The 72,089-nt window shown below is 41.7% G+C and overlaps 1 protein-coding gene and 1 long non-coding RNA gene across 2 annotated transcripts; both read right to left on the bottom strand.

The window, feature by feature from the left end:
• Positions 1–12,597: 12,597 nt before the first annotated feature.
• On the bottom strand, positions 12,598–15,955 carry LOC140679452 (C-C motif chemokine 17-like). The gene is made up of 3 exons (XM_072914870.1): positions 15,815–15,955; positions 15,601–15,724; positions 12,598–13,673 (listed from the first exon to the last, which is right to left on the bottom strand). The coding sequence occupies exons 1-3, from the start codon at positions 15,891–15,893 to the stop codon at positions 13,547–13,549; spliced, it is 330 nt and encodes a 109-aa protein (XP_072770971.1). The 5' UTR covers positions 15,894–15,955; the 3' UTR covers positions 12,598–13,546.
• Positions 15,956–40,029: 24,074 nt separating this feature from the next.
• On the bottom strand, positions 40,030–42,913 carry LOC140679451 (uncharacterized). The gene is made up of 3 exons (XR_012050869.1): positions 42,828–42,913; positions 42,617–42,737; positions 40,030–41,102 (listed from the first exon to the last, which is right to left on the bottom strand). It is a non-coding gene; the product is annotated as an uncharacterized lncRNA (long non-coding RNA).
• Between the last annotated feature and the right edge of the window lie 29,176 nt (positions 42,914–72,089).

The following is a 72,089-nucleotide window of genomic DNA, read 5'->3' as shown; positions in this document are numbered from 1 at the left end:
TCCTGTTCTCATTTTATTCACAATATACTCCATAAGTAATCACAATCAAAATAATTAAATAATTAATAATTGGTGAAATAAGTTATATTTCATATGATGAGATGAGTAAGATTGTTTTGAGAATGAAAGGATGGATGAATCAATTCAGAATGTTTATCATGGTTCTTCTTCTTTGTACTTTGTAAACACTTTAAGTTTGAAGAGTTTCTTGAAGTGGATCATAATAGTGCATTGTTTGATTGCTTTGCTTAATCCATTCCATCATTTAATTCCACAGTTGTAGTTATTTACTCAAATTCCTACACAATAACTCAGATATGATAACACCAGCAAGCAGTACAGAATATGAAGTGGTTTTTGGTCTACATATTCATTTTTTAAGTGTTTCTCGCTACCTCATGTTGTATATTTCTTATATGAGGTTTCCAGTTCAATTTATCATTTATTAATGCACCCAAAAATGTTATTAATTTTACCTTTCAATGTCTACTCTGGGACGACTACTCTGAGATTCAAAGGCAGTCTGTTTTTGTCAAACCATCTCTTTAATTTGTACATTTTTTCTGTTATTTGTATTAGATTTTGTGTGTTCTCTCCTCAGCAAAATGCAGTCGTGTCGTCTTCAAATAATACTAACTTTAAGTCCTTTGTAACTTTACAGATGTCATTTATAAAGAAATTGAACAATGTTGGTCCCCGTATTAATCCCTGGTGTACCCGGCGAGACAATGTTTGCGCTGTAGACATCTAAAGTATGTCTAGCTTCATGTATTGTTTCCTGTTAGTTAATAAGTTGGGCTTCTTACCCAGTTCAAGACCAGCACTCTGACGCCATACCGTTCTAATTTGTTAATTAAGATATGATCATTATTGTGTCAAATGTTTTTGTACCTCTGGATTGGCAGACCGGGGTGGTGGTTCCTCTCTTTAAAAAGGGGAACCGGAGGGTGTGTTCTAACTATCGTGGGATCACACTCCTCAGCCTTCCCGGTAAGGTCTATTCAGGTGTACTGGAGAGGAGGCTACGCCGGATAGTCGAACCTCGGATTCAGGAGGAACAGTGTGGTTTTCGTCCTGGTCGTGGAACTGTGGACCAGCTCTATACTCTCGGCAGGGTCCTTGAGGGTGCATGGGAGTTTGCCCAACCAGTCTACATGTGCTTTGTGGACTTGGAGAAGGCATTCGACCGTGTCCCTCGGGAAGTCCTGTGGGGAGTGCTCAGAGAGTATGGGGTTTCGGACTGTCTGATTGTGGCGGTCCGCTCCCTGTATGATCAGTGTCAGAGCTTGGTTCGCATTGCCGGCAGTAAGTCGGACCCGTTTCCGGTGAGGGTTGGACTCCGCCAAGGCTGCCCTTTGTCACCGATTCTGTTCATAACTTTTATGGACAGAATTTCTAGGCGCAGTCAAGGCGTTGAGGGGATCCGGTTTGGTGGCTGCAGGATTAGGTCTCTGCTTTTTGCAGATGATTTGGTCCTGATGGCTTCATCTGGCCAGGATCTTCAGCTCTCACTGGATCGGTTCGCAGCTGAGTGTGAAGCGACTGGGATGAGAATCAGCACCTCCAAGTCCGAGTCCATGGTTCTCGCCCGGAAAAGGGTGGAGTGCCATCTCCGGGTTGGGGAGGAGATCTTGCCCCAAGTGGAGGAGTTCAAGTACCTCGGAGTCTTGTTCACGAGTGAGGGAAGAGTGGATCGTGAGATCGACAGGCGGATCGGTGCGGCGTCTTCAGTAATGCGGACGCTGTATCGATCCGTTGTGGTGAAGAAGGAGCTGAGCCGGAAGGCAAAGCTCTCAATTTACCGGTCGATCTACGTTCCCATCCTCACCTATGGTCATGAGCTTTGGGTTATGACCGAAAGGACAAGATCACGGGTACAAGCGGCCGAAATGAGTTTCCTCCGCCGGGTGGCGGGGCTCTCCCTTAGAGATAGGGTGAGAAGCTCTGTCATCCGGGGGGAGCTCAAAGTAAAGCCGCTGCTCCTCCACATCGAGAGGAGCCAGATGAGGTGGTTCGGGCATCTGGTCAGGATGCCACCCGAGCGCCTCCCTATGGAGGTGTTTAGGGCATGTCCGACCGGTAGGAGGCCACGAGGAAGACCCAGGACACGTTGGGAAGACTATGTCTCCCGGCTGGCCTGGGAACACCTCGGGATCCCCCGGGAGGATCTGGACGAAGTGGCTGGGGAGAGGGAAGTCTGGGCTTCCCTGCTTAGGCTGCTGCCCCCGCGACCCGACCTCGGATAAGCGGAAGAAGATGGATGGATGGATGGATGGATGTTTTTGTTAGATCTACAAACACTGCACACTGTTTGCCATCGGTATTGCATTGATAATCTTTTCCGTTATTTCAATCAATGGCATCGATGTTGAAATATTGGCTCTGTATCCGTATTGGTTATCCGTGAGTGTTCCACTTGTATTAATGCATTTGCCCAATATGTTGTAAAGTAGTTTTTCAATAATTTGACAAAATTGTGCAAATAAAGAAACAGGTCTGATAGTTCAATAACTTAGTCAAATTTTGTCATTTTTTACATAACCGTCTGAGAACTATTGAGTGTAATCCTTATTAGTACCATTTTTAATGATGCTATTTAGGATAAACCATGTTGATCTCATAGTAGCATAATGAGGTTGATAATTTGATGATTTTCACAAATGTTGGGTTTTTTTGTGAAGCTCTTGGACACAAGGGGTTTGGGAGCATTTAAATGAGAGCAAACAGTAGTTTTGTGTAGTTACTTTGCGCTATTGACTATATTTTGCTCAAACTATTGTATTTAACAAAGGGGCACTTGTAGTATTTTGTTGTTATTGTTGTATAATCTTAAATTGTTTTATTGCTTTCGATACCGTCGATCATAATATTTTATTAGAGCGTATCAAAACACGTATTGGTATGTCAGACTTAGCTTTGTCGTGGTTTAACTCTTATCTTACTGACAGGATGCAATGCGTCTCCCATAATAATGTGACCTAGGACTATGTTAAGGTAACGTGCGTAGTTCCTCAGGGTTCGGTTCTTGGCCCTGCACTCTTTAGTATTTACATGCTGCCGCTAGGCGACATCATACGCAAATACGGTGTTAGCTTTCATTGCTATGCTGATGACACCCAACTCTACATGCCCCTAAAGCTGACCAACACGCCGGATTGTAGTCAGCTGGAGGCGTGTCTTAATGAAATTAAACAATGGATGTCCGCTAACTTCTTGCAACTCAACGCCAAGAAAACGGAAATGCTGATTATCGGTCCTGCTAAACACCGACATTTATTTAATAATACCACCTTAACATTTGACAACCAAACAATTACACAAGGCGAATCAGTAAAGAATCTGGGTATTATCTTCCACCCAACTCTCTCCTTTGAGTCACACATTAAGAGTGTTACTAAAACGGCCTTCTTTCATCTCCGTAATATCGCTAAAATTCGTTCTATTTTATCCACTAGCGACGCTGAGATCATTATTCATGCGTTCGTTACGTCTCGTCTCGACTACTGTAACGTATTATTTTCGGGTCTCCCTATGTCTAGCATTAAAAAATTACAGTTGGTACAAAATGCGGCTGCTAGAATTTTGACAAGAACAAGAAAGTTTGATCATATTACGCCTATACTGGCTCACCTGCACTGGCTTCCTGTGCACTTAAGAAGTGACTTTAAGGTTTTACTACTTACGTATAAAATACTACACGGTCTAGCTCCGTCCTATCTTGTCGATTGCATTGTACCATATGTCCCGGCAAGAAATCTGCGTTCAAAGAACTCCGGCTTATTAGTGATTCCCAGAGCCCAAAAAAAGTCTGCGGGCTATAGAGCGTTTTCTATTCGGGCTCCAGTACTATGGAATGCCCTCCCGGTAACAATTAGAGATGCTACCTCAGTAGAAGCATTTAAGTCCCATCTTAAAACTCATTTGTATACTCTAGCCTTTAAATAGCCCCCCTGTTAGACCAGTTGATCTGCCGTTTCTTTTCTTTTCTCCTCTGCTCCCCTTTTCCTTGAGGGGGGGGGGGGGGGGGGGGGGGCACAGGTCCGGTGGCCATGGATGAAGTGCTGGCTGTCCAGAGTCGGGACCCGGGGTGGACCGCTCGCCTGTGCATCGGCTGGGAACATCTCTACGCTGCTGACCCGTCTCCGCTCGGGATGGTGTCCTGCTGGCCCCACTATGGACTGGACTCTTACTATTATGTTGGATCCACTATGGACTGGACTCTCACAATATTATGTCAGACCCACTCGACATCCATTGCTTTCGGTCTCCCCTAGAGGGGGGGGGGTTACCCACATATGCGGTCCTCTCCAAGGTTTCTCATAGTCATTCACATCGACGTCCCACTGGGGTGAGTTTTTCCTTGCCCGTATGTGGGCTTTGTACCGAGGATGTCGTTGTGGCTTGTGCAGCCCTTTGAGACACTTGTGATTAAGGGCTATATAAATAAAGATTGATTGAGATTGATTGATGTATGGGTAATTTGTTCACAAATTAGTTACATTGTTTGTTGGCTGATAGTCTTTGGCCTGATTATGATTCAAATCAGAAATTCATTCAATGGTAATCGGTGTTCACAAAAAGTTTGTAGCGTCGCCCACTCCAATTCCACTACCAAGTGCTCAAACATATTTCGAGCAAATTGATTCAGAAATTTGATGGCTCCATTTTGGGATTAAAACAAAGTAGTTTTTTGCAGTATAACAACCAAATCCCTTTATTTGCCAGAGTCCCCAATTAACGTCACATGCATGTTTTTGGGTTGTGAAAGGAAGGAAGGAAGGCACTCGGAGAAAACTAACTAATAAATACAGTATAGGGTCTGAACTACTAATGGGTTGCGTGTATTAAAACACGTGTAAACTTGATAGCACACGCAAAGCTAATTTACACACTGCAAAAAGTCAGTGTTCAAAAACAAGGGAAAAAAATACAAAAATTAGGGGTATTTTATTTGAACTAAGCAAAATTATCTGCCAATAGAACAAGAACATTTGGCTTGTCAAGACTTTCCAAGACAAGTAAAATTAGCTAACCTCAATGAACCCCAAAATACCTTAAAATAAGTATATTCTCACGAATAACAAGTGCACTTTTCTTGATAGAAAATACAAATATGACACTTTTTTTCTCAGTATGTTGAAAAATATTCTTAAATAAAGTAAATGCTAGTGCCATTATCTTGACATAATGATATGCGCTCTGCATTAAATTTCTTGAAATCAGCAAACTTATACTAAATATTATATATATATATATATATATATATGTATGTGTGGGAAAAAATCACAAGACTATTTCATCTCTACAGGCCTGTAGAGATGAAATAGTCTTGTGATTTTTTCCCACACATACATATATTGCGCTCTACTACGGTATCGAGCACTATTTTTTGGATAACCTTATTAAGACATATATATATATATATATATATATGTATGTGTGGGGAAAAAAATCACAAGACTATTTCATCTCTACAGGCCTGTTTCATGAGGGGGGGTACCCTCAATCGTCAGGAGATTTTAATGGGAGCATTCGCATACCATGGTTTATATAGGGCACAGAGTGGGTGGGTACAGGCTGGCCTAGGGGCGTGGTGATTGGTTCATGTGTTACCTAGGAGGTGTTTCCGTCTATGGCGGCATGTTGTTACAATTTCGCTGCGCTTGTTGAGGGATGACAGGTCTGGACGGTAAATAATAAACAGTTTCTCTTTCAAGCATAGGTTGCATCTTTTATTACCACTATTGTAAGGTGTGCTGGATGCAAGAATTTGCCATGTTATTGAATATTCAACATTATTGTCTTTGAGGTCCCAACTGATGTTTGTAAGCACCCCCCGTTGAGGGGGCAATCAGGTTTCTTTCGACAGTTACATGCTTTGTTGGTTTTGGAGTCGCTCTGACTGGGGGTCGACGGCTCATTTGCAATTGTTTTGTTGTGGTTTGAGATGATTTGTCGTATATTGTTCATGCAGCTGTAGCTCAATTTAATGTTGTTCTTGTTGAATACTTTTCTTAGGTTGTTGTCTTAATAAACAGTTTCTCTTTCAAGTATAGGTTGCATCTTATGCAACCTATGCTTGAAAGAGAACACATGAACCAATCACCACGCCCCTAGGCCAGCCTGTACCCACCCACTCTGTGCCCTATATAAACCATGGTATGCGAATGCTCCCATTAAAATCTCCTGACGATTGAGGGTACCCCCCCTCATGAAACAGGCCTGTAGAGATGAAATAGTCTTGTGATTTTTTTCCCCACACATACATATATTGCGCTCTACTACGGTATCGAGCACTATTTTTTGGATAACCTTATTAAGACATATATATATATATATATATATATATATATATATATATATATATATATATATATATATATATATATATATATATATATATATATATCAGTGACGTGCGGTGAGGTTGATGGCTGGTGAGGCACTGACTTCATCACAGTCAGATTTACAAACATATGAACCCTAAAGAGTATCTTATTCACCATTTGATTGGCAGCAGTTAACGGGTTATGCTTAAAAGCTCATACCAGCATTCTTCCCTGCTTGGCACTCAGCATCAAGGGTTGGAATTGGGATTCCCGGGCGCGGCGCCGCTGCTGCCCACTGCTCCCCTCACCTCCCAGGGGGTGATCAAGGGGATGGGTCAAATGCAGAGGACACATTTCATTACACCTAGTGTGTGTGTGACAATCATTGGTACTTTAACTTAACTTTAACTTTACACATACAAACTGTAGCACACAAAAAAGCACATTTAATAAAAAAAACGTTATTATGGTTTTACCTTTACTTAGAAATTAAGTCCATGCGCCGCAACTAAAGCCCTCACTTAAACTTTCCACGTGCAAGATTGAATCTATTTAAAAAAGTGTAACGGAGGGTTTATAAATGTCGCCTATACTGTATGAAACTACAAAATAACAAACACGGAGGCTCCAGTTTACACGAGGACCACTTTATTTACCTTCTTTCAAAAACCTCCGCAACGTGACATCACTTCCGCTCTTAGCGCCTTCCAAAATAAGAGCTCAAGGCATATACTGTATAACAGCGCATAACAGGAACTTAACATCACAAAGCGGAAAGCCCATGAAAATAGGTTACAAAAGTTATTTAATAAGAAGCCAAAAAGTGCAAAAACAATAATGTTCGTGTTGGAGGAGTTGTGAATTAGGTACACCTGCAGTCTGCAGGTGTATCTAATGTTGTGTCCCTGCAGTCATTCACAACTCCTCCAACACCAACATTATTGTTTTTGCACTTTTTGGCTTCTTATGAAATAATTTTTTTAAATAGATTCAATCTTGCACGTGGAAAGTTTAAGTGTGAGCTTTATGTTATGATCCGCTGCCCGGATCATATTTTTGTTTACGTTTTCGAGGTACTTGTGTTTTTTGTTAGTTTTGGACTCCTTGAGTGCCTGTTTTGTACACCTGAGTTTGTTGCCATGGCTGCTTATTATTTTCACCTGCCGCGTGTGTTCCCGACGCGCACCTGTTTGTCATCACTGACATTATTATTTAAGCCTGCCTTCCCTGTCATTATGTCTTGCTTCCTAGTTTGTTTTCACACAACAGATGACGACTTTTGTTTCCCGCTCTGAACCTGCTAGCTTCCACGCTAGACTCCTTTTTACCTTCTAGGTCCCATGCTAGCTCCTTTAGTTTTTGCCTTCCGTGCTATGAGCACGTTTTTGTTTATTCCAGTATAATTTATTTCTTAAATAAATCATTTCTTACCTGCACGCTGTGTCCGAAGCCCGATCTGCATTCCTGGGAGAGCGAGCCCCGCATCACCATGCGCCCCGGTCGTCACACTTTAGTTGATATAACAATTCTACGGCGGGGGTGCAGGAGGCGAGCCTCAGCCAGTGCGTCTTTTGCAGCCGTTTTATGATCGCTCAGCACAAGAAATACGTTACACACATACAGTTGTTGACAAAATACACTGTACATTATATACCTCAGCTAACTAAACTATGGAAATGTATAATATAGTTCATATAGCAATACGGTCTCATTGCACAGCAGGCCAGCAGTTAGCCGAGTCATTGCGCAATCCATGTTGAGGCACTGAGTGACGGGCCTCAACTGGCTGCTGTTCACCGCACCGTCTCTTCTCAGTATTTGAACGGCAAATGTGAAAATTCAGCGATTTTGAATACAAATAATCTAAAACTGGTGAAGTTAAATGGAAAATAACTTTATAGTATAATCACTGGATACATATAACAATTTAATTTTTCTTTTTGCATTTTTTTTCTTTCCATGATGGCAGGTGAGGCCCCGCTTCACCTGCCTCTAGTGACTGCACGTCACTGATATATATACTGTATGTATATATATATATATATATATATATATATATATATATATATATATATATATCCATCCATCCATCCAGCCATCCATCCATATATATATATATATATAAGGGAATAAGCGGTAGAAAATGGATGGATGGGATGGATGGATATATATATTTATAGCCCGGCCCACGGGCAATTTTTTTTTTATTGTAATTTTGAAGAATTTATCTGAATGTGTATGAACTATTTCTGTTCAAAATTGTTTGAAATGTCAAATGTTTTAAATATTAACTGTCAGTTTACTGTACTGTGCCAACTGTACTACTATAGGAGTACATCTTTTCTATTGTTTCATTGAAAATAAAACAGCAAAGTCCATTTGGCTGTCATCTGTTTTAGTTATGAGACACAATTGTGTCAAAGTCATGATTTTCTATTTCATACTTGAAATAAGAAATTATTACTTCAAAAAAGCAGTTTTATACTTGTGAGTGTTGATGACACAGCTTTGCATCAGTTGATATTCTAGTTTCAAGCATGTTTTACTTAATATAGGTCATAAAATCTCAGCAACAAGCTGCAATATCTTACTGAGATTATTTAGGACCAAAACACTTAAAACAAGTAAAACACTCTAACATAAAATCTGCTTAATGAGAAGAATTATCTTATCAGACAAAAAATAAGCAAATATCTGTTGTGTACCGGGCAAAGGGAAGGAGGCGACACCAAGGCAGAACTGCGGTTTATCAGGTTTATTGAAAACCTTGATGAGTGTGTGGGGTGTGTATGCTACCACAAGTGAATGAGTGCAGACGATGTGTAGGGTTAACAATGTAAGTTTTACCAGTGGGTGTTGTCGGTGCGTGTTGTATGAATCGTTCGTCGAATCCAAGGGGCAAGGCGAAGAGGCAGTCAGCAGGGAGGCAAGCAGTCGGGGACTGGAGAGAGGCAATGATGTCCGAGTCCAAGCAGAGGTCGAGGGTCGAGGGAGGCAAGCAGAGATCCAGGTGGAGGTCGTGAGACAGGACACGATCACAGGCAACAGGGAAGACACTGTGGAAGACACAAGGGACATCAAACACGGGAACAAGGAAGAGCACAAAGAAGGCGAGCAAGGAACGAGGGAGTGGTGCCAGACGTGATGCTTACTCAGGAAGATTGGCTACGTTCTGGCGAAGGTCCTTTGGGTCCGCTGGCTTTTATGTTGCTCCCTCTCATCAGGCCCAGGTGTGCTGATGCGAAATTGCCTGCAGCCTTGTCGCTGCATGGGCGTGCTGGGCCCAGCGTGAGCAGGGGCGTATCCAAGTGTGCTGCCAGCAGAGGTCCCGGCAGCTCCAGCTGCCGAGGAAAAGCGGGTTCGAATCCGCGCCGTGACAATATCACCCTTATTTGAGGTATTTAATCTTACTTAGATTTCAGTTTTTGCAGTGCAATGAGGATTGCGTCTCTTAAATGAGCAAAATAGGGAGTGTAATGCATTTGGCATGTCTGCCTTCATGAATATGCAGAATATTTAGTGATCATCAGAGCACCCACAATAAGATCCTGGGAGGAAGTCATGCAAATGTAATTAATTAGCATAACAGTGTGATTTATCGAGACAATAAAAAAAAAATAAAACCAATAATGCCATTTTTTGTGGTCCCCTTTATTTAGAAAAGTATCAAAAAGTATCGAAAAGTATCGAAATATATTTTGGTACCGGTACCAAAATATTGGTATCGGGACAACAATAGTACAAGCAATTTTATTGTGTGGACACGCTGTTAAGGACTTAATATATACATCCTAGTAGATCAGACCCTAATTGTGATAAAGTCTTTCAAAACCTGTTAATTGTTTTGTTTTTTATTCTGGCAGGGTGTTCCAGATTGTGTAATTCAAATATAATAGTGTTTCTGTCAGTTGAATAAATTACTGGGTTGCAACCACGTGACCAAGAGGCTTCCTGACATACGTTCAATAAGGCTACTCTTTATTTATTTTTAACAGCCCATGTGTGACATATTTTAAAGGTTTTGTGACAAATATACAAGCCAGTTATTAAAAAAAAAAAAAAAAAGGTTGAATGTGATGGAGTAAATCCAAACAAACTTAAAGGAAAACTGCGCTTTAAAAAAAACGTATTGCCCATCTTTCAAAATCCTTATGTGGGACAAGACCACATGTCGTTAGATAGCAGAGGTGGGACCAAGTCATTGTTTTGCAAGTCACAAGTAAGTCTCAAGTCTTTGCCCTCAAGTCCGAGTCAAGTCCCGAGTCAAGACAGGCAAGCCCCGAGTCAAGTCCAAAGTCAAGACTGGAAAGTCTCAAGTCAAGTCCTAAGTCCTGCATTTTGAGTTTCGAGTCCTTTCAAGTCCTTTTAACCACAGACTAATTTATTAACACAGATTGTGTATGCTTTTCAAACGCTGTATTTATTTATTAAAACAAGTGCATTTTAAATTGCAGGAAAGAAAATTGTGCTGACATTGCACTTTATAATAGCACTATTAACCAGTCATTTTAAACATTAACTCATTCCTTTACAGAACAAACACATTGAAAAATAAAGTGCAAATGTACGTATTTGTACAAAAGTGTTAACATTGAAAAAACATGACATATACGTGAACATAACAAAAAAGTTGTACTTTTTATATGTCAGGGCCCTATGCTGCATTGCATTTGCAAAAGACCAAATTAGCCAAGAGTCTGTCAGTCATTTGTGCACGATGGGGGCGTAGTATGATGCCACCATGGCTGAAAACTCGCTCCACTGGAGCACTGGAGGCAGGCACTGCCAAGACTCTCATGGCCACTCGGAACAGTGAAGGAAGAGTCTTCATGTTCAATGCCCAGAACAAAAGGGGGGAGAGAGTTGTTTTGGGTTGGTGCACTACTTGTAAGTGTATCTTGTGTTTTTTATGTTGATTTAATTAAAAAAAGAGAGAAAAAAAAAAATTATTTCTTGTGCGGCCCGATACCAATCGATCCACGGACCAGTACCGGGCCGCGGCCCGGTGGTTGGGGACCACTGAGGTAAACAACCAACAGTATGTCAGAAAGCTAGCTAAAACGGTACACATATTCATAATATAGTATACATTTTAACTGACCTTTATTTTACTATTTTTGTCTTTTTTTAGGTGGCCAAAATACGCGGTGCTGCTGACCGCCGTCTAACGTTACGTGTGATATATTGACTAACGTAACCCTGCTTAAAAAAAATCACTGAACAAAAAGTATGAATAAGGTAGTGAACTGCAACAGATTCCCGTGTTTGCAATAACGTTATAACGTTAGCAGTGAGTTTACAGCCTCACTGATTTAACTACACAGCAAATAAAAGTCACGTTACTTAGCCAATAAACGTTATCTTACATTCAAAACTTACCGTTCTTTGTGCAACTTCAAATGCCGGACGAAGTTGGAAGTTGTTGCCTCTCCATCAGTAATTTTCGAACCGCATGTGTTGCATACTGCAAACCGTTTTGTGTTGACCACCTCGTAATTTTTATACCCAAACAAATTTATTTTAGGTATCATTTTTTGTTCACTGGCGTGTGGTTTGGACATGTCTTCTTCGTTGGTTGTCCTGCAATTTGATTGGATGAATGCTGTGTGATGAAAACAAAGTAGATCTAATTTGATTGGCTGTTGTACTGAGAGCACACCAGCTGACACACGCAACGCTGATAGACAAGTACACAATGAAAAATACGGAGCGCTCCCGAATAACTTTTTCATCTTTGGGTTTTGGGGAAAGTAGCAAGTCATGTCAAGTCATGTCAATTCAAAAGGCTCAAGTCCAAGTGAAGTCACAAGTCATTGATGTTAAAGTCCAAGTCGAGTTGCAAGTCTTTTTACATTTTGTCAAGTCGAGTCTAAAGTCATCAAATTCATGACTCGAGTCTGACTCGAGTCCAAGTCATGTGACTCGAGTCCACACCTCTGTTAGATAGTAAAAAAAAATGCTAGCACAAGGCAGCTAACAATGTAGGTAATGTGGATTCTACTATTCCGCCTATAAAGCACTCTAAAAAGTCATTTTAAAAAACACTAACAATGCTCTGTTTACATGCCGTGACCTGCATATTAACCAAGTATTAGCGACATTGTTACTGAAGGTACTAACATTGAGGAACTACTTTTCTGGCATAGTGATGCAGCGCCTTACTCATTTCTCGTCTAGCACACTGGCGGTGAGCAGTGACAAAGATGACAAAATGGGGAAAAAAATGAATTCCTTGTGATTGTGAGATTATTAAAAAAATGTACAAAAGTAATTAAAACAATATTTTATTTATTATCATGAAGTTTTCACTACAACTACGTGCGGTCTTTGACTCATTTAATGTGACAGCAGCAGTCATCAAATCAGGATGTGGAATCTATCATATAATAATTGAGTCATTTATCATCAGTTTTGTCTTCTCACAGTGTATTAAAATGTCACCTAAAGAAACATTCCAATTCAAATGAATATCCAAAACAATACTAACAAGTAGCAAATATTTGCTCCTGACACAGGTGATGTTGTTACATCATATACAAACAATATACAAGCAGTATTCACAACAGACACATATTTAAAAAAAAACATGATTAAAATACAAAAATACACATTGGATAGGAAATGTAATAAAAGCATAACGTAACATTACAAATAAAAATAAAAAATATTTCTGAAACAGTGTGAGGCAAACCTACAGCACGAGGATGGTCCAAAGTGTGGCTCGGGGGCCATTTTTCACCAGCAGCTATTTATTATTGGTCTTCAACATATTGCAACAGTGAAAATATTGTATTTTTAAATGGATGAATTGTCAGATATTCCGCTAATTATATTTTTCACCTTTTAACACAAAGCTAATATGTTTTGTTCAGATAAAGCATTTAAGAATCTCTAATGTACAAAATGTTTCCTATAGCTTTTTTTAACCACCCGCTGGTCCTCATTGTACAGCATACAGAGTATTACACACAGGACTCTCATGTCAAAACTGACATGAAGGAACTTCCTCCTCACATGACTTCAACAACCGTATGGTTTGACACAGGGTTCCGGTCAGGGGCGCCGAAAAGGGGGGGGTAAAGGAGACGGATTCTTGGGGCCCATGATGGAGGGGGGCCCAGAGAGGCCACTAATGATGATGAAATTATAATACAGAAAAAATAATGACACTGTGTTGGGGGCCCTGTAAAGATTCTTTTTCATGGGGCCCAAAATCCCTAGCGGCGCACTTGGTTCCGGTGGAGATGTGTTGGTGGCTGATGGCCCTCAAATTCTTCCAACAGATTTATTGCCCTCTTCCAGCTGGGGTCAAGGCAAAAAGTTTTATTCGCCACTGTTTGGACTCTGAAAATAACAAATGTGCAGATTAGTTATGAGACATTGATCTTACTTTTTCTCCTTGGTTGCCCATTCATTTAAAAGCAGGTTGTTTATGGTTCCTGTTGCCATGATTGTGTCCATTTTGGCATTTTATCCAGAATTAGTTTTTGCTCCTTTAAAAACTACACTTTAAACTTTTGTAGACAACTAAATAAAAGGGATTGGTGCTAATAATGTAATTAGGATTGTTTTACGTTTTAATTTATGCATGATTTCTTTTTATACGCTTTCATCATTTGTATATGTATAAGTATACAAACAAACATACAAGGGAAAATATTCTTCAAAACTGCTCACATTTACAACAATGAACATTCATTTATTTTATCTGTATTTAAACATTGAAATATACTTTAAAAATATATCGTTTACTGGGACCTCGATTTCCAAAGGAAATGCAAAATTTGCATGGTTGTGTGATGGTTTGGGGTGCCATGTCATCTGCTGGTGTCGGTCCACTCTGTTTCCTGAGATCCAGGGTCAACGCAGCCGTCTACCAGCAAGTTTTAGAGCACTTCATGCTTCCTGCTGCTGACCTGCTCTATGGAGATGGAGATTTCAAGTTCCAACAGGACTTCTACCCGTGCCTGGTTTACGGACCATGGTATTTCTGTTCTAAATTGGCCCGCCAACTCCCCTGACCTTAGCCCCATAGAAAATCTGTGGGGTATTGTGAAAAGGAAGATGCAGAATGCCAGACCCAAAAACGCAGAAGAGTTGAAGGCCACTATCAGAGCAACCTGGGCTCTCATAACACCTGAGCAGTGCCAGAAACTCATCGACTCCATGCCACGCCGCATTAACGCAGTAATTGAGGCAAAAGGAGCTCCAACCAAGTATTGAGTATTGTACATGCTCATATTTTTCATTTTCATACTTTTCAGTTGGCCAACATTTCTAAAAATCCCTTTTTTGTATTAGCCTTAAGTAATATTCTAATTTTGTGACACACGGAATTTTGGATTTTCATTTGTTGCCACTTCAAATCATCAAAATTAAATGAAATAAACATTTGAATGCATCAGTCTGTGTGCAATGAATAAATATAATGTACAAGTTACACCTTTGAATGCAATTACTGAAATAAATCAAGTTTTTCAAAATATTCTAATTTACTGGCTTTTACCTGTATATGGCATACTTGCCAACCCTCCCAAATTTCAGTGCCTCTCCCAAAAATCTCCCGGGACAACCATTCTCCCGAATTTCTCCCGATTTCCAGCCGGACCTGAGTGAGGACAGCCTGTCGTCACGTCCACTTTTCCTCCATATAAACAGCGTGCCGGCCCACTCACGTTATAACATCTACGGCTTTTGGAGCTCAGAGCGCAACTGCACACACAACAAGAAGGAGACTATTATATATGTCTCCGTTATCCATAGGTTTATCTATAACCCATAAAGTAGGCAGGCACGGAGCAATTGCTCAGCGTGTGTTTATTCCAGCCGGCACGTTAATACACTGACACACATCATCCGGATTCCCATCATGCATTGCTTCAAAACTACGGCAAGTAGTAGAGAGGAGTGTTATGTGTGTGTATATGTGTAAATAAATGAACACTGAAATTCAAGTATTTCTTTTATATACATATATAAAAGAATTTCAGTGAATTCTGGCTATAAATATACTCCCCCCCATCTTCCGAATTCAGAGGTCTCAAAGTTGGCAAGTATGATATATGGTTGCTTTACAAAATGTAAAAAATATCAAAAGACCCCCTGCATCCTTTGATTTTCTAGTAAGTGGTCGTTGGTGGAAAATCTTTGGACACCCCTGACCTTAATGAAGAGAAGTGACTTATTTTGCTAGGAGGTTGATCACAAACTAGTCATGTTTGCATTAGGTGGTCACACAAAAACAATCCGGTGTGTTTAATATTGTACTCACACAATGGCTTGGGGCTCGCAGCCCTCTGGTGTTGTTTTTACATGCCGGACATTTTGGAATGGGATACGTATTTTTGAGCTGTTGGGGCAGCATTCGTCGTTCTTCATCATGATGTGTGGGCTGACTGGACAAACACATGCACAATTAAAATCGCGTCACACACATTTCCACAATGATCAGGATGAGAAGCAGAGAGAAGAGGATTCCAACTGACCTGAACACATGCTGACTTGCAGGAAACACATCAGCGTGAGCAGTACAAGTGTCTTCATGGTGACAGCTGGGTTTCTCATCTTCAGAGGTCTTCAAGTATGGCTGAGCTTCTATGGCTTCCCTTTATATGCTGAGGATCCTTTCTCTTTTTAGAGTTGTGGTTTTACGTTCCTCTTCTTTCACCGTGCCTTCTGCTTTCATCTACCAAGAACATGAATTCTGATGAGCGCCTTTCAAAGAAGATAATGTAGGTTCCTGCTGTCGTTACCTTATATGACCAGCTGTCCCTGGAAAGGAATCGGAAACCAGCTTGTCCATTTTGTTCTTCCTTTTTGTTCATTTGTTTGCATGGTTATAGTACATCTGCCCAACTAACTAGTGCTTCTGAGTACATACTGTATATATCCTCAATCTCGTTACCTTGCGTAATGACAATAAAGCTGATTCTGATTCTATACAGTATACAGGTAAAAGCCAGTAAATTAGAATATTTTGAAAAACTTGATTTATTTCAGTAATTGCATTCAAAAGGTGTAACTTGTACATTATATTTATTCATTGCACACAGACTGATGCATTCAAATGTTTATTTCATTTAATTTTGATGATTTGAAGTGGCAACAAATGAAAATCCAAAATTCCGTGTGTCACAAAATTAGAATATTACTTAAGGCTAATACAAAAAAGGGATTTTTAGAAATGTTGGCCAACTGAAAAGTATGAAAATGAAAAATATGAGCATGTACAATACTCAATACTTGGTTGGAGCTCCTTTTGCCTCAATTACTGCGTTAATGCGGCGTGGCATGGAGTCGATGAGTTTCTGGCACTGCTCAGGTGTTATGAGAGCCCAGGTTGCTCTGATAGTGGCCTTCAACTCTTCTGCGTTTTTGGGTCTGGCATTCTGCATCTTCCTTTTCACAATACCCCACAGATTTTCTATGGGGCTAAGGTCAGGGGAGTTGGCGGGCCAATTTAGAACAGAAATACCATGGTCCGTAAACCAGGCACGGGTAGATTTTGCGCTGTGTGCAGGCGCCAAGTCCTGTTGGAACTTGAAATCTCCATCTCCATAAAGCAGGTCAGCAGCAGGAAGCATGAAGTGCTCTAAAACTTGCTGGTAGACGGCTGCGTTGACCCTGGATCTCAGGAAACAGAGTGGACCGACACCAGCAGATGACATGGCACCCCAAACCATCACCCAACCATGCAAATTTTGCATTTCCTTTGGAAATCAAGGTCCCAGAGTCTGGAGGAAGACAGGAGAGGCACAGGATCCACGTTGCCTGAAGTCTAGTGTAAAGTTTCCACCATCAGTGATGGTTTGGGGTGCCATGTCATCTGCTGGTGTCGGTCCACTCTGTTTCCTGAGATCCAGGGTCAACGCAGCCGTCTACCAGCAAGTTTTAGAGCACTTCATGCTTCCTGCTGCTGACCTGCTCTATGGAGATGGAGATTTCAAGTTCCAACAGGACTTGGCGCCTGCACACAGCGCAAAATATACCTGTGCCTGGTTTACGGACCATTGTATTTCTGTTCTAAATTGGCCCGCCAACTCCCCTGACCTTAGCCCCATAGAAAATCTGTGGGGTATTGTGAAAAGGAAGATGCAGAATGCCAGACCCAAAAACGCAGAAGAGTTGAAGGCCACTATCAGAGCAACCTGGGCTCTCATAACACCTGAGCAGTGCCAGAAACTCATCGACTCCATGCCACGCCACATTAACGCAGTAATTGAGGCAAAAGGAGCTCCAACCAAGTATTGAGTATTGTACATGCTCATATTTTTCATTTTCATACTGTTCAGTTGGCCAACATTTCTAAAAATCCCTTTTTTGTATTAGCCTTAAGTAATATTCTAATTTTGTGACACACGGAATTTTGGATTTTCATTTGTTGCCACTTCAAATCATCAAAATTAAATGAAATAAACATTTGAATGCATCAGTCTGTGTGCAATGAATAAATATAATGTACAAGTTACACCTTTTGAATGCAATTACTGAAATAAATCAAGTTTTTCAAAATATTCTAATTTACTGGCTTTTACCTGTATATTGTTTACTTACAAGGATTATTCTAATTACTTTTATTTTTTCTTCTTATAAATGCACAAAGCATTGAAACTGTTTTTTTTCCCATGGGAGCATCACTGTATATTACTTACATAAATAGTTTTTTAATAAATAAGAACAAAAGCCTAAGAAACATTTTAAAGAAGTAAACAAACAAAAAGACTCCCTGATAAAGTATGATAGCTTGAGTAACAATAAACAACTTGTTCGCTGTAGCATACAAAATGTAGATGCTAACATGTCCTCAGATGCCACCATGTGATAACACCTCCATTATGCAAGTCAAACATAAAGGATGGCGTTAGCTGCCAAACTAGACTTTTACTTTGTTCCTCCTCTTAAAAATGCAAAATGCTTTCTGGTAATGTGCTGCATCATTGATGCAGTGCTATTGTGCCAACTCTGTTTGACACTTTAAATATTTCACCACAATGTCTGTCTTTTTTCTTTGGGACCTTTACTCTCTTTCTGCCTTGTTGTTGTTTTTACTCATTAAACAAATCATTGAAGCAACAAACTACAAATTAAAGCTTTTTTCTGTAATATATGAATTGTTGCAGCCATATAAATAATCAGAAATTATCCTTGCAGCAATATTATTGAGATGTTGACCCAAAAGGATAATTTCAATAAACATTTGGTTTGGTTATGTTCAGGGCCGGCCCGTGGCATAGGCCGTATAGGCAAATGCTAAGGGCGCCGTCCATCAGGGGGCGCCACGCCAGTGCCACAAATGTTGGGAGAAAAAAATAAATAAATAAATAAGTTGGTACTATTATTTCTAAATGCAAAAAATAATCCCACGTTAATTAAAATGCAAAGTAAAGCCTATTTAATAGAAATATTATTTGTTACAACATTACCCCCCCCCCCCGCACGGTGCGCCCCCTCCCTTCCCGTATCATGACTCTTTTTGGACGTCCCCACATCAAAAAATCAACACAAGATGCCAAAACTGTCAGGTGCCCAGGGAAGAAAAAAGAGAAAAGAAGAGGAGGAGAAACGAGCAAAGACAGAGGTAGCAGGTAGGTAACATACGTTAGCCTACATGAAATTATTTGTCTGTTACAGAATGTGATAGTAACCTGGCTTTTTAGCATTAAGCTAATGTTACATGATTCGGCAATTGCTAATAGTTGTGTTTTAACGTCGGGTTAATATTGTGGAGGGGGCTAAATTGTTATGGAAAATAATAATGTAACGTTAGGTAATTACAGTACTCCCACTTTACATTCCTCAGGGACATTTCTTTCTTTCTTTAGTTTATTTCGAACATGAACACACTTACATCATAATACATCACACAATTTCATATCATTTCATTTTACATCATGCCCGAAAAGGAGTAGGAAGAAGCAAAGCTTATTTAATCCTACCTCTTTCCCACTTCAAAGCGTTTACAAATGTATAGAATCATTTACTGACCTTTTTATATAATAAAATAACATCTATGAGTTAGTATACAACAGTTTTGTACTATGTAATTAATTAATTAATTCAGTCATTATTAACATACTGAGATGAAGAATATCTTATTTTCAATAAGGTTGAAAGTATTTCTCATAATTCTTCTTCTTTGTACTCTGTAAGCACTATTATTTTGAACAACCTCTTAAACTGGATCATATCAGTACAATTTTTAACTTTTTTACTTAATCCATTCCATAATTTAATTCCACATACTGATATGCTAAAAGTTCTAAGTGTTGTACGTGCATATAAATGTTTGTATTAGATCTCTCCCAAGCAGGTGTTTTTTGTTTACATTGTTATTGCCTTCTGGTTAGCTAATGTTTGCCCTGCAGGTAATAGTCACTTTTCCACCCCTTTATATATTAGGTATAGTTGTAAGTAAAAAAAAAAAGGTCAAAGACAAAGCTATTCGGGTTCTTGTGAGTATATACACTTCACTGCCGATGTGGGGGGGCGCCACCTAAAATCTTGCCTAGGGCGCCAGATTGGTTAGGGCCAGGCCTGGTTATGTTGACCGTTATCACTGACATGTTTTTGCAAAAGCAGATTTGTGGGTATGTCAAAATCAATTAACAAAACAGTACTATAACTAGGGAGTTTTACTAGAAACATGTGCTTTTACAAGTTTTTCCAAACGGAAAATTTAGTTTTAAACTCAATATGACAGTAATGTTCTTAGAATACGGAGAAAACTTGTTTGAAGCAATAAACATTTTTTTTATAGGAAAACTCCTAAACCAAACATAAAATATGTCTAATTATGCCTGTATTAATGTATCTTTGTGAGTTTTACTACAAACATCTGCTTTTGCAAGTTTTTCAAATGCAAACATTAGTTTTTAACTCAATATGACAGTAATTGATTGATTGAAACTTGTATTAGTAGATTGCACAGTACAGTATATATTCCTTACAATTGACCACTAAATGGTAACACCCCAATAAGTTTTTCAACTTGTTTAAATCCACGTTAATCAATTCTTGGTACAAAAATATACTATCAGCATAATACAGTCATCACACAAGTTAATCATCAGAGTATATACATTGAATTATTTACAATCCGGGGAGTGGGATGCGGAGGGGGTTGGGGGGGTGGTAGGTTAGGTTAGGTTGCTATCAGCATATTTCAGTCATCAACAAGTTTATCATCTGAGAAATAGACACTGTAACAGTGTAAGTCTCACTTCGTAGGATATGTATAGCGAGCAGTGAACATAGTGAGCTCAGAAAGCATAAGAACATATACATTTGATTATTTACAATCCGGGGAGGTGGGATGCGGTGGGGGGAGGGTGTTAGTCTAGGGTTGTAGTTGCCTGGAGGTGTTCTTTTAGTGCGGTTTTGAAGGAGGATAGAGATGCACTTTCTTTTACACCTGTTGGGAGTGCATTCCATATTGATGTGGCATAGAAGGAGAATTAGTTAAGACCTTTGTTAGATCGGAATCAGGGTTTAACGTGGTTTGTGGAGCTCCCCCTGGTGTTGTGGTTATGGCGGTCATTTACGTTCTGAAAGTAGTTTGACATGTACTTCGGTATCAGGGAGGTGTAGCGAATTTTATAGACTAGGTTCAGTGCAAGTTGTTTTACCCTGTCCTCCACCCTGAGCCAGCCCACTTTGGAGAAGTGGGTAGGAGTGAGGTGTGATCTGGGGTGGAGGTCTAGAAGTAACCTGACTAGCTTGTTCTGAGATGTTTGGAGTCTTGATTTGAGGGTTTTGGAGGTGCTAAGGTACCAGGAGGTGCATGCGTAATCGAAAATGGGTTGAATGAAAGTTCCCGCTAGAATCTTCATGGTGCTTTTGTTGACCAAAGAGGAGATTCTGTAGAGAAATCTTGTTCGTTGGTTGACCTTTTTGATTACCTTGGTTGCCATTTTATCACAGGAAACGTTATCCTCTAGAATGGAACCTAGGTAGGTGACCTCATCTTTCTTGATGATACCACTTTAATAGTGAAGTCACTGACTTTCTTAAGGTTGATTTGGGACCCAAATAGGATGGATTCCGTTTTACCCAAGTGTATGGATAGCCTATTGTCAGCAAGCCAGGTGCAAATTCTACAGAGTTCGGCACTGAGAATTTTTTCCACCTGTGACTTGTCCTTGCCGGATACCAGCAGAGCCGAGTCATCCGTAAACAAAAACAATTCACAGTCCCATGCTGATGACATGTCGTTTACGTATATTAGGAACAGTAAAGGCCCTAATATACTGCCTTGGGGGACTCTACAGCTTACTGAGAGGGGGGGAGGACACACGGTGCCGTTCACTTCTACCACCTGTTTCCTCCCCTCCAAGTAAGATTGCATCCAGCTCGATGAGGTTTTATCAAATCCGATTGCTTTAAGCTTATCCAACAGTATAGCGTGGTTTACGGTGTCAAAGGCCTTCTGAAGGTCCAGCATGACCATGCCGCAGTATTTGCCCGCGTCCACCTCACGTTTGATGTGGTCGGTCAGATAGAGAAGGCATGTGTCAGTGGAGTAGTTAGTTCTGAAGCCGGATTGGAATTCGTACATGAGTTTTTTTGGTGGCAAGGTATCTATCGACCTGTTCATAAACTATTTTTTCCATTACTTTCAAAATGGAACTGAGAATAGAAACAGGTCAGTAGTTACCAGGTTCTAATTTGCTTTCTTTTTTAAAAAGAGGAGTTACTGTTGCTATATTGAAATCTTTTGGTACTTAGCCTTGTTTAATTGAGAGGTTTATTATGTGTGTGATGATTGGGGCAATGGTGGTGGCAGAGTCCCTGAGGAATCTGGAGGGGATATTGTCAAGGCCAGTGGCCTTGTTTTGGTGGAGCGCGCTCAATTTTTTGAGCACCTCGTCAGCAGAGACCATTTCTAACTTGAAATCGTTGTTGAATACTCCTAGCTTTTGATAGTAGGCTTGACAGCTTGTTAACTAGTGTTGTGGCTATGCTTGTGAAAAAGGTGTTAAGTCTGCTTGCTTGTTCTTACAATACGGAGAAAACTCGTTTGAAGCAATACAAAAGTTTTATTCAAGGAAAACTCATAAACCAAACATGATATATGTCTAAATATGCCTTTATTAATGTGTCTTTTTGAGTCTTACTAGAAACACTTGCTTTTGCAAGTTTTTCCATCCATCCATCCATCCATCTTCTTCCGCTTATCCGAGGTCGGGTCACGGGGGCAGCAGCCTAAGCAGGGAAGCCCAGACTTCCCTCTCCCCAGCCACTTCGTCCAGCTCCTCCCGGGGGATCCCGAGGCGTTCCCAGGCCAGCCGGGAGACATAGTCTTCCCAACGTGTCCTGGGTCTTCCTCGTGGCCTCCTACCGGTCGGACGTGCCCTAAACACCTCCTTAGGGAGGCGCTCGGGTGGCATCCTGACCAGATGCCCGAACCACCTCATCTGGCTCCTCTCGATGTGGAGGAGCAGCGGCTTTACTTTGAGCTCCCCCCGGATGACAGAGCTTCTCACCCTATCTCTAAGGGAGAGCCCCGCCACCCGGCGGAGGAAACTCATTTCGGCCGCTTGTACCCGTGATCTTGTCCTTTCGGTCATAACCCAAAGCTCATGACCATAGATGAGGATGGGAACGTAGATCGACCGGTAAATTGAGAGCTTTGCCTTCCGGCTCAGCTCCTTCTTCACCACAACAGATCGATACAGCGTCCGCATTACTGAAGACGCCGCACCGATCCGCCTGTCGATCTCACCATCCACTCTTCCCTCACTCGTGAACAAGACTCCGAGGTACTTGAACTCCTCCACTTGGGGCAAGATCTCCTCCCCAACCCGGAGATGGCACTCCACCCTTTTCCGGGCGAGAACCATGGACTCGGACTTGGAGGTGCTGATTCTCATCCCAGTCGCTTCACACTCAGCTGCGAACCGATCCAGTGAGAGCTGAAGATCCTGGCCAGATGAAGCCATCAGGACCAAATCATCTGCAAAAAGCAGAGACCTAATCCTGCAGCCACCAAACCGGATCCCCTCAACGCCTTGACTGCGCCTAGAAATTCTGTCCATAAAAGTTATGAGCAGAATCGGTGACAAAGGGCAGCCTTGGCGGAGTCCAACCCTCACCGGAAACGTGTCCGACTTACTGCCGGCAATGCGAACCAAGCTCTGACACTGATCATACAGGGAGCGGACCGCCACAATCAGACAGTCCGAAACCCCATACTCTCTGAGCACTCCCCACAGGACTTCCCGAGGGACACGGTCGAATGCCTTCTCCAAGTCCACAAAGCACATGTAGACTGGTTGGGCAAACTCCCATGCACCCTCAAGGACCCTGCCGAGAGTATAGAGCAAGTTTTTCAAATGCAAAAATTAGTTTTTAACTCAATATGACAGTAATGTTCTTAGAATACGGAGAAAACTTGTTTGAAGCAATAAAAACATGTTTCAAAGATAACTCCTAAACCAAACACGAAATATGCCTTAATATGCCTGTATTAATGTATCTATTACATTAATACATAATAAACATAACCCTACCCCTAACCCTAATCCTACTAAACCAAACATGAAATATGTCTAAATATGCCTGTATCAATATATCTTTGTGTGTTTTACTAGAAACTTAGGTTGGCAGCCTTGATGACTCAATCCAGAAAAAAACAGTAGTATCAAAGTCCACTACAATCATGTTCTTTTTTCCCTCCCACTTCTTCTTTAGCTCAGCTCCAACTGCACGGCCGGCTGTTCTGTCAGAAACTACAAGCAAGATTCCAGCAGCAATTTGTTGTATATATACATTCTTTTAAAGCAAAATATGTCAGCATATGTGTCCAAGTATGGAGGATGAGTGGAGGACATCTCTCTAGTTTGGCATTCACATTCTAACTAAATATATTTCATAATAAACACGACACATCATGGCACTTTCGGCCAGATGGATCGATCCATATTCAGTCCATACTTAAGGCCAGGGTAGTATCAGATTAATACTGGTAGGAGTATTTAGAAGCAGAGGTTGTTTATTCCTACTTCTTTTGGTTTCATTGCAATTTCTAACACATCTGTTTGTACAGGGGACGGCGTTGCAGTTGATAGAGCGGCCGTGTCAGCAACGTGAGGCTTCTTGGTTCGATCCCCGGCTTCCGCCATCCTCGTCACGTCCGTTGTGTCGTTGAGCGAGACAATACCTCGAAGGTAGAAAAGTGCTATACAATTATAACCCATTTCCCATTACTCAATCTGTAACACAACAGAGAATGAATAAATAAATGAGTTAGTAAATAAATATTAAATACATACAGGTAAAAGCCAGTAAATTAGAATATTTTGAAAAACTTGATTTATTTCAGTAATTGCATTCAAAAGGTGTAACTTGTACATTATATTTATTCATTGCACACAGACTGATGCATTCAAATGTTTATTTCATTTAATTTTGATGATTTGAAGTGGCAACAAATGAAAATCCAAAATTCCGTGTGTCACAAAATTAGAATATTACTTAAGGCTAATACAAAAAAGGGATTTTTAGAAATGTTGGCCAACTGAAAAGTATGAAAATGAAAAATATGAGCATGTACAATACTCAATACTTGGTTGGAGCTCCTTTTGCCTCAATTACTGCGTTAATGCGGCGTGGCATGGAGTCGATGAGTTTCTGGCACTGCTCAGGTGTTATGAGAGCCCAGGTTGCTCTGATAGTGGCCTTCAACTCTTCTGCGTTTTTGGGTCTGGCATTCTGCATCTTCCTTTTCACAATACCCCACAGATTTTCTATGGGGCTAAGGTCAGGGGAGTTGGCGGGCCAATTTAGAACAGAAATACCATGGTCCGTAAACCAGGCACGGGTAGATTTTGCGCTGTGTGCAGGCGCCAAGTCCTGTTGGAACTTGAAATCTCCATCTCCATAGAGCAGGTCAGCAGCAGGAAGCATGAAGTGCTCTAAAACTTGCTGGTAGACGGCTGCGTTGACCCTGGATCTCAGGAAACAGAGTGGACCGACACCAGCAGATGACATGGCTGGTTTGGTTTGCATTTCCTTTGGAAATCGAGGTCCCAGAGTCTGGAGGAAGACAGGAGAGGCACAGGATCCACGTTGCCTGAAGTCTAGTGTAAAGTTTCCACCATCAGTGATGGTTTGGGGTGCCATGTCATCTGCTGGTGTCGGTCCACTCTGTTTCCTGAGATCCAGGGTCAACGCAGCCGTCTACCAGCAAGTTTTAGAGCACTTCATGCTTCCTGCTGCTGACCTGCTCTATGGAGATGGAGATTTCAAGTTCCAACAGGACTTGGCGCCTGCACACAGCGCAAAATCTACCCGTGCCTGGTTTACGGACCATGGTATTTCTGTTCTAAATTGGCCCGCCAACTCCCCTGACCTTAGTCCCATAGAAAATCTGTGGGGTATTGTGAAAAGGAAGATGCAGAATGCCAGACCCAAAAACGCAGAAAAGTTGAAGGCCACTATCAGAGCAACCTGGGCTCTCATAACACCTGAGCAGTGCCAGAAACTCATCGACTCCATGCCACGCCGCATTAACGCAGTAATTGAGGCAAAAGGAGCTCCAACCAAGTATTGAGTATTGTACATGCTCATATTTTTCATTTTCATACTTTTCAGTTGGCCAACATTTCTAAAAATCCCTTTTTTGTATTAGCCTTAAGTAATATTCTAATTTTGTGACACACGGAATTTTGGATTTTCATTTGTTGCCACTTCAAATCATCAAAATTAAATGAAATAAACATTTGAATGCATCAGTCTGTGTGCAATGAATAAATATAATGTACAAGTTACACCTTTTGAATGCAATTACTGAAATAAATCAAGTTTTTCAAAATATTCTAATTTACTGGCTTTTACCTGTATTTAAACATTAAATAAAGGGTTCATCAATAAATAGTTAAGTAAGTTATGATCCAGATAATGAGATGAATAAAATGATCTCACTTTTCAATATGGTTCAAGATGTTTATCAGGATTCTTCTTCTCTGTACTTTGTAAACACTTATATAGTTTGAACTGTTTCTTAAATTTGATCATATTACTGCTTTGTTTGACTTTTTTGCCGAGCCCATTCCAAAATGTAATTCTGCATACGGATTTACTAAAGGTCTTAAGTGTTTTACATGTATACAAATGTTTTAGGTGACATTGTTCTCTTTCCTATTGTTTTGTTGAGAAGAATTGTACATTTTTGGGTAGCAGGTTATAGTTTGCATCGTGCATAATTTTAGCTGTTTGCAATTGCACCAATTCATCGAGTTTCAATAGTTTTGACTCAATAATTAAAGATATAAGAATTACAGATTCAATAAATAAAGGGTTTGAATGTTCTCTATAGCCAACACTTTGTATCATTCTAACTGACATCTTTTGTAACACCGTTACTGAATAAAGTTTACTTTTGTTTTGAGTTTGAGTTTGAGTTTATTTCGAACATGCAAGCATACAACATGATACATCACAATTTCCAGTTTCTCTTTTCAACATGTTCAAAAAGGAGTAGGACGAAGCAGAGTTTATTTAATCCTACCCCTTTTCTTTTACATAACAGTTGCTAAAACTTTTGTTCTTTTCCTGTTCTCAATTTATTCACAATATACTCCATAAGTAATCACAATCAAAATAATTAATAATTGGTGAAATAAGTTATATTTCATATGATGAGATGAGTAAGATTGTTTTGAGGATGAAAGGATGGATGAATCAATTCAGAATGTTTATCATGGTTCTTCTTCTTTGTACTTTGTAAACACTTTAAGTTTGAAGAGTTTCTTGAAGTGGATCATAATAGTGCATTGTTTGATTGCTTTGCTTAATCCATTCCATAATTTAATTCCACAGTTGTAGTTATTTACTCAAATTCCTACACAATAACTCAGATATGATAACACTAGCAAACAGTACAGAATATGAAGTGGTTTTTGGTCTACATATTCATTTTTTAAGTGTTTCTCGCTACCTCATGTTGTATATTTTTTATATGAGGTTTCCAGTTCAATTTATCATTTATTAATGCACCCAAAAATGTTATTAATTTTACCTTTCAATGTCTACTCCGGGACGACTACTCTGAGATTCAAAGGCAGTCTGTTTTTGTCAAACCATCTCTTTAATTTGTACATTTTTTCTGTTATTTGTATTAGATTTTGTGTGTTCTCTCCTCAGCAAAATGCAGTCGTGTCGTTTTCAAATAATACTAACTTTAAGTCCTTTGTAACTTTACAGATGTCATTTATAAAGAAATTGAACAATGTTGGTCCCAGTATTAATCCCTGGTGTACCCGGCGAAAAAATGTTTGCGCTGTAGACATCTAAAGTATGTCTAGCTTCATGTATTGTTTCCTGTTAGTTAATAAGTTGGGCTTCTTACCCAGTTCATGACCAGCACTCTGACGCCATACCGTTCTAATTTGTTAATTAAGATATGATCATTATTGTGTCAAATGTTTTTGTACCTCTGGATTGGCAGACCGGGGTGGTGGTTCCTCTCTTTAAAAAGGGGAACCGGAGGGTGTGTTCTAACTATCGTGGGATCACACTCCTCAGCCTTCCCGGTAAGGTCTATTCAGGTGTACTGGAGAGGAGGCTACGCCGGATAGTCGAACCTCGGATTCAGGAGGAACAGTGTGGTTTTCGTCCTGGTCGTGGAACTGTGGACCAGCTCTATACTCTCGGCAGGGTCCTTGAGGGTGCATGGGAGTTTGCCCAACCAGTCTACATGTGCTTTGTGGACTTGGAGAAGCCATTCGACCGTGTCCCTCGGGAAGTCCTGTGGGGAGTGCTCAGAGAGTATGGGGTTTCGGACTGTCTGATTGTGGCGGTCCGCTCCCTGTATGATCAGTGTCAGAGCTTGGTTCGCATTGCCGGCAGTAAGTCGGACACGTTTCCGGTGAGGGTTGGACTCCGCCAAGGCTGCCCTTTGTCACCGATTCTGTTCATAACTTTTATGGACAGAATTTCTAGGCGCAGTCAAGGCGTTGAGGGGATCCGGTTTGGTGGCTGCAGGATTAGGTCTCTGCTTTTTGCAGATGATTTGGTCCTGATGGCTTCATCTGGCCAGGATCTTCAGCTCTCACTGGATCGGTTCGCAGCTGAGTGTGAAGCGACTGGGATGAGAATCAGCACCTCCAAGTCCGAGTCCATGGTTCTCGCCCGGAAAAGGGTGGAGTGCCATCTCCGGGTTGGGGAGGAGATCTTGCCCCAAGTGGAGGAGTTCAAGTACCTCGGAGTCTTGTTCACAAGTGAGGGAAGAGTGGATCGTGAGATCGACAGGCGGATCGGTGCGGCGTCTTCAGTAATGCGGACGCTGTATCGATCCGTTGTGGTGAAGAAGGAGCTGAGCCGGAAGGCAAAGCTCTCAATTTACCGGTCGATCTACGTTCCCATCCTCACCTATGGTCATGAGCTTTGGGTTATGACCGAAAGGACAAGATCACGGGTACAAGCGGCCGAAATGAGTTTCCTCCGCCGGGTGGCGGGGCTCTCCCTTAGAGATAGGGTGAGAAGCTCTGTCCTCCGGGGGGAGCTCAAAGTAAAGCCGCTGCTCCTCCACATCGAGAGAAGCCAGATGAGGTGGTTTGGGCATCTGGTCAGGATGCCACCCGAGCGCTTCCCTAAGGAGGTGTTTAGGGCATGTCCGACCGGTAGGAGGCCACGAGGAAGACCCAGGACACGTTGGGAAGACTATGTCTCCCGGCTGGCCTGGGAACGCCTCGGGATCCCCCGGGAGGAGCTGGACGAAGTGGCTGGGGAGAGGGAAGTCTGGGCTTCCCTGCTTAGGCTGCTGCCCCCGCGACCCGACCTCGGATAAGCGGAAGAAGATGGATGGATGGATGGATGGATGTTTTTGTTAGATCTACAAACACTGCACACTGTTTGCCATCGGTATTGCATTGATAATCTTTTCCGTTATTTCAATCAATGGCATCGATGTTAAAATATTGGCTCTGTATCCGTATTGGTTATCCGTGAGTGTTCCACTTGTATTAATGCATTTGCCCAATATGTTGTAAAGTAGTTTTTCAATAATTTGACAAAATTGTGCAAGTAAAGAAACAGGTCTGATAGTTCAATAACTTAGTCAAATTTTGTCATTTTTTACATTACCGTCTGAGAACTATTGAGTGTAATCCTTATTAGTACCATTTTTAATGATGCTATTTAGGATAACCCATGTTGATCTCATAGTAGCATAATGAGGTTGATAATTTGATGATTTTCACAAATGTTAGTTTTTTTTTGTGAAGCTCTTGGACACAAGGGGTTTGGGAGCATTTAAATGAGAGCCAACAGTAGTTTTGTGTAGTTACTTTGAGCTATTGACTATATTTTGCTCAAACTATTGTATTTAACAAAGGGGCACTTGTAGTATTTTGTTGTTATTGTTGTATAATCTTAAATTGTTTTATTGCTTTCGATACCGTCGATCATAATATTTTATTAGAGCGTATCAAAACACGTATTGGTATGTCAGACTTAGCTTTGTCGTGGTTTAACTCTTATCTTACTGACAGGATGCAATGCGTCTCCCATAATAATGTGACCTAGGACTATGTTAAGGTAACGTGCGGAGTTCCTCAGGGTTCGGTTCTTGGCCCTGCACTCTTTAGTATTTACATGCTGCCGCTAGGCGACATCATACGCAAATACGGTGTTAGCTTTCATTGCTATGCTGATGACACCCAATTCTACATGCCCCTAAAGCTGACCAACACGCCGGATTGTAGTCAGCTGGAGGCGTGTCTTAATGAAATTAAACAATGGATGTCCGCTAACTTCTTGCAACTCAACGCCAAGAAAACGGAAATGCTGATTATCGGTCCTGCTAAACACCGACATTTATTTAATAATACCACCTTAACATTTGACAACCAAACAATTACACAAGGCGAATCAGTAAAGAATCTGGGTATTATCTTCGACCCAACTCTCTCGTTTGAATCACACATTAAGAGTGTTACTAAAACGGCCTTCTTTCATCTCCGTAATATCGCTAAAATTCGTTCTATTTTATCCACTAGCGACGCTGAGATCATTATTCATGCGTTCGTTACGTCTCGTCTCGACTACTGTAACGTATTATTTTCGGGTCTCCCTATGTCTAGCATTAAAAAATTACAGTTGGTACAAAATGCGGCTGCTAGACTTTTGACAAGAACAAGAAAGTTTGATCATATTACGCCTATACTGGCTCACCTGCACTGGCTTCCTGTGCACTTAAGAAGTGACTTTAAGGTTTTACTACTTACGTATAAAATACTACACGGTCTAGCTCCGTCCTATCTTGTCGATTGCATTGTACCATATGTCCCGGCAAGAAATCTGCGTTCAAAGAACTCCGGCTTATTAGTGATTCCCAGAGCCCAAAAAAAGTCTGCGGGCTATAGAGCGTTTTCTATTCGGGCTCCAGTACTATGGAATGCCCTCCCGGTAACAATTAGAGATGCTACCTCAGTAGAAACATTTAAGTCCCATCTTAAAACTCATTTGTATACTCTAGCCTTTAAATAGCCCCCCTGTTAGACCAGTTGATCTGCCGTTTCTTTTCTTTTCTCCTCTGCTCCCCTTTTCCTTGAGGGGGGGGGGGCCACAGGTCCGGTGGCCATGGATGAAGTGCTGGCTGTCCAGAGTCGGGACCCGGGGTGGACCGCTCGCCTGTGCATCGGCTGAGAACATCTCTACGCTGCTGACCCGTCTCCGCTCGGGATGGTGTCCTGCTGGCCCCACTATGGACTGGACTCTTACTATTATGTTGGATCCACTATGGACTGGACTCTCACAATATTATGTCAGACCCACTCGACATCCATTGCTTTCGGTCTCACCTAGAGGGGGGGGGGGTTACCCACATATGCGGTCCTCTCCAAGGTTTCTCATAGTCATTCACATCGACGTCCCACTGGGGTGAGTTTTTCGTTGCCCGTATGTGGGCTTTGTACCGAGGATGTCGTTGTGGCTTGTGCAGCCCTTTGAGACACTTGTGATTAAGGGCTATATAAATAAAGATTGATTGAGATTGATTGATGTATGGGTAATTTGTTCACAAATTAGTTACATTGTTTGTTGGCTGATAGTCTTTGGCCTGATTATGATTCAAATCAGAAATTCATTCAATGGTAATCGGTGTTCACAAAAATTTTGTAGCGTCGCCCACTCCAATTCCACTACCAAGTGCTCAAACATATTTCGAGCAAATTGATTCAGAAATTTGATGGCTCCATTTTGGGATTAAAACAAAGTAGTTTTTTGCAGTATAACAACCAAATCCCTTTATTTGCCATTTAGAGTCCCCAATTAACGTCACATGCATGTTTTTGGGATGTGAAAGGAAGGAAGGCACTCGGAGAAAACTAACTAATAAATACAGTATAGGGTCTGAACTACTAAAGGGTTGCGTGTATTAAAACACGTGTAAACTTGATAGCACACACAAAGCTAATTTACACACTGCAAAAAGTCAGTGTTCAAAAACAAGGGAAAAAAATACAAAAATTAGGGGTATTTTATTTGAACTAAGCAAAATTATCTGCCAATAGAACAAGAACATTTGGCTTGTCAAGACTTTCCAAGACAAGTAAAATTAGCTAACCTCAATGAACCCCAAAATACCTTAAAATAAGTATATTCTCACGAATAACAAGTGCACTTTTCTTGATAGAAAATACAAATATGAAACTTTTTTTCTCAGTATGTTGAAAAATATTCTTAAATAAAGTAAATGCTAGTGCCATTATCTTGACATAATGATATGCGCTCGGCATTACATTTCTTGAAATCAGCAAACTTATACTAAATATTATATATATATATATATATATATATATATATATATATATATATGTATGTGTGGGGAAAAAAATCACAAGACTATTTCATCTCTACAGGCCTGTTTCATGAGGGGGGGTACCCTCAATCGTCAGGAGATTTTAATGGGAGCATTCGCATACCATGGTTTGTATAGGGCACAGAGTGGGTGGGTACAGGCTGGCCTAGGGGCGTGGTGATTGGTTCATGTGTTACCTAGGAGGTGTTTCCGTCTATGGCGGCATGTTGTTACAATTTCGCTGCGCTTGTTGAGGGATGACAGGTCTGGACGGTAAATAATAAACAGTTTCTCTTTCAAGTATAGGTTGCATCTTATGCAACCTATGCTTGAAAGAGAACACATGAACCAATCACCACGCCCCTAGGCCAGCCTGTACCCACCCACTCTGTGCCCTATATAAACCATGGTATGCGAATGCTCCCATTAAAATCTCCTGACGATTGAGGGTACCCCCCCTCATGAAACAGGCCTGTAGAGATGAAATAGTCTTGTGATTTTTTTCCCCACACATACATATATTGCGCTCTACTACGGTATCGAGCACTATTTTTTTGGATAACCTTATTAAGACATATATATATATATATATATATATATATATATATATATATATATATATATATATATATATATATATATCAGTGACGTGCGGTGAGGTTGATGGCTGGTGAGGCACTGACTTCATCACAGTCAGATTTACAAACATATGAACCCTAAAGAGTATCTTATTCACCATTTGATTGGCAGCAGTTAACGGGTTATGCTTAAAAGCTCATACCAGCATTCTTCCCTGCTTGGCACTCAGCATCAAGGCTTGGAATTGGGATTCCCGGGCGCGGCGCCGCTGCTGCCCACTGCTCCCCTCACCTCCCAGGGGGTGATCAAGGGGATGGGTCAAATGCAGAGGACACATTTCATTACACCTAGTGTGTGTGTGTGACAATCATTGGTACTTTAACTTAACTTTAACTTTACACATACAAACTGTAGCACACAAAAAAGCACATTTAATAAAAAAAAACGTTATTATGGTTTTACCTTTACTTAGAAATTAAGTCCATGCGCCGCAACTAAAGCCCTCACTTAAACTTTCCACGTGCAAGATTGAATCTATTTAAAAAAGTGTAACGGAGGGTTTATAAATGTCGCCTATACTGTATGAAACTACAAAATAACAAACACGGAGGCTCCAGTTTACACGAGGACCACTTTATTTACCTTCTTTCAAAAACCTCCGCAACGTGACATCACTTCCGCTCTTAGCGCCTTCAAAATAAGAGCTCAAGGCATATACTGTATAACAGCGCATAACAGGAACTTAACATCACAAAGCGGAAAGCCCATGAAAATAGGTTACAAAAGTTATTTAATAAGAAGCCAAAAAGTGCAAAAACAATAATGTTCGTGTTGGAGGAGTTGTGAATTAGGTACACCTGCAGTCTGCAGGTGTATCTAATGTTGTGTCCCTGCAGTCATTCACAACTCCTCCAACACCAACATTATTGTTTTTGCACTTTTTGGCTTCTTATGAAATAATTTTTTTAAATAGATTCAATCTTGCACGTGGAAAGTTTAAGTGTGAGCTTTATGTTATGATCCGCTGCCCGGATCATATTTTTGTTTACGTTTTCGAGGTACTTGTGTTTTTTGTTAGTTTTGGACTCCTTGAGTGCCTGTTTTGTACACCTGAGTTTGTTGCCATGGCTGCTTATTATTTTCACCTGCCGCGTGTGTTCCCGACGCGCACCTGTTTGTCATCACTGACATTATTATTTAAGCCTGCCTTCCCTGTCATTCTGTCTTGCTTCCTAGTTTGTTTTCACACAACAGATGACGACTTTTGTTTCCTGCTCTGAACCTGCTAGCTTCCACGCTAGACTCCTTTTTACCTTCTAGCTCCCATGCTAGCTCCTTTAGTTTTTGCCTTCCGTGCTATGAGCACGTTTTTGTTTATTCCAGTATAATTTATTTCTTAAATAAATCATTTCTTACCTGCACGCTGTGTCCAAAGCCCGATCTGCATTCCTGGGAGAGCGAGCCCCGCATCACCATGCGCCCCGGTCGTCACACTTTAGTTGATATAACAATTCTACGGCGGGGGTGCAGGAGGCGAGCCTCAGCCAGTGCGTCTTTTGCAGCCGTTTTATGATCGCTCAGCACAAGAAATACGTTACACACATACAGTTGTTGACAAAATACACTGTACATTATATACCTCAGCTAACTAAACTATGGAAATGTATAATATAGTTCATATAGCAATACAGTCTCATTGCACAGCAGGCCAGCAGTTAGCCGAGTCATTGCGCAATCCATGTTGAGGCACTGAGTGACGTGCCTCAACTGGCTGCTGTTCACCGCACCGTCTCTTCTCAGTATTTGAACGGCAAATGTGAAAATTCAGCGATTTTGAATACAAATAATCTAAAACTGGTGAAGTTAAATGGAAAATAACTTTATAGTATAATCACTGGATACATATAACAATTTAATTTTTCTTTTTGCATTTTTTTTCTTTCCATGATGGCAGGTGAGGCCCCGCCTCACCTGCCTCTAGTGACTGCACGTCACTGATATATATATATATATATATATATATATATATATATATATATATATATATATATATATATATATAAATATATAAATATCCATCCATCCATCCAGCCATCCATCCATATATATATATATAAGGGAATAAGCGGTAGAAAATGGATGGATGGGATGGATGGATATATATATTTATAGCCCGGCCCACGGGCAATTTTTTTTTTATTGTAATTTTGAAGAATTTATCTGAATGTGTATGAACTATTTCTGTTCAAAATTGTTTGAAATGTCAAATGTTTTAAATATTAACTGTCAGTTTACTGTACTGTACCAACTGTGCTACTATAGGAGTACCGTATTTTCCGCACTATAAGGCGCACCGGATTATTAGCCGCACCTTCAATGAATGGCATATTTCATAACTTTGTCCACCAATAAGCCGCCCCGGACTATAAGCCGCGCCTACGCTGCGCTAAAGGGAATGTCAAAAAAACAGTTAGATAGGTCAGTCAAACTTTAATAATATATTAAAAACCAGCGTTCTAACAACTCTGTTCACTCCCAAAATGTACGCAAATGTGCAATCACAAACATAGTAAAATTCAAAATAGTGCAGAGCAATAGCAACATAATGTTGCTCGAACGTTAATGTCACAACACACAAAATAAACATAGCGCTCACTTTCTGAAGTTATTCTTCATTCGTAAATCCTTCGTCTTCGGTGTCCGAAGTGAAAAGTTGGGCAAATTTACGATCCACTGGCAGATGTTGGCGTCGTCTGGCGCTGCCTCCTCGTCTTAGTGAAGGTGTGTTCGCCTTCTGTCATCCATTGTTCCCACGCAGTTAGCAGTCTAGCTTCGAATGCCCTGTTGACACCAATATCTAGCGGCTGGAGGTCTTTTGTCAATCCACCCGGAATGACGGCGAGTATTGAATTAAGCGCGTAAGCGTGTCTCTTAATGTGATGTTATGAGCTAGCAAATATAACAACTACACTACCCAGCATGCAACGATAGTTACGAGCATGCGCGGTAGCCCTGAGAAGCGTTGTATGCTGGCAGTTAGAATGTGGTTATGAGCACGCTGTGAGTAAACGTTGAGAACTCAGTTAACACGCCTCGTCTGCATTATTTATAATTAGACAGACAACACACTTAATAGGAGCCATTTTGGGGTCTTTACATAAACACACAAATGGAAATGAAACGTCACATATCCCAGCATGCACCGCGCGCTTCTTCTACGGGGAAAAAAGATGGCGGCTGTTTACCGTAGTTGCGAGACCTAAACTTTATGAAAATGAATCTTAATATTTATCCATATATAAAGCGCACCGGGTTATAAGGCGCACTGTCAGCTTTTGAGAAAATTTGTGGTTTTTAGGTGCGCCTTATAGTGCGGAAAATACGGTACATCTTTTCTATTGTTTCATTGAAAATAAAACAGCAAAGTCCATTTGGCTGTCATCTGTTTTAATTATGAGACATTATTGTGTCAAAGTCATGATTTTCTATTTCATGCTTGAAATAAGAAAGTATTACTTCAAAAAAGCAGTTTTATACTTGTGAGTGTTGATGACACAGCTTTGCATCAGTTGATATTCTAGTTTCAAGCATGTTTTACTTAATATAGGTCATAAAATCTCAGCAACAAGCTGCAATATCTTACTGAGATTATTTAGGACCAAAACACTTAAAACAAGTAAAACACTCTACCATAAAATCTGCTTAATGAGAAGAATTATCTTATCAGACAAAAAATAAGCAAATATCTGTTGTGTACCGGGCAAAGGGAAGGAGGCGACACCAAGGCAGAACTGCGGTTTATCAGGTTTATTGAAAACCTTGATGAGTGTGTGGGGTGTGTATGCTACCACAAGTGAATGAGTGCAGACGATGTGTAGGGTTAACAATGTAAGTTTTACCAGTGGGTGTTGTCGGTGCGTGTTGTATGAATCGTTCGTCGAATCCAAGGGGCAAGGCGAAGAGGCAGTCAGCAGGGAGGCAAGCAGTCGGGGGCTGGAGAGAGGCAATGATGTCCGAGTCCAAGCAGAGGTCAAGGGTCGAGGGAGGCAAGCAGAGATCCAGGTGGAGGTCGTGAGACAGGACACGATCACAGGCAACAGGGAAGACACTGTGGAAGACACAAGGGACATCAAACACGGGAACGAGGACGAGCACAAAGAAGGCGAGCAAGGAACGAGGGAGTGGTGCCAGACGTGATGCTTACTCAGGAAGATTGGCTACGTTCTGGCGAAGGTCCTTTGGGTCCGCTGGCTTTTATGTTGCTCCCTCTCATCAGGCCCAGGTGTGCTGATGCGAAATTGCCTGCAGGCTTGTCGCTGCATGGGCGTGCTGGGCCCAGCGTGAGCAGGGGCGTGTCCAAGTGTGCTGCCAGCAGAGGTCCCGGCAGCTCCAGCTGCCGAGGAAAAGCGGGTTCGAATCCGCGCCGTGACAATATCACCCTTATTTGAGGTATTTAATCTTACTTAGATTTCAGTTTTTGCAGTGCAATGAGGATTGCGTCTCTTAAATGAGCAAAATAGGGAGTGTAATGCATTTGGCATGTCTGCCTTCATGAATATGCAGAATATTTAGTGATCATCAGAGCACCCACAATAAGATACTGGGAGGAAGTCATGAAAATGTAATTAATTAGCATAGCAGTGTGATTTATCGAGACAATAAAAAAAAAATAAAACCAATAATGCCATTTTTTGTGGTCCCCTTTATTTAGAAAAGTATCAAAAAGTATCGAAAAGTATCGAAATATATTTTGGTACCGGTACCAAAATATTGGTATCGGGACAACACTAGTACAAGCAATTTTATTGTGTGGACACGCTGTTAAGGACTTAATATATATATATATCCTAGTAGATCAGACCCTAATTGTGATAAAGTCTTTCAAAACCTGTTAATTGTTTTGTTTTTTATTCTGGCAGGGTGTTCCAGATTGTGTAATTCAAATATAATAGTGTTACTGTCAGTTGAATAAATTACTGGGTTGCAACCACGTGACCAAGAGGCTTCCTGACATACGTTCAATAAGGCTACTCTTTATTTATTTTTAACAGCCCATGTGTGACATATTTTAAAGGTTTTGGGACAAATATACAAGCCAGTTATTAAAAAAAAAAAAAAAGGTTGAATGTGATGGAGTAAATCCAAACAATCTTAAAGGAAAACTGCGCTTTAAAAAAAACCGTATTGCCCATCTTTCAAAATCCTTATGTGGGACAAGACCACATGTCGTTAGATAGCAGAGGTGGGACCAAGTCATTGTTTTGCAAGTCACAAGTAAGTCTCAAGTCTTTGCCCTCAAGTCCGAGTCAAGTCCAGAGTCAAGACAGGCAAGCCCCGAGTCAAGTCCAAAGTCAAGACTGGAAAGTCTCAAGTCAAGTCCTAAGTCCTGCATTTTGAGTTTCGAGTCCTTTCAAGTCCTTTTAACCACAGACTAATTTATTAACACAGATTGTGTATGCTTCTCAAACGCTGTATTTATTTATTAAAACAAGTGCATTTTAAATTGCAGGAAAGAAAATTGTGCTGACATTGCACTTTATAATAGCACTATTAACCAGTCATTTTAAACATTAACTCATTCCTTTACAGAACAAACACATTGAAAAATAAAGTGCAACTGTACTTATTTGTACAAAAGTGTTAACATTGAAAAAACATGACATATACGTGAACATAACAAAAAAGTTGTACTTTTTATATGTCAGGGCCCTATGCTGCATTGCATTTGCAAAAGACCAAATTAGCCAAGAGTCTGTCAGTCATTTGTGCACGATGGGGGCGTAGTATGATGCCACCATGGCTGAAAACTCGCTCCACTGGAGCACTGGAGGCAGGCACTGCCAAGACTCTCATGGCCACTCGGAACAGTGAAGGAAGAGTCTTCATGTTCAATGCCCAGAACAAAAGGGGGGAGAGAGTTGTTTTGGGTTGGTGCACTACTTGTAAGTGTATCTTGTGTTTTTTATGTTGATTTAATTAAAAAAAGAGAGAAAAAAAAAAATTATTTCTTGTGCGGCCCGATACCAATCGATCCACGGACCAGTACCGGGCCGCGGCCCGGTGGTTGGGGACCACTGAGGTAAACAACCAACAGTATGTCAGAAAGCTAGCTAAAACGGTACACATATTCATAATATAGTATACATTTTAACTGACCTTTATTTTACTATTTTTGTCTTTTTTTAGGTGGCCAAAATACGCGGTGCTGCTGACCGCCGTCTAACGTTACGTGTGATATATTGACTAACGTAACCCTGCTTAAAAAAAATCACTGAACAAAAAGTATGAATAAGGTAGTGAACTGCAACAGATTCCCGTGTTTGCAATAACGTTATAACGTTAGCAGTGAGTTTACAGCCTCGCTGATTTAACTACACAGCAAATAAAAGTCACGTTACTTAGCCAATAAACGTTATCTTACATTCAAAACTTACCGTTCTTTGTGCAACTTCAAATGCCGGACGAAGTTGGAAGTTGTTGCCTCTCCATCAGTAATTTTCGAACCGCATGTGTTGCATACTGCAAACCGTTTTGTGTTGACCACCTCGTAATTTTTATACCCAAACAAATTTATTTTAGGTATCATTTTTTGTTCACTGGCGTGTGGTTTGGACATGTCTTCTTCGTTGGTTGTCCTGCAATTTGATTGGATGAATGCTGTGTGATGAAAACAAAGTAGATGTAATTTGATTGGCTGTTGTACTGAGACCACACCAGCTGACACACGCAACGCTGATAGACAAGTACACAATGAAAAATACGGAGCGCTCCCGAATAACTTTTTCATCTTTGGGTTTTGGGGAAAGTAGCAAGTCATGTCAAGTCATGTCAATTCAAAAGGCTCAAGTCCAAGTGAAGTCACAAGTCATTGATGTTAAAGTCTAAGTCGAGTTGCAAGTCTTTTTACATTTTGTCAAGTCGAGTCTAAAGTCATCAAATTCATGACTCGAGTCTGACTCGAGTCCAAGTCATGTGACTCGAGTCCACACCTCTGTTAGATAGTAAAAAAAAATGCTAGCACAAGGCAGCTAACAATGTAGGTAATGTGGATTCTACTATTCCGCCTATAAAGCACTCTAAAAAGTCATTTTAAAAAACACTAACAATGCTCTATTTACATGCCGTGACCTGCATATTAACCAAGTATTAGCGACATTGTTACTGAAGGTACTAACATTGAGGAACTACTTTTCTGGCATAGTGATGCAGCGCCTTACTCATTTCTCGTCTAGCACACTGGCGGTGAGCAGTGACAAAGATGACAAAATGGGGAAAAAAATGAATTCCTTGTGATTGTGAGATTATTAAAAAAATGTACAAAAGTAATTAAAACAATATTTTATTTATTATCATGAAGTTTTCACTACAACTACGTGCGGTCTTTGACTCATTTAATGTGACAGCAGCAGTCATCAAATCAGGATGTGGAATCTATCATATAATAATTGAGTCATTTATCATCAGTTTTGTCTTCTCACAGTGTATTAAAATGTCACCTAAAGAAACATTCCAATTCAAATGAATATCCAAAACAATACTAACAAGTAGCAAATATTTGCTCCTGACACAGGTGATGTTGTTACATCATATACAAACAATATACAAGCAGTATTCACAACAGACACATATTTAAAAAAAAACATGATTAAAATACAAAAATACACATTGGATAGGAAATGTAATAAAAGCATAACGTAACATTACAAATAAAAATAAAAAATATTTCTGAAACAGTGTGAGGCAAACCTACAGCACGAGGATGGTCCAAAGTGTGGCTCGGGGGCCATTTTTCACCAGCAGCTATTTATTATTGGTCTTCAACATATTGCAACAGTGAAAATATTGTATTTTTAAATGGATGAATTGTCAGATATTCCGCTAATTATATTTTTCACCTTTTAACACAAAGCTAATATATTTTGTTCAGATAAAGCATTTAAGAATCTCTAATGTACAAAATGTTTCCTATAGCTTTTTTAACCACCCGCTGGTCCTCATTGTACAGCATACAGAGTATTACACACAGGACTCTCATGTCAAAACTGACATGAAGGAACTTCCTCCTCACATGACTTCAACAACCGTATGGTTTGACACAGGGTTCCGGTCAGGGGCGCCGAAAAGGGGGGGTAAAGGAAACGGATTCTTGGGGCCCATGATGGAGGGGGGCCCAGAGAGGCCACTAATGATGATGAAATTATAATACAGAAAAAATAATGACACTGTGTTGGGGGCCCTGTAAAGATTCTTTTCATGGGGCCCAAAATCCCTAGCGGCGCACTTGGTTCCGGTGGAGATGTGTTGGTGGCTGATGGCCCTCAAATTTTTCCAACAGATTTATTGCCCTCTTCCAGCTGGGGTCAAGGCAAAAAGTTTTATTCGCCACTGTTTGGACTCTGAAAATAACAAATGTGCAGATTAGTTATGAGACATTGTTCTTACTTTTTCTCCTTGGTTGCCCATTCATTTAAAAGCAGGTTGTTTATGGTTCCTGTTGCCATGATTGTGTCCATTTTGGCATTTTATCCAGGATTAGTTTTTGCTCCTTTAAAAACTACATTTTCAACTTTTGTAGACAACTAAATAAAAGGGATTGGTGTTAATAATGTAATTAGGATTGTTTTACGTTTTAATTTATGCATGATTTCTTTTTATACGCTTTCATCATTTGTATATGTACAGGTAAAAGCCAGTAAATTAGAATATTTTGAAAAACTTGATTTATTTCAGTAATTGCATTCAAAAGGTGTAACTTGTACATTATATTTATTCATTGCACACAGACTGATGCATTCAAATGTTTATTTCATTTAATTTTGATGATTTGAAGTGGCAACAAACGAAAATCCAAAATTCCGTGTGTCACAAAATTAGAATATTACTTAAGGCTAATAAGCCTTAAGTGTCACAAAATTAGAATATTACTTAAGGCTAATAAGCCTTAAGTAATATTCTAATTTTGTGACACACGGAATTTTGGATTTTCATTTGTTGCCACTTCAAATCATCAAAATTAAATGAAATAAACATTTGAATGCATCAGTCTGTGTGCAATGAATAAATATAATGTACAAGTTACACCTTTTGAATGCAATTACTGAAATAAATCAAGTTTTTCCAAATATTCTAATTTACTGGCTTTTACCTGTATATGGCATACTTGCCATCCCTCCCAAATTTCAGTGCCTCTCCCAAAAATCTCCCGGGACAACCATTCTCCCGAATTTCTCCCGATTTCCAGCCGGACCTGAGTGAGGACAGCCTGTCGTCACGTCCACTTTTCCTCCATATAAACAGCGTGCCGGCCCACTCACGTTATAACATCTACGGCTTTTGGAGCTCAGAGCGCAACTGCACACACAACAAGAAGGAGACTATTATATATGTCTCCGTTATCCATAGGTTTATCTATAACCCATAAAGTAGGCAGGCACGGAGCAATTGCTCAGCGTGTGTTTATTCCAGCCGGCACGTTAATACACTGACACACATCATCCGGATTCCCATCATGCATTGCTTCAAAACTACGGCAAGTAGTAGAGAGGAGTGTTATGTGTGTGTATATGTGTAAATAAATGAACACTGAAATTCAAGTATTTCTTTTATATACATATATAAAAGAATTTCAGTGAATTCTGGCTATAAATATACTCCCCCCCATCTTCCGAATTCAGAGGTCTCAAAGTTGGCAAGTATGATATATGGTTGCTTTACAAAATGTAAAAAATATCAAAAGACCCCCTGCATCCTTTGATTTTCTAGTAAGTGGTCGTTGGTGGAAAATCTTTGGACACCCCTGACCTTAATGAAGAGAAGTGACTTATTTTGCTAGGAGGTTGATCACAAACTAGTCATGTTTGCATTAGGTGGTCACACAAAAACAATCCGGTGTGTTTAATATTGTACTCACACAATGGCTTGGGGCTCGCAGCCCTCTGGTGTTGTTTTTACATGCCGGACATTTTGGAATGGGATACGTATTTTTGAGCTGTTGGGGCAGCATTCGTCGTTCTTCATCATGTGTGGGCTGACTGGACAAACACATGCACAATTAAAATCGCGTCACACACATTTCCACAATTATCAGGATGAGAAGCAGAGAGAAGAGGATTCCAACTGACCTGAACACATGCTGACTTGCAGGAAACACATCAGCGTGAGCAGTACAAGTGTCTTCATGGTGACAGCTGGGTTTCTCATCTTCAGAGGTCTTCAAGTATGGCTGAGCTTCTATGGCTTCCCTTTATATGCTGAGGATCCTTTCTCTTTTTAGAGTTGTGGTTTTACGTTCCTCTTCTTTCACCGTGCCTTCTGCTTTCATCTACCAAGAACATGAATTCTGATGAGCGCCTTTCAAAGAAGATAATGTAGGTTCCTGCTGTCGTTACCTTATATGACCAGCTGTCCCTGGAAAGGAATCGGAAACCAGCTTGTCCATTTTGTTCTTCCTTTTTGTTCATTTGTTTGCATGGTTATAGTACATCTGCCCAACTAACTAGTGCTTCTGAGTACATACTGTATATATCCTCAATCTCGTTACCTTGCGTAATGACAATAAAGCTGATTCTGATTCTATACAGTATACAGGTAAAAGCCAGTAAATTAGAATATTTTGAAAAACTTGATTTATTTCAGTAATTGCATTCAAAAGGTGTAACTTGTACATTATATTTATTCATTGCACACAGACTGATGCATTCAAATGTTTATTTCATTTAATTTTGATGATTTGAAGTGGCAACAAATGAAAATCCAAAATTCCGTGTGTCACAAAATTAGAATATTACTTAAGGCTAATACAAAAAAGGGATTTTTAGAAATGTTGGCCAACTGAAAAGTATGAAAATGAAAAATATGAGCATGTACAATACTCAATACTTGGTTGGAGCTCCTTTTGCCTCAATTACTGCGTTAATGCGGCGTGGCATGGAGTCGATGAGTTTCTGGCACTGCTCAGGTGTTATGAGAGCCCAGGTTGCTCTGATAGTGGCCTTCAACTCTTCTGCGTTTTTGGGTCTGGCATTCTGCATCTTCCTTTTCACAATACCCCACAGATTTTCTATGGGGCTAAGGTCAGGGGAGTTGGCGGGCCAATTGAGAACAGAAATACCATGGTCCGTAAACCAGGCACGGGTAGATTTTGCGCTGTGTGCAGGCGCCAAGTCCTGTTGGAACTTGAAATCTCCATCTCCATAGAGCAGGTCAGCAGCAGGAAGCATGAAGTGCTCTAAAACTTGCTGGTAGACGGCTGCGTTGACCCTGGATCTCAGGAAACAGAGTGGACCGACACCAGCAGATGACATGGCACCCCAAACCATCACCCAACCATGCAAATTTTGCATTTCCTTTGGAAATCGAGGTCCCAGAGTCTGGAGGAAGACAGGAGAGGCACAGGATCCACGTTGCCTGAAGTCTAGTGTAAAGTTTCCACCATCAGTGATGGTTTGGGGTGCCATGTCATCTGCTGGTGTCGGTCCACTCTGTTTCCTGAGATCCAGGGTCAACGCAGTCGTCTACCAGCAAGTTTTAGAGCACTTCATGCTTCCTGCTGCTGACCTGCTCTATGGAGATGGAGATTTCAAGTTCCAACAGGACTTGGCGCCTGCAGACAGCGCAAAATCTACCCGTGCTTGGTTTACGGACCATGGTATTTCTGTTCTAAATTGGCCCGCCAACTCCCCTGACCTTAGCCCCATAGAAAATCTGTGGGGTATTGTGAAAAGGAAGATGCAGAATGCCAGACCCAAAAACGCAGAAGAGTTGAAGGCCACTATCAGAGCAACCTGGGCTCTCATAACACCTGAGCAGTGCCAGAAACTCATCGACTCCATGCCACGCCGCATTAACGCAGTAATTGAGGCAAAAGGAGCTCCAACCAAGTATTGAGTATTGTACATGCTCATATTTTTCATTTTCATACTTTTCAGTTGGCCAACATTTCTAAAAATCCCTTTTTTGTATTAGCCTTAAGTAATATTCTAATTTTGTGACACACGGAATTTTGGATTTTCATTTGTTGCCACTTCAAATCATCAAAATTAAATGAAATAAACATTTGAATGCATCAGTCTGTGTGCAATGAATAAATATAATGTACAAGTTACACCTTTTGAATGCAATTACTGAAATAAATCAAGTTTTTCAAGATATTCTAATTTACTGGCTTTTACCTGTATGTACATACAGCAATGCTTAATTTTGTTGGTGTGACGTTGTGTGACTAAATTGCTTTTCTGCATATTTTGGTTTCACAGATTGAATGTAATAGATACACATACACTATCCAACAGTGGTGTGGTGTTGGTTGGTGTCAGTTTATTTCGAACATGCAATATTATATGACACATATTTCCATTTTTTTTCATTACAGCATGTCTGAAAAGGAGTAGAAAGAAGTACAACTTCGTGTCTTAATGAAATTAAACAATGGATGTCCGCTAACTTCTTGCAACTCAACGCCAAGAAAACGGAAATGCTGATTATCGGTCCTGCTAAACACCGACATTTATTTAATAATACCACCTTAACATTTGACAACCAAACAATTACACAAGGCGAATCAGTAAAGAATCTGGGTATTATCTTCCACCCAACTCTCTCGTTTGAATCACACATTAAGAGTGTTACTAAAACGGCCTTCTTTCATCTCCGTAATATCGCTAAAATTCGTTCTATTTTATCCACTAGCGACGCTGAGATCATTATTCATGCGTTCGTTACGTCTCGTCTCGACTACTGTAACGTATTATTTTCGGGTCTCCCTATGTCTAGCATTAAAAAATTACAGTTGTTTCAAAATGCGGCTGCTAGACTTCTGACAAGAACAAGAAAGTTTGATCATATTACGCCTATACTGGCTCACCTGCACTGGCTTCCTGTGCACTTAAGATGTGACTTTAAGGTTTTACTACTTACGTATAAAATACTACACGGTCTAGCTCCGTCCTATCTTGTCGATTGCATTGTACCATATGTCCCGGCAAGAAATCTGCGTTCAAAGAACTCCGGCTTATTAGTGATTCCCAGAGCCCAAAAAAAGTCTGCGGGCTATAGAGCGTTTTCTATTCGGGCTCCAGTACTATGGAATGCCCTCCCGGTAACAATTAGAGATGCTACCTCAGTAGAAGCATTTAAGTCCCATCTTAAAACTCATTTGTATACTCTAGCCTTTAAATAGCCCCCCTGTTAGACCAGTTGATCTGCCGTTTCTTTTCTTTTCTCCTCTGCTCCCCTTTTCCTTGAGGGGGGGGGGGGGGGCACAGGTCCGGTGGCCATGGATGAAGTGCTGGCTGTCCAGAGTCGGGACCCGGGGTGGACCGCTCGCCTGTGCATCGGCTGGGAACATCTCTACGCTGCTGACCCGTCTCCGCTCGGCATGGTGTCCTGCTGGCCCCACTATGGACTGGACTCTTACTATTATGTTGGATCCACTATGGACTGGACTCTCACAATATTATGTCAGACCCACTCGACATCCATTGCTTTCGGTCTCCCCTAGAGGGGGGGGGGTTACCCACATATGCGGTCCTCTCCAAGGTTTCTCATAGTCATTCACATCGACGTCCCACTGGGGTGAGTTTTTCCTTGCCCGTATGTGGGCTTTGTACCGAGGATGTCGTTGTGGCTTGTGCAGCTCTTTGAGACACTTGTGATTTAGGGCTATATAAATAAAGATTGATTGATTGATTGACAACTTATTTAAACCTACCCATTTTCGTATCAAGCAGTTTTTAACACATTTGTTTGTTCTCAATTTGTAAACCAACAGCGAATAAATACATAAATTAATTAAGTTAAAGTGCCAATGATTGTCACACACACACACACACACACTAGGTGTGGCGAAATTATTCTCTGCATTTGACCCATCACCCTTGATCACCCCCTGGGAGGTGAGGGGCGCAGTGAGCAGTAGCGGTGGCCGCGCCCGAGAATCATTTTTGGTGATTTAACCCCCAATTCTAACCCTTGATGCTGAGTGCCAAGCAGGGAGGTAATGGGTCCATACACAATGAGTAAGTAAATAATGATCAAACACGTAATCAAAGTTTATGGTTCACATTATGAGCTAGATAAGAGAGTCTATTTTGTTGATAGGGTTCAGGATGTTTATCAAGATTTTTTGTGAACACCATTTTTTAAACTGCATCATATTAGTACCCATTGTTTACTTCTTTGCCAAATCCATTTCATAATTTAATTCCACATACTTATATGCTAAAGGTTTTAAGTGTTGTACAGTGTGTTGTACAAATTAATTAATCATTTTTTACATTTTCATCTGAGAATTATTGAGGGGAATACTTTTTAGCACCATTTTTAATTATGCTATCTAGTGTGTGAATGTGAGTGTGAATGTTGTCTGTCTATCTGTGTTGGCCCTGCGATGAGGTGGCGACTTGTCCAGGGTGTACCCCGCCTTCCGCCCGCTTGTAGCTGAGATAGGCTCCAGCGCCCCCCGCGACCCCGAAGGGAATAAGCGGTAGAAAATGGATGGATGGAGGATGTCCCATATAGCTCTCATATTGTTTTTGTTCCTGTCTAATATTTGACTGTGTTATTATTTTCTTCATTTTCATGGTATGCTAATAGCTTGTTTTTATACGTTTTGTACTTGTTTTCTGCCTCTGTAGACCAGAGGTGTGGACTCGAGTCACATGACTTGGACTCGAGTCAGACTCGAGTCATGAATTTGATGACTTTAGACTCGACTTGACAAAATGTAAAAAGACTTGCAACTCGACTTAGACTTTAACATCAATGACTTGTGACTTCACTTGGACTTGAGCCTTTTGAATTGACATGACTTGACATGACTTGCTACTTTCCCCAAAACCCAAAGATGAAAAAGTTATTCGGGAGCGCTCCGTATTTTTCATTGTGTACTTGTCTATCAGCGTTGCGTGTGTCAGCTGGTGTGGTCTCAGTACAACAGCCAATCAAATTAGATCTACTTTGTTTTCATCACACAGCATTCATCCAATCAAATTGCAGGACAACCAACGAAGAAGACATGTCCAAACCACACGCCAGTGAACAAAAAATGATACCTAAAATAATTTTGTTTGGGTATAAAAATTACGAGGTGGTCAACACAAAACGGTTTGCAGTATGCAACACATGCGGTTCGAAAATTACTGATGGAGAGGCATCAACTTCCAACTTCGTCCGGCATTTGAAGTTGCACAAAGAACGGTAAGTTTTGAATGTAAGATAACGTTTATTGGCTAAGTAACGTGACTTTTATTTGCTGTGTAGTTAAATCAGTGAGGCTGTAAACTCACTGCTAACGTTATAACGTTATTGCAAACACGGGAATCTGTTGCAGTTCACTACATTATTCATACTTTTTGTTCAGTGATTTTTTTTAAGCAGGGTTACGTTAGTCAATATATCACACGTAACGTTAGACGGCGGTCAGCAGCACCGCGTATTTTAGCCACCTAAAAAAAAGACAAAAATAGTAAAATAAAGGTCAGTTAAAATGTATACTATATTATGAATATGTGTACCGTTTTAGCTAGCTTTCTGACATACTGTTGGTTGTTTACCTCAGTGGTCCCCAACCACCGGGCCGCGGCCCGATACTGGTCCGTGGATCGATTGGTATCGGGCCGCACAAGAAATAATTTTTTTTTTCTTTTCTTTTTTTAATTAAATCAACATAAAAAACACAAGATACAAGTAGTGCACCAACCCAAAACAATTCTCTCCCCCCTTTTGTTCTGGGCATTGAACATGAAGACTCTTCCTTCACTGTTCCGAGTGGCCATGAGAGTCTTGGCAGTGCCTGCCTCCAGTGCTCCAGTGGAGCGAGTTTACAAGCCATGGTGGCATCATACTACGCCCCCATCGTGCACAAATGACTGACAGACTCTTGGCTAATTTGGTCTTTTGCAAATGCAATGCAGCATAGGGCCCTGACATATAAAAAGTACAACTTTTTTGTTATGTTCACGTATATGTCATGTTTTTTCAATGTTAACACTTTTGTACAAATACGTACATTTGCACTTTATTTTTCAATGTGTTTGTTCTGTAAAGGAATGAGTTAATGTTTAAAATGACTGGTTAATAGTGCTATTATAAAGTGCAATGTCAGCACAATTTTCTTTCCTGCAATTTAAAATGCACTTGTTTTAATAAATAAATACAGCGTTTGAAAAGCATACACAATCTGTGTTAATATATTAGTCTGTGGTTAAAAGGACTTGAAAGGACTCGAAACTCAAAATGCAGGACTTAGGACTTGACTTGAGACTTTCCATTCTTGACTTTGGACTTGACTCGGGGCTTGCCTGTCTTGACTCGGGACTTGACTCGGACTTGAGGGCAAAGACTTGAGACTTACTTGTGACTTGCAAAACAATGACTTGGTCCCACCTCTGCTGTAGACCTTTGGGTTATAATGTTCTATATAAGGTATTTTTCTTGTTGCAATAATTGTTCGGTTTCTTTGTCATCCATGATTGATTGTTCTTCTTGTTTTGCTTCTTACCAAGTTGTTGCAATGGACTGTGTTTGTCATAAAGCCTCAGAAAGTATTTAAAACATTACCAAATGCATCATCCACATCATTTTCACTGTATATATTGTCACAACTTTGTATTTATTTATTTTTTAATTTAATTTAATTTAATTTAATTTGTTTTATTAATCAATCAATCAAAAGAACACACAATAATACCATACATAATACAATTCCAATTCCAAAACCAAACCCAGCCCAGCAACATTCAGAATAGCACAGAGCAATTGAGAGGACACACAAACATGACACAAAACAAGTAGTCAAACAAAAATTAATAATATCAACAACATTATTAATAAGAATTCCAACATAACAGTGATTATAAGTATCTGATTGACATTATCATCACAGCCATTTATATATTAAAAAAAACACAAAAAAAACAATAGTGTCACAGTGGCTTACACTTGCATCACATCTCATAAACTTCACAACACACTGTGTCCAATATTTTCCACAAATATAAAATAAGTCATATTTTAGGTTCATTTAATAGTTAAAACAAATGTAAATAATGGATCCCATATTCCAATATATGACTCATTATTATCTAAACTTAATGCATTTTTTTCTATTGATATAATTTCCATAGCTTGTGTATACCAGTCAGTATGAATTGGACTACCAACATATATCCATTTTTTTAGTATTACCCTTTTTGTTATGATGCATATTGAAAGAAATGCGTATTTTCCGAACTTTGATCTTAGATAATTTTTGAAAGCTGTCATACTTGTTCATTTCACAGTATTCGAAATGTCTTTTTGTCATCAGTGTTCCTCTTCTTGTTGTTTCCATCATAGATTGTGCAAAACTGGCAGTTGCTGGTGTCGGTTATTAGCAGACCACTTGTGGTATTATTATCAAAATCATGATACATTGAATCAATAAAGCAATCAATGGTCTTTTTCTTGTTAGGGTTCAAGAGGTCAATGTTGAAGTCTCTTGTGATGACTGTATTATGATGATAGTATATATCTGATAGTATATATCTGTATCATGAATCAATTTAAGTGGACCCCGACTGAAAAACTTATTCGGGTGTTACCATTTAGTGGTCAATTGTACGGAATATGTACTTCACTGTGCAACCTACTAATAAAAGTCTCAATCAATCAATCAATTCACATAAGAACATTTATTTTTGACTGATTTCAGTAAAAGTTACCTTAATCCAGTTCTCAAACGAATCCCTGTTTAACTTAGGTGATCTATATATACAGCTGACGTTTTTGCTGTCATCATGACATGTTTTTATTTATTTTTTAATTTTTTTTAAGCTTGCGCTGTGGAAGGCGGCTGCATCTCCAGTAGCGCTGTAGTTCTAGATCTTTTAAACGTATCTTTTATCTTTATCTTTTATCTTTAATTATTATTATTATTTATTATAATTTTTTTTTTGTTGAGGAAACTAAAATGCGCAAACATTCCGCAGAAATCAATGGTCAACTTTTACAACCGTGCCATCAGCAGTGTCCTCACTTACGGATTTTTAGTGTGGTTTGCTAGCTGCACTAAAGCGAACCAACAGGCCCTCCAGCGAGTGGTTAAAGCGGCGGGGAAAATTACAAGGACGATACTCCCAGAGATGAGTGCCATGTACACAACTCGCTGCCTAAAGCGAGTACACAACATCCTGAAGGACAGATACCACCCAGCACATGGCCTCTTCAACCTGCTACCCTCTGGAAGGAGGTATAGATCGATTTGCGCCAGGACCACCAGAATGTCTCACAGTCTGTATCCCCAGGTTGTGAGACTGCTAAATGAACAGCCTGCCCCTTTGCTGCCCCGGACCATCTTATCACCTCACTCTGACTGTTCCCACCCCCACGTCCCTCTTATCGCGATCTTCCTGACAATGCTAAAATGCTAAAATGTAAACTACTGTCAACCTGCACATGAATGCAGTTTCTATGCCGCTGGACAAAGCTCAAACAAAATCTTGTTGTTCATGTATGACTTAAGTGTTATTATGACAATGACAATAAAGGAATTGATTGATTGATTGATTGATTGATATTATTTATTAGATCTTATAAACTCCGTCTTCATGGGGAATGTGAACTCGCTGCTGAAAAAGATCGACGAGCTTCATGGACAAAAAGCCAGCGTGCGTATCGAGAGAGCAGCCTGTTTATTTTCACGGAGACGTGGCTAAACCACCTGGTACCGGATGCTAACGTGGACCTGCAGGGATTCACCGCAGTGAGAGCTGACAGAGAAGCATGTGGGAAAAGCGAAGGTGTGGGGCTCATCATATACAGGTAAAAGCCAGTAAATTAGAATATTTTGAAAAACTTGATTTATTTCAGTAATTGCATTCAAAAGGTGTAACTTGTACATTATATTTATTTATTGCACACAGACTGATGCATTCAAATGTTTATTTCATTTAATTTTGATGATTTGAAGTGGCAACAAATGAAAATCCAAAATTCCGTGTGTCACAAAATTAGAATATTACTTAAGGCTAATACAAAAAAGGGATTTTTAGAAATGTTGGCCAACTGAAAAGTATGAAAATGAAAAATATGAGCATGTACAATACTCAATACTTGGTTGGAGCTCCTTTTGCCTCAATTACTGCGGCGTGGCATGGAGTCGAAGAGTTTCTGGCACTGCTCAGGTGTTATGAGAGCCCAGGTTGCTCTGATAGTGGCCTTCAACTCTTCTGCGTTTTTGGGTCTGGCATTCTGCATCTTCCTTTTCACAATACCCCACAGATTTTCTATGGGGCTAAGGTCAGGGGAGTTGGCGGGCCAATTTAGAACAGAAATACCATGGTCCGTAAACCAGGCACGGGTAGATTTTGCGCTGTGTGCAGGCGCCAAGTCCTGTTGGAACTTGAAATCTCCATCTCCATAGAGCAGGTCAGCAGCAGTAAGCATGAAGTGCTCTAAAACTTGCTGGTAGACGGCTGCGTTGACCCTGGATCTCAGGAAACAGAGTGGACCGACACCAGCAGATGACATGGCACCCCAAACCATCACCCAACCATGCAAATTTTGCATTTCCTTTGGAAATCGAGGTCCCAGAGTCTGGAGGAAGACAGGAGAGGCACAGGATCCACGTTGCCTGAAGTCTAGTGTAAAGTTTCCACCATCAGTGATGGTTTGGGGTGCCATGTCATCTGCTGGTGTCGGTCCACTCTGTTTCCTGAGATCCAGGGTCAACGCAGCCGTCTACCAGCAAGTTTTAGAGCACTTCATGCTTCCTGCTGCTGACCTGCTCTATGGAGATGGAGATTTCAAGTTCCAACAGGACTTGGCGCCTGCACACAGCGCAAAATCTACCCGTGCCTGGTTTACGGACCATGGTATTTCTGTTCTAAATTGGCCCGCCAACTCCCCTGACCTTAGCCCCATAGAAAATCTGTGGGGTATTGTGAAAAGGAAGATGCAGAATGCCAGACCCAAAAACGCAGAAGAGTTGAAGGCCACTATCAGAGCAACCTGGGCTCTCATAACACCTGAGCAGTGCCAGAAACTCATCGACTCCATGCCACGCCGCATTAACGCAGTAATTGAGGCAAAAGGAGCTCCAACCAAGTATTGAGTATTGTACATGCTCATATTTTTCATTTTCATACTTTTCAGTTGGCCAACATTTCTAAAAATCCCCCCTCCCGTCCATATAACCCGGTAATACAACTCAAACACCTGCACAACATACTCAATCCCACAGCCCAAAGTACTGTTCACCTCCCCAAAGTTCATGCAGCACATATACAGGTAAAAGCCAGTAAATTAGAATATTTTGAAAAACTTGATTTATTTCAGTAATTGCATTCAAAAGGTGTAACTTGTACATTATATTTATTCATTGCACACAGACTGATGCATTCAAATGTTTATTTCATTTAATTTTGATGGTTTGAAGTGGCAACAAATGAAAATCCAAAATTCCGTGTGTCACAAAATTAGAATATTATGTAAGGCTAATACAAAAAAGGGATTTTTAGAAATGTAACAGAGTGGACCGACACCAGCAGATGACATGGCACCCCAAACCATCACTGATGGTGGAAACTTTACACTAGACTTCAGGCAACGTGGATCCTGTGCCTCTCCTGTCTTCCTCCAGACTCTGGGACCTCGATTTCCAAAGGAAATGCAAAATTTGCATGGTTGGGTGATGGTTTGGGGTGCCATGTCATCTGCTGGTGTCGGCCACTCTGTTTCCTGAGATCCAGGGTCAACGCAGCCGTCTACCAGCAAGTTTTAGAGCACTTCATGCTTCCTGCTGCTGACCTGCTCTATGGAGATGGAGATTTCAAGTTCCAACAGGACTTGGCGCCTGCACACAGCGCAAAATCTACCCGTGCCTGGTTTACGGACCATGGTATTTCTGTTCTAAATTGGCCCGCCAACTCCCCTGACCTTAGCCCCATAGAAAATCTGTGGGGTATTGTGAAAAGGAAGATGCAGAATGCCAGACCCAAAAACGCAGAAGAGTTGAAGGCCACTATCAGAGCAACCTGGGCTCTCATAACACCTGAGCAGTGCCAGAAACTCATCGACTCCATGCCACGCCGCATTAACGCAGTAATTGAGGCAAAAGGAGCTCCAACCAAGTATTGAGTATTGTACATGCTCATATTTTTCATTTTCATACTTTTCAGTTGGCCAACATTTCTAAAAATCCCTTTTTTGTATTAGCCTTAAGTAATATTCTAATTTTGTGACACACGGAATTTTGGATTTTCATTTGTTGCCACTTCAAATCATCAAAATTAAATGAAATAAACATTTGAATGCATCAGTCTGTGTGCAATGAATAAATATAATGTACAAGTTACACCTTTTGAATGCAATTACTGAAATAAATCAAGTTTTTCAAAATATTCTAATTTACTGGCTTTTACCTGTATTTCCCCAAAGTCCCCAAAGTTACGTACGTGACATGCACATAGCGGCACGCACGTACGGGCAAGCGATCAAATGTTTGGAAGCCGCAGCTGCATGCGTACTCACGGTACCGTGTCTGCGTATCCAACTCAAAGTCCTCCTGGTCAGAGTCTCTGTTGTCCCAGTTCTCCACAGGCCAATGGTATAGCTTGGCAGTCATCTTCCGGGAATGTAAACAATGAAACACCGGCTGTGTTATCCGGCACACCACTCAAGGGGTGCATTCTACGGCGGGGGTGCGTTATCCGGCACAACATCTGCCGCAATGCACCGCTTCCCACCTACAGCTTTCTTCTTTGCTGTCTCCATTGTTCATTGAACAAATTGCAAAAGATTCACCAACACAGATGTCCAGAATACTGTGGAATTTTGCGATGAAAACAGACGACCTAATAGCTGGCAACCATGCTGTCCCAAAATGTCCTCCACAATCCGTGACGTCACGCGCTGACGTCATCATACCGAGACGTTTTCAGCAGGATATGTCGCGCAAAATGTAAAATTGCACTACCGTATTGGCATGTGTTGCAATGTTAAGATTTCATCATTGATATATAAACTATCAGACTGCGTGGTCGGTAGTAGTGGGTTTCAGTAGGCCTTTAATGTGTGCTATGGCTATGAGGTTTGTTTCCCCTTGGCCTCAGTCTGGACCCCCTGTCCAGGGGCCCAGGCTTAGACTGAATTTTTTTTTTTCGATCTCTAATTCAGGGCACATTAAGAGGGTCTTGCGGTTACGTGTCTGCTCAAGAAAGAAATACAGTGCAGCCCAGACTATATGTCTAGCGAGAGTAATGGTTCTATCATTAATAGTGCCAAGGAGAAGCCAAAGCTCCAAAACCTTCTTTAGAACAAACGAGGAAGGCGTTTGTGATGTCACTCTTTATTTTCATCACATGGCCAGGGAAATCCATGTTGTTAAGTATTGTCGTAGCAAAACTATTTGCAAATGCCTAACTCAAAATGTGCGTCTGTAACCCTGTTGTCACGTGTCTGAGTACTGTGTCTGAGTACTGTGTGTGTTGTATTTCTACCCTTTTTGAGACATCAACAAGGAAAAGTACCTTCCATATCAGGACCGGTTAACAAGTTAGGACATAAATCATGGTCCCAATGCGGAAAACCATTACATATAATAAAGAATGTCTCATTTGCACCCCTGGTGGTGAAATCTATCAACATTATGGTGGTCCCAAAAAGGAGGGATTTTTCAAATTGACTGTGTCGGTTTTAAAAGTGCTCCCCCTCTGGCCAACATATGAAATAACAAGTGTGTGTGTAAAAATTTGAAGTACTTCCCCTCTGGCCAACATATGTAATAACAAGTGTGTGTAAGAAATTGAAATGCACCCCCTTTGGCCAAAATTGATAAAAAAAATTAAAATAAATGTACTTAGAGACATATTGTAATAACTTAAAGTAAATAATGAAGATTAAAAAGCAATTACCAACAAAAAATGACCTAAAAGCAGTCTTTTTCTCACAATGTGTCGACTTTTTTCTTATAAAATTGGGAACAATTTCTCATATTCTTTCTGTTTCTGTAATATTGCAAGATTTTCTCGTAAAATTATTACTTTTTAATGCAAAATGGTGACATCTATCCATCCATCCATCCATCTTCTTCCGCTTATCCGAGGTCGGGTCGCGGGGGCAGCAGCCTAAGCAGGGAAGCCCAGACTTCCCTCTCCCCAGCCACTTCGTCCAGCTCCTCCCGGGGGATCCCGAGGCGTTCCCAGGCCAGCCGGGAGACATAGTCTTCCCAACGTGTCCTGGGTCTTCCTCGTGGCCTCCTACCGGTCGGACATGCCCTAAACACCTCCTTAGGGAGGCGCTCGGGTGGCATCCTGACCAGATGCCCGAACCACCTCATCTGGCTCCTCTCGATGCGGAGGAGCAGCGGCTTTACTTTGAGCTCCCCCCGGATGACAGAGCTTCTCACCCTATCTCTAAGGGAGAGCCCCGCCACCCGGCGGAGGAAACTCATTTCGGCCGCTTGTACCCGTGATCTTGTCCTTTCGGTCATAACCCAAAGCTCATGACCATAGGTGAGGATGGGAACGTAGATCGACCGGTAAATTGAGAGCTTTGCCTTCCGGCTCAGCTCCTTCTTCACCACAACGGATCGATACAGCGTCCGCATTACTGAAGACGCCGCACCGATCCGCCTGTCGATCTCACCATCCACTCTTCCCTCACTCGTGAACAAGACTCCGAGGTACTTGAACTCCTCCACTTGGGGCAAGATCTCCTCACCAAATGGTGACATCTGTCATATAAAATTCTGACTTGTCACAATATTGCCAATTTTTTGTTATTGTAAAATTGTGACTTTTGTCATAATTTTGCCAAGTAAAAATTCCGATTATTATGATATTGCCATTATATTTAAGTTTTCTTATAAAATTGTGACTTTTGTCGAGTAAAATTAGGACTCTTTTCATAAAATTGCCCAAATTTTAAGCTTTTCTTGTAAAAGTGCGAATGTTATTGAGTGGAATTCCAACTTTTATCATGGTATTGCGCAGATGTTCAGTTTTTCTTGTAAAATTTTGACTTGCGTTGAGTAAAATTACGTTTTTCTTGTGAAACTGTGACCTTTTTCTTGTGAAATTCCAACTCATTTTTCACAACAAGCTTTTTTATATTTGTATAGCATGTATATATTATTAAAGTTGTAAATACACATCTTTATATATCTGGAAAAGGTGTGCCTAAAGAGGTAGGCATTTTTCGGAAGTCTCAAGAAGGTAACAAATACAAGAAATATTATGCCGTTGTGTCCTTGGGCAAGACACTTTACCCACCTGCTCCCAGTGCCACCCACACTGGTTTAAATGTAATTTAGATATTGGGGTTCACTATGTAAAGCACTTTGAGTCACTAGAGAAAAGCGCTATATAAATATAATTCACTTCACTTCACTTCACTTTCTGCCAGAGCCCTTTTTTCCCATTCATTTTAGAATATATTTTTTCTCCGTTATCAATTACCCTGCAATCAATGTTTTGATATCTGAGCAGGCATATATTTGAGTTTTTGTAAAAATCCCCCCCCCCCCAGACTGCTCCACCGTTGTCAAAAGCCGTCTCGGCATAAGGGTGAGAAAGCCAACATGTAGCATCTCTACTTAGCAGGTTTAAATATGTTTGATATGGTATGTTTTTCTTAATTTTTCTCAAGCTGCTGCGCCTGGTATGAAATCTTCTGGCCGTACAGTATCACATTTAAAAAAAGCCTTCTGACTATTGGAGGGGGTTCACATTGTTTTGACACACATCATGTCTGAGTCTGACAGCTTCAGGAAGCAGCGTCAATAAACAAGCTGACACAAGGCGAGATCTTGAAAAATGTTGATTGGCAAACAAATCAAACATATCTCCAGATTAGAGATGCGCGGTTTGCGGACACAACCGCGGAGTCCGCGGATTATCCGCGGATCGGGCGGATGAAATTGAAAAAAATTAGATTTTATCCGCGTGCGGGTCGGGTCGGGCGGATCAATTAGATTTTTATTTTTTTATTTATTTTTTTTTTTTTTGCGGGTGGCAGTTAAACCAATTCGGAAATATATACACATAGTTAAATGTTGTTACCCACATACGAAAAACGAGCAGGCACCTGCTGCATATGCCACAACAGAAGAAAAAGAAAAGAAAAGAGATGGACACTTTTACGGAGCGGAGAAGGGACGCCTCGCCGGTGTCCGGGACCGAGGCCCCTTCCCCCGAGAGGGCCCCACCGGGAGCCGTAGCTGAGGCGATCCGCGAGAAGGGCCCGACGCACGTCCAGGGTCACTACCGCGCCCACCGCACCGACACCCCGCCTCGTCCGCCTTCGCCGCGGCCGGCGTCACGCGCAGCAGGTAAGCAGCTTACCTGCCCGCCACCCCCGTGGCCGGGGGCTCGTAACATGGGTCACTCCGCGCGCTCCGCCCGCGCAGCTTACCTGCCCGCCACCCCTGTTGCCGGGGGCGCGTAACAGGGGTCACTCCGCGCGCAGTGCGCTCAGCGCGGCTCCCATATGATTGCGCACTGGTGTGCGTCTGGGTCGTGACAGCGTGGCACGCGAAAGACTGTACTGCATTGGATCAGTCTCCTTTCTTTAACAGGCAAAAGCTTTATAACCTCACCATACCTGCCAACTTTTGAAATCAGAAAAACCTAGTAGCCAGGGTCCAAGGGCCGCAGGCCCTGGTAGGTCCAGGACAAAGTCCTGGTGGAGGGTTCAGGGCTTCGCCCCCCGACGCAAAATGATTATTAGCATTCAGACAGGTTAAAATGTTGCTAAAACCATCACTTTTCTATCAGTCACAGTGACTTTTCAAAACAAAAATATTACAGCAAAAATCATATGGGTTGATTGACATGTTTATTCTGTAAGCTAACTTCAATAGTTTGAAATTATTTTGACAGTTAATGCCAGTTATCCTGTCAACCTTTCACAAGACTTCAATTTGTTAATTGAAAGTATAAACAGTATAAACACTTTTTACAGTAAACAAATGGTAAAACAGTACTAAACAATTCCATAAAAAAAAAAATTGGTGTCATTATTAACTTTCTGTCCAAGCTTGTATAATCTACTGCCTTGTTCAATTGTAAAAAATATTCTGTGCCTAAAATTCACATTTCTATCACAATTATCATACTGTAAACATGGTAAGCTAACTTCATTAAAATTAATAGTCCTGTCAATAGCATGGAATTACAATTCAAATGTAGTTTTTTTGTAAGCCTTTCAAAAGAATTCAAAATATGAAAAATGAATGAAAATTAATTTAAGCCATCAGACACTTTGAAAAGTGGCACATCACATCTCTAATGTAATCATTTGAACTTTTCAACAGAAATAGCACTGCAAAAATATTAAGGACATACTTCTGTATTTTGGTAGTTATGCTGTCAACATTTAACAAGATTTCTTCAACTTGGACTTGAAAGCATAAATAGTACAAACACTTTTAACAGTATGTCGTGCTGTGAAATACAGCCGACAGGATTGCGCACCACACAGGAAGCAAGGCCAAAGTGCATGCAGGTGCAGGAGAAGAAAGGACTTCTTTCATTTAAGGTTTGTGATAAACCATCAAACTCATTCGTTAAAAGGACTCTATAGTAATATAAAGCGAATTTTTCTGGACATTATCATGCAAGAAAAGTTTATTTTTGGGACCGCGATCACCGCGTAATGATTTTTAAAGGTTGCATTACAAACATGTAACTGTCCCATGTGATCAGCCAGTGCGATTGGAAGTCCATGCTCAATTATTGCCTCCGTAAATAAAACTTCGGCATTTATCACATCCAAAGAATCTGTTTGGGCGACGAAAAACGTTGAAAGTTTTCCACTTGTATCGCTAGCAACGGCATTAGACTTGTGTTTTTTTGTCCCAAAGTGGTCTTTTACATCGCTAATTCCTCCGTGTCCGATCGAAAAATCTTGTCTGCACAAGGTGCAATTCGCGTAGTTTTCACCCTTTTTTTTTTAAATTAAAGAAAAAACGTATTTTTTATCACTGCACCCGTAACCCGGAATAGGTTGATGAAAACCGTACGAATTACGGGAAAACCGGAGTAGTTGGCAGGTGCCTCACTAATGCCTTGCATCGTCTATATTAGATATACCGGGCGGATGGCGGGCGGATGCAGTTCTGATCAAATGTTAGATCGGGTGGATTGCGGATGGTTGACGACTTTCTGATGCGGTTGCGGATGAAATATTTGCCTATCCGCGCATCTCTACTCCAGATCATGTTGGTATTACAAGTGGGGTTGGTTCTCACATATTAGAATTATATGTCAAATGCAAGCAGCCTACTTCCTGTCTTTGCTGAATTATAACCATCCGCTTTTATTCTTGGTAACAGATAGAACTTCTCATTTTTGACTTTCAAAGAAGAATGAATGGAGGAAGATGTTACTTCTGTTTACATAGCCTCCGGTAAGGAGATCTCAGAAAGAGTACTGGAGAGAAATAGTTGCATGTATGGTAATTGAATGGTAAATGGGCTTTTTTTTCTCCTACAAAGCCATCACCTCATTCACTGACTAAAGACTGATGAATGAACCCACAACCACTCCACCATTTTACTGCTGGTGACTGTAAATCTGTCTCAGTGTACTTAATGGATGTCAGTTTCCAACTTCAGTTATTTGCATTTTAATTGGACTTACACTTTGAAGTATGTGTAAATGCAGTACAGCGTCAGTATCCAGATGTTACATTCAACAATGGTGAGTGTGCAGTGGTGGACACTTTCAACCCTCAATCGTTGCAGCGGAAACAAAGGCACTAACTGCAATTGACTGTTGAAAAGGAGAAAATAAAGAAGCGGGTAAACATTTTGATTGATTGGATCAAGCATCATCCTCTCAGACTAGAGCTGTCCTATCTAGTTTGTGAGCACGAACTGAAGAAACCTGCCCTAATGAAGTGAAACATCTTTTAAGGCCACACATTCACAAACAGATAGTGCCCTAAACCAGTGGTCCCCAACCTTTTTTGCACCACAGACCGGTTTAATGTAGGGATTATTTCCAGGGACCGGCTTTACACTTGTGCCAGATAAAAAATACAGCAAAAAAATGAATGAAAAATACGACTCACTATAACACTGAATTAGTGGGAGCCCTGGGCTTGTTTCTTTGCAATGAGATGCAGATGGAAATCAGCCTTTGGCTACAATATGTCACTTTTATATTTTATAGTGACAACCTTACCGTCAAGTTCGCCGACGATACCACAGTGGTCGGGCTCATCTCCAGGGGTGACGAGGCTGCCTACAGAGAGGAGGTCCTGAAGCTGACGGCCTGGTCTTCGGAGAACAACCTCGCTCTCAACACCAGCAAGACCAGAGAGATCATCGTCGACTTCAGGAGGAGCAGCACCGACCCTGCCCCCCTCTACATCAACGGCGAACGTGTAGAGAGGGTCCACACCTTCAGGTACCTTGGAGTCCACATCTCTAATGACTTCTCCTGGACAGTCAACACCACATCAATCATCAAGAAGGCTCAGCAGCGGCTACACTTCCTTAGAGTCCTCGGGAAGTACAACCTGAAGCCTGACCTGCTGCTGACCTTCTACCGCTCGTCCATCGAGAGCCTGCTGACCTACTGTATTACGGTATGGTACGGCAGCTGCACCGCAGCAGACAGGGAGAGGCTGCAAAGAGTGGTCAAGACGGCTCAGAAGATCATCGGCCGCCCTCTCCCCTCTCTGACGGACATCTACACCTCCCGCTGCCTCAACAGAGCCAGTGCCATCATCAAAGACAGCACCCACCCTGGCTCTGACCTGTTCCACCTGCTGCCCTCTGGGAAGCGCTACAGGTGCATTAAAACAAAAACAAACAGGCTAAAGAACAGCTTTTTCCCCAGGGCCATAACCATCCTGAACGGAATGCCCCATTGTCCCTCATAACTGCCTTCTCTTCGGTGCAATAACCCATTCCACCAACAACCCTGTTTTTGTTTTGTTTTTTTCATGTATATATTCATTTCACACCATATTCATTGCACTTCTACATTTTTTAAATTTGTATATATTTGCACATTGTTTTTCTAGCATGCACACATCGCACTGTATGGAATGGCCTCAATCTCGTTACCTTGCGTAATGACAATAAAGCTGATTCTGATTCTGATTCTGATGTTGATTAATGTGCATTGTATCATGTCACAAAGCTATAACAAATGGCAATTTCCTATGAGGGGTGTTATTGTACATTAGGGACGGCGTGGCGCAGTGGAAAAGTGGCCGTGCGCGACCCGAGGGTCCCTGGTTCAATCCCCACCTAGTACCAACCTCGTCATGTCCGTTGTGTCCTGAGCAAGACACTTCACCCTTGCTCCTGATGGGTGCTGGTTAGCGCCTTGCATGGCAGCTCCCTCCATCAGTGTGTGAATGTGTGTGTGAATGGGTAAATGTGGAAGTAGTGTCAAAGCGCTTTGAGTACCTTGAAGGTAGAAAAGCGCTATACAAGTACAACCCATTTATCATTTATTTATTTATCATTTAGAGATGCGCGGTTTGCGGACACAACCGCGGAGTCCGCGGATTATCCGCGGATCGGGCGGATGAAATTAAAAACAATAAGATTTTATCCGCTCGCGGGTCGGGTCGGGCGGATTAATTAGATATTTTTTTTATTTTTTTATTTTTTTTGCGGGTGGCAGTTAAACCAATTCGAAAATATATATACATAGTTAAATGTTGTTACCCACATACGAAAAACGAGCAGGCACCTGCTGCATATGCCACAACAGAAGAAAATAAAATAAAAGAGATGGACACTTTTACGGAGCGGAGAAGGGACGCCTCGCCGGGGTCCGGGACCGAGGCCCCTTCCCCCGAGAGGGCCCCACCGGGAGCCGTAGCTGAGGCGATCCGCGAGAAGGGCCCGACGCACGTCCAGGGTCACTACCGCGCCCACCGCACCGACACCCCGCCTCGTCCGCTTTCGCAGTGCGCTCACGAAAGGGGTGGGGCTCACCCTGGTTGATATAGAGAGCAGGACGGTGGCCATAGAATTTCATTTAAGGTTTGTGATAAACCATCAAACTCATTCGTTAAAAGGACTCTATAGTAATATAAAGCAAATTTTTCTGGACATTATCATGCAAGAAAAGTTTATTTTTGGGATCGCGATCACCGCGTAATGATTTTTAAAGGTTGCATTACATTATTAACTGTCCCATGTGATCAGCCAGTGCGATTGGAAGTCCATGCTCAATTATTGCCTCCGTAAATAAAACTTCGGCATTTATCACATCCAAAGAATCTGTTTGGGCGACGAAAAACGTTGAAAGTTTTCCACTTGTATCGCTAGCAACGGCATTAGACTTGTGTTTTTTTGTCCCAACGTGGTCTTTTACATCGCTAATTCCTCCGTGTCCGATCGAAAAATCTTGTCTGCACAAGGTGCAATTCGCGTAGTTTTCACCCTTTTTTTTTTTTTTTTAATTAATATTAGATATATAACAACGGGCGGATGGCGGGCGGGTGCAGTTCTGATCAAACGTTACATCGGGTGGATGGCGGATGGTTGACGACTTTCTGACGCGGTTGCGGATTAAATAAATTGCCTATCCGCGCATCTCTATTGTACATCTATAAACAAGCTTATTGGTGTGTCGAGTGGGACAGGCGAAAGTTAAGTCGGAGAAAATGCAGTTTATAAATTATTTAATGTTTCTCTGCGGCCCGGTAGCAAATGCGTCACGGGCCGGTACCAGTCCCCAGACCGGTGGTTGGGGACCACTGCTTTACAGTACTGATAAGAAGGACATTTTGTTGCATTAGCTCGTTGTAGTGCAGGATAAAAGAGCAATGATGTGCAGATATAAATAAATAGATTACTGTACATATAAATATATTGCACTTTTTCATACGCATTAGAATGCAGTCCTGCCACCTTCAGAAGTTTTCTGATGACTGCGATAGTGAGGTGTATTGAGGATGGTGATGATGAGGAATACAGGGCACTGGTGGAGGACTTTGTCACATGGTGTGGAAAGAACCACCTCCAGCTCAATGTGACGAAGACCAAGGAGCTGGTTGTGGATCTGGGAAGGAGGAGGAGTACTCCGGCGACCCCTGTTTCCATCAGGGGGGTCGATGCGGACATAGTTGAGGATTCTAAATACCTGGGAGTACACATCGACAACAAGCTGAATGGGTCAAAACACGCTGAGGCACTCTACAAGAAGGGACAGAGCCGCCTCTTCTTCCTCAGGAGGCTAGGATCCTTCAACGTCTGTGCAAAGATGTTGAAGATGTTCTACGAGACGGTGGTGTTGGGCGCTTTCTTGTACACCGTGGCCTGCTGGGGCAGCGGGCTGAGAGCGAGGGACGCAAACAGACTTGGACAAGTTGGTAGAGAAGACCAGTAACGTGGTGGGAGTGGAGCTAGACTCTCTGGCGGTGGTGTCAGAGAGGAGAAGACTAGCAAAGCTCCTAGCCATTATGGACAACACCTCCCACCCACTACACTCGGACCTTTTGGAGAGAATGAGCACGTTCAGTGGAAGGCTCAGACTCCCAAAATGCAACACGGAACGACACAGGAGGTCCTTCATACCGACAGCCATCAGACTGTATAGTGTATACAGGTAAAAGCCAGTAAATTAGAATATTTTGAAAAACTTGATTTATTTCAGTAATTGCATTCAAAAGGTGTAACTTGTACATTATATTTATTCTGGTCAACGCATCCGTCTACCAGCAAGTTTTAGAGCACTTCATGCTTCCTGCTGCTGACCTGCTCTATGGAGATGGAGATTTCAAGTTCCAACAGGACTTGGCGCCTGCACACAGCGCAAAATCTACCCGTGCCTGGTTTACGGACCATGGTATTTCTGTTCTAAATTGGCCCGCCAACTCCCCTGACCTTAGCCCCATAGAAAATCTGTGGGGTATTGTGAAAAGGAAGATGCAGAATGCCAGACCCAAAAACGCAGAAGAGTTGAAGGCCACTATCAGAGCAACCTGGGCTCTCATAACACCTGAGCAGTGCCAGAAACTCATCGACTCCATGCCACGCCGCATTAACGCAGTAATTGAGGCAAAAGGAGCTCCAACCAAGTATTGAGTATTGTACATGCTCATATTTTTCATTTTCATACTTTTCAGTTGGCCAACATTTCTAAAAATCCCTTTTTTGTATTAGCCTTAAGTAATATTCTAATTTTGTGACACACGGAATTTTGGATTTTCATTTGTTGCCACTTCAAATCATCAAAATTAAATGAAATAAACATTTGAATGCATCAGTCTGTGTGCAATGAATAAATATAATGTACAAGTTACACCTTTTGAATGCAATTACTGAAATAAATCAAGTTTTTCAAAATATTCTAATTTACTGGCTTTTACCTGTATGTTCCTTTTTGACTGTATTTATGTTATTCACTTGTGAATAATGCTGTATAATAGACTGTATTTAGACTGTATTTATATTAGTCACATTTGAATAATGCTGTATAATAGACTGTATTTATATTATTCACATGTAAAAATACCTAAGTGTTTATTGTCCATTGTAAGCGAACTGTGGTGCTGAATTCCCCCCAGGGATCAATAAAGTACTTTCTATTCTATTCTTTTCTATTCTATTGTAAAAGTTGTTTCATGTTCCTCTGCGGCCCGGTAGCAAATGCCTCACGGACCGGTACCGGTCCCCGGACCGGTGGTTGGGGACCACTGCCCTAAACAATAGTTTATTTTTCCAGGATTGGACTTCAGTTTACAGAGAACCAAATGTGGACAGTGCTTATTGTAATTTTTTAGATATCTTAACTTCCCTGCATAATAAACACTGCCTTGTGATATAATATTTTATAAACAAAAAACATTAAAAAAGTAATTGGCTTACGAAAGGAATAATGAATGCCTGTAAAAAGAAAAACAATCTGTCAGGGTTTGTAGTTGACGAACCCCAAGATGCAGAGATGGCAGCAGGCTTGGTACAAGAAAACATGTTTTTAATGTTCAAAAATAAGAAAATGCAAACACGAACCAGAAAACAGGAAGCAGGAACAGGAGTCAGGATCCAGGGAATAGCTTAACGACAGCATACAGCAAACAACGACACGACAGGTAGTAACGACAATGATCCAGCAATGACTGGAGGAGAAGGCAGGTTTAAATAGTAGCTGGCTGATTGACACCAGGTGTGGCCAGGTGCCAATCAGCCACAGCTGAGGGGAAGCAGCACTCAGGGAGACACTCAGGAAATGAAGACAAAATAAAAGCGCTGACAGGAAACTAAGACAAACAGAGAAAAAACTAAAACATAGTCAAACTGTCAGGGACAAGCCTGACAGTAGCCCCCCTTCCTATAACGGATACCAGACGTTCTAGGAAGACCCCCCCCAAAAAACAGTCCAAAGTCACGGGAGGGTGGAGGGAGGACAAGGAGGTGGGCCACCAGGCCAAGTGTCCCCGCAACCAGCGGGGAAGAGTTAGGTGGCGACGGCGAGTTGAACGCCGCCGCAATTGGCGAGGCGGCTCGACCGCCGGCATGGGAGGACCCACCGGAGACGATGGTGGCGCCCTCTGCTGGCCCACCGGAGAAGATGGCGGTGGCGCCCTCTGCTGGCCCACCGGAGAAGATGGCGGTGGCGCCCTCTGCTGGCCCACCGGGGAGGATGGCGGTGGCGCCCTCTGCTGGCCCACCGGGGAGGATGGCGGTGGCGCCCTCTGCTGGCCCACCGGGGAGGATGGCGGTGGCGCCCTCTGCTGGCCCACCGGGGAGGATGGCGGTGGCGCCCTCTGCTGGCCCACCGGAGTGCATGGTGGCGGCGTCTGTTGGCTCACCGGAGAGGAGGATGGTGGCGCCCTCTGCTGCTGGCCCACCGGAGAAGAGGATGGTGGCGCCCTCTGCTGCTGGCCCACCGGAGAGGAGGATGTTGGCGCCGTCTGCTGCTGGCCCACCGGAGAGGAGGATGGTGGCGCCGTCTGCTGCTGGCCCACCGGAGAGGAGGATGGTGGCGCCGTCTGCTGCTGGCCCACCGGAGAGGAGGATGGTGGCGCCGTCTGCTGCTGGCCCACCGGAGAGGAGGATGGTGGCGCCGTCTGCTGCTGGCCCACCGGAGAGGAGGATGGTGGCGCCGTCTGCTGCTGGCCCACCGGAGAGGAGGATGGTGGCGCCGTTGGTTGTAGACCCACCGGAGTGCATGGTGGCGTCTGCCGGCCCACCGGACTGCATGGTGGCGTCTGCCGGCCCACCGGACTGCATGGTGGCGTCTGCCGGCCCACCGGACTGCATGGTGGCGTCTGCCGGCCCACCGGACTGCATGGTGGCGTCTGCCGGCCCACCGGAGTGCATGGTGGCGTCTGCCGGCCCACCGGAGTGCATGGTGGCGTCTGCCGGCCCACCGGAGTGCATGGAGGCGTCTGCCGGCCCACCGGAGTACATGGTGGCGTCGTAGGTTGCAGACCCACCGGAGTGCATGGTGGCGTCTGCTGGCCCACCGGACTGCATGGTGGCGTCTGCTGGTCCACCGAAGAGGATGGCGCCGTCTGTTGCAGACCCACTGGGGTGAGGAGTAGCTGTGCCTCCCCAGCTGCACAGCCACTCCTAGCCCCCCCCTCAAGGGACGGATCCCAGACGTCCCCAGACAGGCCCACAGACGAAAGGGATGGGTGGGAGAGGGCTTGAAATGCGGCCAAACTCCTCTTCAATTTAGCCATTAATTCTAATGCTTTGTTAAGCCTCTCCGCCATGGAAATCTCCGCGGGGAACGTGTTAACAGGCTGGATCATTATGTCAGGGTTTGTAGTTGACGAACCCCAAGATGCAGAGATGGCAGCAGGCTTGGTACAAGAAAACATGTTTTTAATGTTCAAAAATAAGAAAATGCAAACACGAACCAGAAAACAGGAAGCAGGAACAGGAGTCAGGATCCAGGGAATAGCTTAACGACAGCATACAGCAAACAACGACACGACAGGTAGTAACGACAATGATCCAGCAATGACTGGAGGAGAAGGCAGGTTTAAATAGTAGCTGGCTGATTGACACCAGGTGTGGCCAGGTGCCAATCAGCCACAGCTGAGGGGAAGCAGCACTCAGGGAGACACTCAGGAAATGAAGCCAAAATAAAAGCCCTGACAGGAAACTAAGACAAACAGAGAAAAAACTAAAACATAGTCAAACTGTCAGGGACAAGCCTGACACAATCTCTACAAACTGTTTATCAAAATAAAAACAAAAGAAGTGGAACAAAGATATAAGAAGTACAAAAATAAATTAACTGATATTATACGAATAAGCAAATGGTTATGTCATTAAAAAAACTATATGAAAATAAAAAAAAACTATATAAAAACAACTTAGGATTTTTTGAATAGTCTAATCAAACAAGGATCTTCAAAGTTGACATACCCCTGATTGCTTTATTGATGATAATGGTGAAGATTATAATATGAGTAATGTAGTGAATACGTTCAACAGCTTTTTTGTAAATGTTGGCCCGAAACTGGCTGTTTATATCCCAGACAGTGGAGTTGCAAAATCAACTTTTGAACAGAATTCTTTGTCATTCTTCCTCTGAGCTACAAATGAACAGGAAGTGACAAACATTGTGCGGAAGTGTAAACGTAAGTCCTCCACTGACTGTCGTGATATAAACATGACATTGGCTAAAAAAGTTATACTGAATATTGTAAAACCTGTGATGAGGTGGCGACTTGTCCAGGGTGCACCCCGCCTTCCGCCCAAATGCAGCTAAGATAGGTTCCAGCACCCCGCACGACCTCGAATTCCTCTTTTGCCTCAATTCTCAAAAATTCTGGAAAAGCATTTTAATTATCGACTTGAAATGTTTCGTGAGAAACAAATAATTAATGAGCAATCGTACAACTATTCATTACGGTAAAGGTTCCTCTTTTAACTACCACAAACTATCTACAGTATCTACCTACATATATGCATCGGAATGGCCGTTTTAAAAGTGTAATTCCCAAGGGGAAAACATTTTATGGTTAGCAAATGGAAAATGTTAATCGTACAAAGATGAAGTACTCAAATATGAGATTTGTTTTGGTTAGGGTTAGTTGTTGGGGTTAGCATCATTTATTTCAACTAGGGCTGTCAAAGGTGACGCGATAATAACGCGTTAACTATAAGTTCATTTAACAGCAATTGTTTTTTAAACATGTTTCTGACCCTCAGCCCGTTCTGTAGCTTGGGGAAATGTGTAATGGACAAAGTTCTGCCATTTGGCATTCATTTCTCCACCTTTTCAATTTCCTTATCGCTGGGTGTGTTGGACGTGTTATTTATCGTCCTTGACAAAATTTCAATCCAGTCGTATATCAATCAATCAATCAATCTTTATTTATATAGCCCTAAATCACAAGTGTCTCAAAGGGCTGCACAAGCCACAACGACATCCTCGGTACAAAGCCCACATACGGGCAAGGAAAAACTCACCCCAGTGGGACGTCGATGTGAATGACTATGAGAAACCTTGGAGAGGACCGCATATGTGGGTAACCCCCCCCCCTCTAGGGGAGACCGAAAGCAATGGATGTCGAGTGGGTCTGACATAATATTGTGAGAGTCCAGTCCATAGTGGATCCAACAAAATAGTAAGAGTCCAGTCCATAGTGGGGCCAGCAGGACACCATCCCGAGCGGAGACGGGTCAGCAGCGCAGAGATGTTCCCTGCCGATGCACAGGCGAGCGGTCCACCCCGGGTCCCGACTCTGGACAGCCAGCACTTCATCCATGGCCACCGGACCTGTGCCCCCCCCCCCCCCCCCCCCTCAAGGAAAAGGGGAGCAGAGGAGAAAAGAAAAGAAACGGCAGATCAACTGGTCTAACAGGGGGGCTATTTAAAGGCTAGAGTATACAAATGAGTTTTAAGATGGGACTTAAATGCTTCTACTGAGGTAGCATCTCTAATTGTTACCGGGAGGGCATTCCATAGTACTGGAGCCCGAATAGAAAACGCTCTATAGCCCGCAGACTTTTTTTGGGCTCTGGGAATCACTAATAAGCCGGAGTTCTTTGAACGCAGATTTCTTGCCGGGACATATGGTACAATGCAATCGACAAGATAGGACGGAGCTAGACCGTGTAGTATTTTATACGTAAGTAGTAAAACCTTAAAGTCACATCTTAAGTGCACAGGAAGCCAGTGCAGGTGAGCCAGTATAGGCGTAATATGATCAAACTTTCTTGTTCTTGTCAAAAGTCTAGCAGCCGCATTTTGTACCAACTGTAATTTTTTAATGCTAGACATAGGGAGCCCCGAAAATAATACGTTACAATAGTCGAGACGAGACGTAACGAACGCATGAATAATGATCACAGCGTCGCTAGTGGATAAAATAGAACGAATTTTAGCGATATTACGGAGATGAAAGAAGGCCGTTTTAGTAACACTCTTAATGTGTGACTCAAACGAGAGAGTTGGGTGGAAGATAATACCCAGATTCTTTACTGATTCGCCTTGTGTAATTGTTTGGTTGTCAAATGTTAAGGTGGTATTATTAAATAAATGTCGGTGTTTAGCAGGACCGATAATCAGCATTTCCGTTTTCTTGGCGTTGAGTTGCAAGAAGTTAGCGGACATCCATTGTTTAATTTCATTAAGACACGCCTCCAGCTGACTACAATCCGGCGTGTTGGTCAGCTTTAGGGGCATGTAGAGTTGGGTGTCATCAGCATAACAATGAAAGCTAACACCGTATTTGCGTATGATGTCGCCTAGCGGCAGCATGTAAATACTAAAGAGTGCAGGGCCAAGAACCGAACCCTGAGGAACTCCGCACGTTACCTTAACATAGTCCGAGGTCACATTATTATGGGAGACGCATTGCATCCTGTCAGTAAGATAAGAGTTAAACCACGACAAAGCTAAGTCTGACATACCAATACGTGTTTTGATACGCTCTAATAAAATATTATGATCGACGGTATCGAAAGCAGCGCTAAGATCAAGAAGCAGCAACATAGATGACGCATCAGAATCCATCGTTAGCAGTAGATCATTAGTCATTTTTGCGAGGGCTGTCTCCGTAGAGTGATTTGCCCTGAAACCGGATTGAAAAGGTTCACAGAGATTGTATATGTTATGATGCTGGTGTTCAAGTCGATCGTGCACCATTGCCAGGTAACCACCTTTAATACATATGATGATTCCTTTATAGCAACCATGTTTTAAGACAAATAAAAACGAGCTATAAAACCGGTTTGGAGAAAATATATATTCTCTAATATTGGTGAGTGTATTTTTTGGGACTTGAGAGTTGCGATGGCAACATATATTTTGGTCACAATGAAGGGTCTGTAGAAGTGTACAGTAGAATGTCTGCCAGTACCTGTATAATGTATTGAACTTAAAGTAATGTGTTCTGGGCAGTAGAAGGGCTTGTGCTTGGCTAAACCTCATACCTATCATACTTGATCAATGGAAGCACGTTATATGTATATACTGTATATGTTTATATATGCTGATTCTCATCCCAGTTGCTTCACACTCGGCTGCAAACTGATCCCGTGAGAGCTGAAGATCCTGGTCAGATGAAGCCATCAGGACCACATCATCTGCAAAAAGCAGATGAAAGCATATGTGTATATATATATGTATGTGTGGGAAAAAAAATCACAAGACTATTTCATCTCTACAGGCCTGTTTCATGAGGGGGGGGGGTACCCTCAATCATCAGGAGACTTTAATGGGAGCATTCGCATACCATGGTTTATATAGGGCACAGAGTGGGTGGGTACAGGCTGGCCTAGGGGCGTGGTGATTGGCTCATGTGTTACCTAGGAGGTGTTTCCGTCTATGGCGGCATGCTGTTACAATTTCGCTGCGCTTGTTGAGGGATGACAGGTCTGGACGGTAAATAATAAACAGTTTCTCTTTCAAGCATAGGTTGCATCTTTTATTACCACTATTGTAAGGTGTGCTGGATGCAAGAATTTGCCATGTTATTGAATATTCAACATTATTGTCTTTGAGGTCCCAAATGTGTTTGCTGAGTTCTGTGGTATTTCGCAGGTTTTTGTTCCTGAAAGAAGCCTTGTGATTGTTCCATCTGGTTTTGAATTCTCCCTCGGTTAATCCTACATATGTGTCGGATGTGTTAATGTCCTTGCGTATTACCTTAGATTGGTAGACAACTGATGTTTGTAAGCACCCCCCTATGCTTGAAAGAGAAACTGTTTATTATTTACCGTCCAGACCTGTCATCCCTCAACAAGCGCAGCGAAATTGTAACAGCATGCCGCCATAGACGGAAACACCTCCTAGGTAACACATGAGCCAATCACCACGCCCCTAGGCCAGCCTGTACCCACCCACTCTGTGCCCTATACAAACCATGGTATGCGAATGCTCCCATTAAAGTCTCCTGATGATTGAGGGTACCCCCCCTCATGAAACAGGCCTGTAGAGATGAAATAGTCTTGTGATTTTTTTCCC

This window comes from Nerophis lumbriciformis, linkage group LG15 (assembly GCF_033978685.3).
Source record: "Nerophis lumbriciformis linkage group LG15, RoL_Nlum_v2.1, whole genome shotgun sequence".
Taxonomy (NCBI): Eukaryota; Metazoa; Chordata; class Actinopteri; order Syngnathiformes; family Syngnathidae; genus Nerophis; species Nerophis lumbriciformis.
The sequence above is the reverse complement of the archived record's forward strand: the minus strand, read 5'-3'. Positions and strand labels throughout refer to the sequence as shown.

Bases quoted from the DNA above. Each gene is read 5' to 3' on its own strand.
- LOC140679452 (XM_072914870.1), bottom strand. From the start codon at position 15,893: ATGAGAAACCCAGCTGTCACCATGAAGACACTTGTACTGCTCACGCTG. The intron at 15,725-15,814 runs GTCAGTTGGAAT...GTGTTTGTCCAG, and splicing joins GCAAGTCAGCATGTGTTCAG to TCAGCCCACACATCATGATG. The intron at 13,674-15,600 runs GTGAGTACAATA...TGTTATTTTCAG, and splicing joins TGCGAGCCCCAAGCCATTGT to AGTCCAAACAGTGGCGAATA.